The 72,089-nt window shown below is 42.4% G+C and overlaps 1 protein-coding gene and 1 pseudogene across 1 annotated transcript; one reads left to right on the top strand and one right to left on the bottom strand.

The window, feature by feature from the left end:
• Nucleotides 1-41,145: 41,145 nt before the first annotated feature.
• On the top strand, nucleotides 41,146-49,845 carry TMEM200C (transmembrane protein 200C). The gene is made up of 2 exons (XM_035126434.2): nucleotides 41,146-41,564; nucleotides 47,290-49,845. Exon 2 carries the CDS (start codon nucleotides 47,333-47,335, stop codon nucleotides 49,022-49,024), a length of 1,692 nt encoding a protein of 563 aa, XP_034982325.1. The 5' UTR covers nucleotides 41,146-41,564; nucleotides 47,290-47,332; the 3' UTR covers nucleotides 49,025-49,845.
• Nucleotides 49,846-61,122: 11,277 nt separating this feature from the next.
• Nucleotides 61,123-72,089, bottom strand: part of LOC118090173 (A-kinase anchor protein 7-like) — a 17,805-nt pseudogene continuing 6,838 nt past the window's right edge.

The raw sequence follows: 72,089 nt of genomic DNA, 5'->3' as shown, positions 1-72,089 counted from the left end.
GAGGGATAAGTTCTAGCATGATCATCAAAGTTCTTCATTTACCATTTCAAATGTCAAATACATTACCCTTATTTCTTTTCATATACACATTCTTTAGGGAAGCAAAACCTGAATGACGATACAAGATATTATTGCTGTTATTCCTTAAACATTTAAAATTGTTAAAGGGCATGTTCATATATTTTGTTATATCTGACTGAAACTATAGGCTTTTTCTGAATCTCTTGCATTTTCCCAGCCTTTTCCCAATGTGCATGTTCAATGGGATTTAGTTGAGGTGAACTCAGGATTGTCTAATCCAAGGGCAGATTTAAAATAACACTGAGATTACATTGCAGGTCTCATTGGTTAATATTAAGGGATTTGACAGTGGAAGGAATGCAGTGAAATCTGCAGAAGAGATAGCGAGTATGCTATAATCCCTCATCAGGAATGGGCCTAAAGATAGTGTTTAACCAATGATGGGAACATAAAGAGATAAAAGACAAAGAGACTCCATTTTCCCTCGAATACTAGACATTGGCTCAAAGCAAGAAAGACACAACTTTGGATTTCTCTGTAACTTTTTAACCTTTCTGAATCATCCCTCACATACATGCCAGAGGGTTTACCACTGAATTTAAAGACAAATAATAAAATACTGCAGCTATCTAGTTGTTGATGAGATTTGACAAATGAAATAAGAATATTTTTTCCTCAATTCCTTTAACATTCTTGTAGCCCAGAGTATGGATGGGCAAATTTTGGTTTCTCTAATTCTAGCTGGAGAGGCCCCAATAACAGCTGTTCCTGCTTCCCCCACTCTCTTGTTCCTCACAGGTTAATGGGGTCCATTGTCCACATTTGTGCATCAGTTTTCAACTGTACTTTGAACAATTCCTCATGAAAATTCAACGGCATTTTAGTGAAAAGTTATCTTTGTATCAAATTTTGCCCAATATAATCCCCTGTTTACAAAGCTATTTTCTCTTACAGAATGCATTTATGTATGCTGCTTTCACTAATATGTGCATTTTTATGCGGATTCTACCCTAGTGTAAGCATTTTTACACATTACTTTGCTAGAGAAATGCATTGGGAAAATGAAAGAAGTCTGAATTTCAAATGATGACTGTGTTTTGGTTCATGTATTGTTTCAAAAAGGGCCAATTGGATAGATTCAAAGGTAAATGCAAACCAAATTGAATTTCTTCCACATCCCTACCTCAAGACTCACTTTCTGCCAGGAATATTTATAAAGGCTTCAGGAAAAAAGCTTCCTTATAACTGGTTGCCCCCCCCCCAAGTTTTACACATTTGCTGTAACTCAAAGAAGAGTTGTTTCTATTCCTGAGAAAGTGGTTTTTCTAATAGGCTTATTTTGTATTCTCTCTGTAAAATATCTTTTACTACAGTTGAATTTTTTAAAAAGGTTATTACACATAATAGTTTGGTAATGTTTAGAGTAAGGTGGCTCACAAGCTATGCATCATGGAGAGTATATCAAAGTTTGCTTTTTAAAAAGTTCTTTATTTTTTAAATATATATAGATAGATATCATTGTCGCTCATTTTTCCAGTTCGACAGATAACCATAAGGACTATCTGTTTATTTAATTATAGTGTCTAGTGGCAAATGGAGGAGCACACAATGACCAGATTCGGTCATTTGAAATTTTCTTCTTACTCTTTGTGTTCATCTCCTGCTTCTTCCATGTTGAATGGCATTCACTAATTTGTTAATAGTATGTTTGAGATAGCATACAGGTATACAGGCACGAAAAAGCAAAGTATTTTAGAATCACAGACCTTTACAAAGGTCATTGTTTTCCTCTGGCACTAATGCTTCTAATGGAAGCAGGGTTACTAGCATGACAAGTGATCACCATAGTCCCTTGCATAACCATTTAATGGGCTTTTGTTTTCATGCAAAAATAAAATTCGATCATGCTGTGATGGTTTACATTGTTAAGTCTAAAGTTGGAGATACTCATTATTTTTACAGCTGCCACATTATGGGCTTTGCAAATTCCTTTATATTTGATTCCAGCTTGTTCAATTAAATTATCTGTAAGGGGTTCATGACATTGGATCAATCATACGTGAGACACACAGCTAATGCAAAGTGGTAGATGGCAAATTCCAGATTTCATATACAGTTGAAACTTACATCCCACCACCTGGTTAGATTTTTAAAAGTACAAACAAGAAATTGCAAGATAATCTATACTAGATTGTAATTAAAACTTGGAGTTTATGGAACATCTCTACTACATCTTTTACTTCTGGAAAGTAAGCTAGTTTATAATATTCCATAATGAGAGAACACAATTGATCGGTATAACTAGAACATCCAGAGAGTTTCCTTTCTTGTATGTGTGTTAGTGAAAATCTACCAGGAGGAAAGAGTGTGCAATGTCATAGTATATAATTAGATATGTCTGAGGAGGTAACAGCGTCTGCCTCTCTCACTGTAGAGTTAATAAGGACCTCAAGCTACTTCTTATGTTTCCTGAGGGCATCCTCTGAAATTGTTAGTGGCATTTCAGCTTGTGGTCCCCTGAATATCAGTCTGTATATTATTGCCAAACCTGGCAGAGGAAAATTGAATTATATACACAAAGTATCAGATGTGGTGACAATAATAATAGTACAAAAAAACAACACCACAAACTGGCTAGTCAATATAAAACCAAATTTACTGGAATAATAGCTAGAATAGAGATAGGCTAGTAACCATTCAAACAACAAACATATTAAGGTGCCATGTGCAAAACAAGGCCTGGGAATACTATGAGCATGGAATAGATAAAAGTAAAACTGTATCTAAACAAATACATGCACAGTAAATGTTATATAGACTGGATTATTGAACCATTCAACAAGTGGTGTGAGTCCAAACACAGAACGGCAACCCCATGCCGCCACAACTGTGAGGGCAGCTCAAGAATATGAAAAATGTTCAAACCCGCTTATCAAAGATGAACTTGATGGAATGTTCTTCAATGGGTTTTGAGTTGGAAACACAAAGCCGTGTGCATGGATCAATCATGGGAAGGCGTATCAAAGCCACCACCCTGATGGGAATAACACAGGTGGGCGAAAGAAGACCTGTTTCCCTGATATATTACAGGTTCCGCTGAGAGCCAGTGTGGTGTAGTGGTTAAGAGCGGTAGACTCGTAATCTAGGGAACCGGGTTCACGTCTCTGCTCTTCCACATGCAGCTGCTGGGTGACCTTGGGCTAGTCACACTTCTCTGAAGTCTCTCAGCCCCACTCACCTCACAGAGTGTTTGTTGTGGGGGAGGAAGGGAAAGGAGAATGTTAGCCGCTTTGAGACTCCTTCGGGTAGTGATAAAGTGGGATATCAAATCCAAACTCTTCTTCTACTACTTCTACTAGCCTATCTCTATTCTAGCTATTATTCCAGTAATTTGGTTTTATATTGACTAGCCAGTTTGTGGTGTTCTTGTTTTGTTGTACTTTTAGAGAAAAAAAGTGACCTCTGTTCCAAATAAAGAAGCAGATTTCCGAGCCAGGAATCGGAGAATGTGCATCTTCTGATCTCAAGTCATAAGCACCAGTACAATGCATCTTGGCAGTGTTGCCGTTGTGTAATTTAAATACCTTCATTCACTGCCAAACATGGTGCCAATTTTGATTCCTATCTTTGCTTTCCCCCGGCAATGCAAGAGCATGTCACAGAAAATGACTTTAAAATGGTTCCAAGGCAATCCAGATTTAAGATGGTTGCAAACATCAACAAGGTGATCTGAGGAGAAACTAATGTTAGTGTCTCTTATTGGTGGAGCTTCATTCTCACTGCCAAGCTTCTGCATTTCAACTTGTTGACCCTCATACCATAAAAGCAGCTTTTGCCAACCTTGTGCATTCCAAATGTTTTGGACTACAACTCCCAAGTAGCCCTAGCTAGCACAAAAGGGTATTCTCACACTAGTTTCAGTGGCTCTGAACCAGAGGAAGTAAACATAAAATCTATTCCACCTGTGATATTAACAATCCTATGTTACATTTGCTAAGCCAAACCACAGCTTACCTCAGCACAGCAGAATAATAACCAGGAAGGAGCAAAGAAAGAGCAAACAATCGCCTTTCCCAGAGCCTGAACATTCACGAGCGCATGCTAAACCATGGTGCGACTTAGCACGGCATGCAAACCAGGTCAGAGGGAGGTCAGAACAAGAGAAGACAAGGTAGTTGGAGTAATTCCCAAAAGATTAATTTTAAAAGTGCAGTGTGCTTTCTGACAATACTGAAAAACTTCCTGCAAAAGAGTGATTACTTTAGGTTCAGCCTAATTTTAACGTTTGGTTACTCTAACAGGTTGTCACTTTAGGTGGCTGTAGGCAAATGCAATTCTTTTGAGGTGAAGACTCATCAAGAGCTAGTCCAGCCCACTTCTAGTAGAAAATGTGAGTGGTAACAACTGTCCAAAGTTATATGTTATTTATTCCCAGAAAAATCTCTGATTGGGCTTTTGATTTCACTGATCATAGCTTCTTCTCTGGGGGGGGAAGTAGCAAGGTTTTTCACTTTTCTGAGCAGAAAGCCACACAGTGGTTACTTGCTGCAGTTTAGGCTGCTTCAACAACAAATATGAAATCTAGCAATAGGCAGCTTTGAACTCCTCATACTGACATAATTGTCTTGTGAAAGATGCTTCAGTTAAAGTGATTCATCACAGTCTGGCTTCACTGCTGAGAACATTTCACGAATGGCCTGACCAACTGCTTGTAGAAACCAGGAATATAACCATGTGGGTTCACATATAAACACAGCAGCATATGCCAAATAGAAAGTTATTTGGGAAGGCCAGGAGAAAAATTGGGTTTTATGAATCAGTAACTGAATTGAAATGAACCATCAATTTAATCTGGTTCAACTCTAACACCAAGATGTAACATCAACCCTTCAATGCAGTCTGTACAGCTGAGATGGTGTGAGAGAGTATGAACAGCTTGTTTCCTGAAAATCCTAGTGCATAACTTTGTGTAAATGTTTTTGAGGCAATTTTTCAAAAATTCTGGAGCAACAATCTCTATGCAACAGGATTCTACTAACCTTAAATTATTGCATCCATTTAAGTATGTGAGCTAGGAACAAGCTAGGTGTGACATTTGTTGCACGAATGCAAATAACATGAATCTTTAAAATATGTAAACAGCAGCCAGGAGAAAACAAAGCATGATCTAGACCAGGCATCCCCAAACTGCGGCCCTCCAGATGTTTTGGCCTACAACTCCCATGATCCCTAGCTAACAGGACCAGTGGTCAGGGATGATGGGAATTGTAGACCAAAACATCTGGAGGGCCGAAGTTTGGAGATGCCTGATCTAGACTATGGAGGCATGAAGAATAGTTTAACCCTTTCTCCCACCACAGTCCCAATAGAAAAGCTCCTTGAAGTTTATATTTGCATCATGAAGGAAGCCTACATTAGCTGAAAATGGTATTCAGAGCCATACTGTCTCCAACAGTGGAGGTAGACCATAGCCGTCATGGCTAGTAGCCATTGATAAACTTGTAATCCATGAATCTGCATGGATTCTTTTAAAGCCATCCATGGCTGGATCTAAACACATCAAAGAAGCATTTCAGTTAAAATGCTGTAAATTTAAACAGGGAAAGCAGGTAGAGAAAATGGGACTCCACATCGCCATCTGGTGGCACTATGTTATATCGCATATACAACGCATATAAACCGTTTTTTCTTTACCAGTCTGGGTCCCACATTGACAGACACCACTTCTTATTGTAGGAACCATTGTGTGAGGATCTTCATTTTGTCAGTCCTGAATCTTCCAACATCCAGCTCATTGCATGCCCCCAGGTTCTAATAGTATGAAAATGTTTTCATTCATATTTGACCCAAACTTGAGGGTACTAACAGGGTAGTCCTGTAGTAACAGATCAGGTAGTAACAGATCAGAAGAGTCCTGATTTTACAGCAGCAAACTGCACATCCCAGCCAAAGATTACTCCCTTTCAGAAACAAGATACCAAAGAAACAAGACTATCACCACACAGAGTGGCAGTTCATATCTCATCAATAAATATTCCATGCCACAGCTGACAGATGTGCCTGATGGAGCTGAATTAATAAACTAATATCTTCCTAAACTATTAGTAGCAGTAAAACACAGAGACAGCATACATTAGCATATAATTCTCCTCAACTCCTTGAAATGAGAGTAGTCTTTATGCAATTCCACCAACCTCCCCCCACAGGCAGTAATACTGCACTCCTATTATCTAGTCATTTTCTCTGTTCATATTATCTGTCCACCTCTTTCTTCAGATCATCCCACTAATTGCTTCTACCATTTTATCATAGGGACATTATTGATTTTTCACATTTGAGATCGCTCTGGGCAACTGGAAGTGCTCTATACTTTCACTCAGCTGGTCTGCTCTTTTTTTCATTTTGCAGCATCTAAATAGAGTCTCATCCTCACTTTCTCTCTCTTAGTACTAGGAAAGCTACAAGACCAGGTATGGTGATTACCAGCAGTTCAAAAAAGGTACTGAGAAAAGAGTTTTCAGGCCTAGATGCCAATTGTAAACTCATTCTCTGAGTGTCAATCTATATGCAACTTAAACGGCTCAGGACCTCAATACCTCAAGGACCGCCTCAACCCACCCAGACCCTGAGATCATCTTCTGAGGCCCTTCTTCGTGTGCCTCCTCCTCGAGAGGTTCGGAGGGTCACAACATGAGAATGGACCTTCTCTGCAGTGGTTCCCCGTCTCTGGAATGCTCTCCCCAGGGAAGTTCACCTGGCATCTTCATTCTAGACCTTTAGGCGCCAGGCAAAAACTTTCCTTTTAAACTAGGCCTTTGGTTGATTTGATTGGCATCCCTTTTAAAATTGGGAGGAAGTGGGGTTGTTGGGTTGTTGTTTTTATTTTGATTATGTATTTTGTGGTTTTATATTTTTATTTTATTCTGGGGACCGCTGTGAGACCTCTGTATATACGGCGGTATGTAAATTCAATAAATAATAATAATGCAATTAAAATGTCATCACTCACATGAAGGGGGAGCATCAGAGGCTTGCAAATTACAAAACAACTTGTGGACTCAGCTCAATGAGAACTGAACATGCTCAGTTACCGTGGAATACTGACTGATTCTTAAGATGGGGAGCCAGAAAACTTTGTGTGTGTGTGTGTGTGTGTGTGTGTGTGTGTGTGTGTGTAATATCCTAGAATACAGCATGGCTGGCTTGGATCCTGAACATGAGCACTCGGGACAACAGCATCTTCTTGCAAATCCCATTGTGAAATATCCATTTCTGAGTATATCAAAAGGCCTGGCCTACTGTATACGTTCAGATGAGTGAGGTGGTAGTGTCTTGAAGTGAGGGGAAGTTATCTGTTTAGCTGGGAAATCACACTTTCAATGCTTTCCTAAATTAAAAAATGCCCATAGAAACGTACTGCATTAATAAGCTATTTTTAAATTGCACTTTTGTACATGGAAAAACATTTTTGAAATGATGCTCCACAGCTGCAGCTTGAAGAGGAACAGTCCACTCTAACATATCAGAATTTTGTCACCTCCTTCTGGCTCATGAGTAGACCAAAACCATGAGTAGACCAAAACCACCGTAAGTAGATTTCAGGGGTGGCACCAAGCTCCAAAATAGGCTCAACACTTAACACCTTCTTTTAATAAAAAGTAGAATTACAAGTTATAATCAAATGAGAATTTTAAAGTGAAAAATGTGTCAAGAAGAAGCAAACAGGCATTTTAGTAAATAATCTCCTTTCCGAAAGATATACAGTAAAGCACTTTCTGTTATTATTTGATATTCTCTCATCCTCTCTCCCTCATTCAAAATGGGATTCAATTGCCCTGCCCCCCCCATAACATTAAAATTGACACTAATGGACTGACTCTGTTTGTGTACACTGGGAAAACAGAATTTGACTCACTGGACTGTGGTGAATTGACCCATGCTAAAATGAAGTGTTTGGAATGAAGGTTAGCTTTATTTATTAATCATTATGTGACAAAGCCGAATACCATTCTTTCACTCAAAATCAGGGGTGAGTTTTCTCTTGTGATAGCTCACAAACTAAAAATATATTCTGTCATACATTTCATGTAAGAAATATTTCGAGTGGGGATGGGAACTATCCATTCCTGTGGGTTTTTGCAAAAGGATCATCACCCTTCCCTCCATTTCCTATTCAAGGTAGCCTTGCAAATGCAGCCCAAACCACACCACCCATGTACAAGAGGGTGAGGTATGCACAGGTACAAACTATCTTTTGGGGGTGCTAAACATAAGGGACATATTGGCATAGATGAGGGACTCCCCTCAAAGTCACTTGCCTTTAACAAGTTTCAGGTCAGGCCTTTATATTTTGCACAGCACCTTCACCATCACCACCCACAGACGATTTCCCATCATTTTTTGTGCTACTGGGAAAATAAAAATAATGATGATGACACCCATCTTTATCTATGCTTCTTGAAACACAAAAGCAGGTAGCAAATGAAAGGCAAGGCTGTCTGCATGACTCATGTTCCCTGGGATCGGCACAGAAATAATTCATTATATTTCTGGGGCATAATTAAGACTATGCTCCAATGCATTTTATCATCTTGCTTTTCAGAGTTCCCTATTTCTGTAAGTTCTATGCAATGTTTCCATTTTTAATTTGCAAATCCGAGCCTAGGCTAGCAGCAGCTGGTACAACACTGGCTTTATTGCCAACCACACTAGACCATATATGCTCTCATTAGTGGGAGAATGTTCTTTTTTTTAAGGTATTAATGGAGGTATTGGTGTGGAGATAATAATCTGGTCCTTAATACTGCCAAGACCAAGGAACTGGTGGTGGACTACAGGAAGAAAAAGGCAGACATTCAACCCCTGTATATTGGCGGGGACCAGGTGGAGAGGGTGACTGTATTTAAGTTATTGGGTGTTACCATTGAGCAGAGTATGACCTGGAACACGAATACCACTGCTCTGGTGAAGAAGGCCCAGCAGAGAATATATTTCCTCAGACTTTTAAAAAAGAACAAGCTGAGTGAGAGACTGCTGGTGTCCTTCTACCGAGGCTCCATAGAGAGCATTCTTACATACTGTATCTGTGCTTGGTTTTCCAGCTGCACAGTCATGGATAGGAAAGTGCTCCAGAAGGTCATAACCACAGCCCAAAAGATTATCGGTCATCCTCTCCCATCTCTGGGAGAACTATACAACTCCCGTTGCCTTAAAAAAGCAAATAACATTTTACAGGATCCATCTCATCCTGGGTATAGTCTTTTTGCGCCGTTGCCTTCGGGCAAGAGATACAGAACAATTAGATCAAGAACGAATAGATTAAAAAACAGTTTCTATCCAAGAGCTATAACCATCTTAAATGCTGTAACTAAATAATATGATCTTGGGGAGTTGTGATGGGTGTGTGTGTGTGTGTGTGTGTGTGTGTGTGTGTGTCTGTAATTGTCTTTTTGTTTTGTTTTTTATGGGATGGTATTCAATTTCATTGTACTATGTACAATGACAATAAAGTATCTATCTATCTAGTGCCCATGTGTGTTTGCCTACATGTGTTCGCATGAGCACCTCCACATACATTTGCCATTCCCAGGTGCAAAAAAAGCACGAGAGTTGAGGTCAAAGTTTGCCCATTCTTTTTCATTAGATGAACCACTGAGTCAATTTGAGTCTAGATCTTGACATTGTGATGACTCGTGTGAAGACTTAACGTGATGTTTTGGCAGTAGCCAATTATGATGTAGGAAAGCTTTCCACAACCAGCATGTTGTTAGACTGCAACTCTCACAAGCCCCAGGCAGCTGGGCCGATATTCAGAGAGCATTGGAGTTGTGGCCCTAAACCTCTGGAAACCACCAAGTTGGGAAAGATACTTTCCATGCTAATCTTCCCCATAATAGCCACGCCTACAGCTATCTTTGTCCCTCCTATTTATGACACCTTTCCATTCAAGACATGTTGGCTAGTATTCTGTTATCTTTTCTTGGGGGGGGGGGTTACTTTTTTAAAATCATAGTGAACAAGGCTCATTTAAATACTGTATAGGCCCCATCACATATTTAAACCATCATCATGCCACTTTAAACAGCCCTGGCTTTCTCCAAAGAACCCTGGGAACTGTAGTCAGCTAAGGTTACTGAGAGTTGCAAAGAGGCTCCTATTGCTCTCACAGAGCTACAGCTCTCAGTATAGTTTGGCAATCAGTCCCTCTTCCCAGGGAATTCTGGGAATTGTAGCTCTGGGAGGGGAATAGGAATCTCCTGATAACTTTCAGTACCTTTAACAAGCATCGGCTCCCAGAATTCTGTGACAACATGACAACTGTTTAAAGTGGCATGATGCTGCTATAAATGTATAGTACAAATGAGGTTTAAGTCTGCATTTGCCTTCTGTTTTTGATGGGGTTTTTTTCCTGATTGAAACTTGTCTTTCTTTTCTAAAGTCTTTCTTCAAAACTATTCCATCAGAATCCTATCCAAGCAACTTTGGTTCCTAGGGAGCCTTTTAACCTACATTTTTCACTTCATTGTATATTCCATCATATGCATTATATAAGACACCCAGAATTTGCACACATTAGTATTTTAAGTATGTAGGCATCATTGCATAAAAGGAAGGAACAGGTTTATATGTGAAATATTTGTGCTCCCCACCCAGACCCAGACCGCCCCCCGACGCCCCGTTCTGCTCTCAAAAGCCCTTAGTAGGTATAGTCAAATAACTTCTCCAAAATCATCCTAGGAAATGACTGGAAAGCTCATTCACAGGCTAAAGCCTCCTTGCTTATGTCTGTGGGAGCACTAGTGAAGGAAGTTATGGCAGCAAGCCATCTGCTAAAATGTGTAATTAACTCAAGAATGTAATATTTGCATAATAGGTACTATATACTTAAAGACTTGGTTAACATGATACAAGCAATAAAAGGACTTTTCATTATGGCATGATTGCTTATTTGATTCAATGTGCATATCTATGTAATGAGACTGTTGATTAGCAATATACTTGAGTGTCTCTGTCTCCCTATGGCTGGTTCTTCAAAATGCACCACCTATTTCTGATGGCAGTCATAAGGTCTCGATCGCTTCCTCCCCAAATAGTTTCAAACTACTGTACTTTCTAAGTTACTTCTTATCTTAAATTTGGAGCACACCTGCTCCAAAGATGTAACTTATCCTGTTGTTGCAACTTGTATAAGCGACTCGTACCTCAGCCTTAATGCAACTGATTCATGGACACAAGGCTCATCTGCACTTACCTTTGCTCCACATTTCATGGCATGATGGGTTCAGGCTTTTTTCTTCTGGCATTTCCCCCATGAAAATCCACTCTTTACCACTGAATCAGAACAAACACCATCCATGAAAAACCCGAATTGCTGTTTGCTCTGATTCAATGGTAGAGATCAGCAATGGTGAGGGAGAGGGCTCAGACACAGACCAGGAAAGTGCAGATCTGTGCTCAGAAAGCACAGGACAAAATGTAAGTATGGATGAGCCTACAGCTGCTTCAGAGTAAAGAAAAATATATTAGGAGATCCAGTCACAAATTGTTTGCGCTATGTGTAGTTTAGCTTGGAATCCCTTGCTAGTGACAGATAAAGTGGGAGCTCCGATCTTCCTTCTCAATACAAACCAATTACTAGATAAGGAGGAGTTTCACATTTCTTACTGAATACAAAACTATCTATTTCTAGTAGCCAGGGGATTAATACTTGTGTTCTGTTCTGTGTTATCTGCAGAATTTGTTACTGTGCACATTCAAAATATGCTAGAAGTGTGCTTGGCAGTAACATATTTTCTGTACCCATAGATTTCTGTTTTTGTTGCATCTCAAAGATTTTTTTTCCTGGGAGGCAAAGACAATAGGCAGAACCATATGTGTAGATGCTGGGCCACGTACACAACCCATCACGGGCCAGGTTGCTCACCAAGGCAAGATGGTTTGAGCATATAACACCAATTTTGGCCAAACTGAACTGACAGCCAGTTAGTTTCCAGGCCCAATTCAAAGTGCTGCTTTTGATTTATAAAGACCTAAATGGCTCAGGACCACAGTACCTCTAGGACCACCTCTCTCCATATGAACTGACCCAAACCCTGCAATCATCATCCGAGGCCCACGAGCGGTCAGGAGGGCGGCAGCACGAGAACTGGCCTTTTCTGCAGTGGCTCCCCATTTGTGGAATGCTCTCCCTGTGGAAGCTTGTCTGGCACCTTCATTACATATCTTTAGGCACCATGCAAAATCATTCATCTTGTCCCAGGCCTTTGGCTAATTAAGCAATCTGTGGTCTTTTAAACTATGGTGGTGGGCTATTGTTTGTTTGTTTGTTACGATGTTATACATTTTTGTGTTTTTATATTGTAAACCACCTTGGATGAAGGGCAGTATAGAATTGTAAATAAAATAAAAATAACGTGGAACATGTGGCCCTCCAGGTGTTGCTGGACTATAGTTCCCATCATCCCTGACCATTGGCCATGCTGGCTGGGGCTGATGGGAGCTGGATCCATCTGGAGGGCCACAGATTCTCCCCACCTCTGACTTATTGCTTCCTATTCTAGATGCAGTAGAGCAGGCATAGGCAAACTCGGCCCTCCAGATGTTTTGGGACTACAACTCCCATCATCCCTAGCTAACAGGACCAGTGGTCAGGGATGATGGGAGTTGTAGTCCCAAAACATCTGGAGGGCCGAGTTTGCCTATGCCTGCAATAGAGGATGCATGCCCAACATATGCACAAGTGATTTTGTCTTTCCCATCCATAATTAGCCATTTCACAAATGCATAAAGAAAAGAACATGGTGGCAAGGTCAGTGCAGTGCAAACATGCCAACGGAGACCATCCAATGCTCTTGCCAGTGTGTTTGCACCACATGGACTTTGCTGACAAGGACTACAACTCCCATCAGCTCTGGCCAGTGCTGGCCGGGGCTGATGGGATTTGTAGTCCAAAGCAGCTGGAGAGCACCAAGTTGACGAACACTGACGTAAATAATCTCACATGAAAGATGTCAGCCTTGGTATTATAAATCAGTGTTTTATGTATTGCTCTTCTAAATCTCCAAGGCTGAAACTGGATATATGCATATTGCAAATCCCGGGGGTGGGAGGCAGTTTGATGAATGTGTTTCCTGCAATGCTCACTACATCATGCATACTATAGCAGAAGGAATAAAATAACTCCTAGTTGCAATTTACTTCTCAGGCAGTAAGGGACTATGGTAATTCCAGGATTAGTTCTTCATTTGAAAGGTCTGTTTGCTATATCTAGGGCATTAAGCAAGCCCTAGTTTGTAAATCTTCTGGTATTCCCCCCTTTTAATTAACAGCCTTAAATAGGACTGTGGGATTATAAATTAGACACAACATGTTTTCTTTTATCAGGTGCCAGCTTCATCACAGAGACACAATTCTGAGTACGATATGCTCTCATTTGACCATTTCTAACTAACCTGATTTGAACACTTGGATTGCATCCTGCTTTCCTCCCTATTTGATTTTGCAGTGTTTTCTTCAATCAACCAATGTCTGCTTAACGGTCTGTAAGATTGTTGCAACAAGGTTTTTTTCTGTTATTAAGCGAACACAGTGCATCTTTAAAATTAAAAAACCCTTATTACAGAAGACCTAGGTTATGTGTTATCTTTTATCTTGTAAATGGAAAGGAAAATATCAGCGATTCTAATTTCTCCTCTCATTTGATTTTTGGTTTGATCAGTGAAAACATCCAATGCATACCATTATCAACAACTCGTTACTTTTTGTCTATTATTTGTGTCGCTGTCCCCTCCTCCCCCTTAGTCATTCTAAGGCTGAAATCCTATGCAAATTAACCTGCAAGGGAGCTCCAGGAAAGTGAGACTTATTTCTGGGTAAACATATTTATGCCTGTAGGCACTTACCAGGGGAGTATGTGTAATAGAAAACTGTGGGGCTTACTTCTCAATAGATATGTACGGGATTTCACTGCACAAAGTTCTCATTTTGAATGCCCCTACCACACTCACACACTAAGTCAGCTTTGGACATTAATAAGTCACAGTTTCTCAGTTGCTGCCCTCTATTTGCTGATTCATTTAATGCTTTCCCCTATGATTCCTTTTTTAAAAAGCATTATTACTATTATTATACATCAAGGTTAAGGTACATAAAAGTAAAGCATACAGAACAATATTAATAACAAAACAAAAAGAAGTGAGACAATCACATTTTAAATCAATGGCATGTATGTTCCGAATCTACATATGTCAAATATACTTCCGAATGTTCCATGAGTACTGGGATGATGAAGAGCACCCTCAAAGTTAATTATATGCTCAATAAATTTATACCATATGACATAAACTTTATCTGTTTCTGGGCCATTTCTTTGAGCCTTTACTTTAAAGGCAAGCTTTTCCAACAGAGCAATTTGCCACATTTCCTTATACCACAGACTCAGCAAGTTGGAGTGTGACTGCTTCCAAAATCTGACTATTATGAATCTAGTTTTGAATGCCCCTACCACACTTACACATTCTAAGTCAGCTTTGGGCATTAATCAAGTCACAGTTTCTCAGTTGCTGCCACAATAAAAATAAAAAAATAAAAAATAATATTTTGAGAATTATTTTTTTTAAAGGCAACAATGCTGACTGAGGGCTCATTTGTATATTTTGGCCAGTTATTTGGTTCAATTCATTAAAAACCTCTGACCAGAATGTGAATGTTTCTTTGCATGACCACGGCATATGGAAAAATGTGCCAATTTCTCCACAATTTCTCCCACAACTGGGGGATAAGAATGCATTAATTCTATCCAACTTTATGTTTTGGGACTACAATTCCCATCATCAGTGACCACTGGTTCTGTTAGCTAGGGATGGTGGGAGTTGTAGTCCCAAAAGATCTGGAGGGTCAAGTTTGCCTGTGCCTGTTTTAAAGAGTTTTCCTTCATTCTTGCTGAGACTGATTTAAAAGGAATTCTAATCCAGACGGCTTCCCGCTGATCTGATTTACTCTGTGATTCATATGCTTTTTCCTTTCTGCTTTCTTTTTTCTAAATAGGCCTACAACAAACAAGACAGCAAACTAAAACGCAACATAAAAATAACCATAAAGGCAAGAGGGGTAAAACTACAAGATAATAAAAGAAATAAAGCTTTTAAAAATAATAACAATAAAGCTTAAAAATGAATGGAGAATAAAGGTTCATATTTATACAAAACGTATCATGTTATTCATAAATATTGCCAAATAAAATAGTAGTAATTTGTGAGTCATGAGGTGGTTTGGTCATGTGAGTCATGAACAGTCTCTAAAGGCATACAAAGATGGATGGGACAGCATTGCCCCTGGTGGCATGTATCTTATGATTCTGTTTTTCGTTTTCCTACTGAAACTGAACTGAGCACATAGTCTTCCCTTATTCATCTTCAAATTCTATCTTCTTTCCTACATCTGCTCCCTCTTCCTGTGTCAGACAGTATAAGCTTCTCAGGAAAGGGGCTCAGCTTTTCTTCATACGTAACAGACTTCCCCAACCTGGTGCATACAATTCCCATCAACCTCAGCCACCATGGCCGACGGTTAGGGATTATGGGAGCTGTAGTCCAGAATTCCCCCCCGGGAGGGCTCCTCAGTTTGGGAAGGCTGCTCTATTAGCACATTACAAGGAATAAAAGGAATAATAGAAAAATCATCATGTTGAGTTTTGGCAAATGAAATGAAGGTTGTGTTGTTATTATTAGGATAAATATTTGTGCCATCTTTTTCTGCCAACTCACTCCCAAAGACTGAAAAGCTATAATGACCTCTCATTTCTAATATACATTAAAAAACCTGGGACAGAGCCTAGAAAAAGTTTTCAGACATCACCTTTAACCATTTTCATTTAAGTTAGTATATAATTATTTTTCACTTCCCATGTAAAACAAACAAAGGAGAGACAGAGAGAAAGACTTAGCAAAAAAAAGGTTGACCTTTCTTGGCATCTTTCCCTACTCTGGCATGGCAGATATTTTGGAGTATAACCACATCTGGAATAGGCTGAACCCCATTTACTTAAACTGAGGGACCAGCTACCCTGAGCACAGCTGTCTGAACAGGACGAGGCCTCCATTTTCTGGATGTACACCCTTACAATAGGGGAAATTCCATGACTAGCAGCACATCAACTGGAATGGGTCGTGAGATCACTACTATCTTCTTACATGGTTAATCATATAGATTACTTTCAAATTACTTCAAATAACAATACTTTCAAACAATTGCATTATTATTATTATTATCATCATTATTATTATCATGGATAAAGAAGACTAAACTAAGCAGGTATCATGCAGCATGTGCAGTAGGGCTTAGGGGCACATTTTCAGTTAGGCTCTTTGCGCTATCTCCATCTGCAGGGTGTTAATTCCCACATAGGTAAGGCCATTTATTATGCTACCTGACTTGGTTTGCAGTTTGCAAATATGTATATATATATATATATATACCTTTCACAATTGTAAGAAACTGAAAAATTGATGCCCTAGTCTTCTCACTCACCATTTCATCTTTTTAATCCGACACCTAGGAATCCACATTATCTTAGGCCCCATCTACACTGCACATTTAAAGCAATTTCACACCACTTCAAACACCCATGACTTCCCTCAGAGAATCCTGTGAAGTGTAGTTTGCCAAGAGTCCTTAGGAGATCCTGTTCCCCTCAGAGAGCTACAATTCCCAGACTTCTCTGGAAGTATGGAGAATTTATTGATAAACCACTCTGAAAATTGGAGCTCAGTGAGGGGCATAGGGCTTTCCAGTTCTCTACTGTGTTAAGATAATATTTGACCCTATTTCTGCATCTAAGGTGTTAGCTACCCCATCCAGTTTGGTGTCATTTGCAAATACTCCTTCATCCAAATCACTTATAAAGAATTGTAGAGGTACAATTCTGTGATTCTGTGCTGATCAACAACTAACTGGGGACAGTACTAGGACTGTATGTACCCTCAATCCAGTCCAACATTCATTCACATTTCATTCAGTATTTTCCATTTTACTGCAATTGTTTTATTTTGCAGAAATCTTTCTTGCCATTTGCGTGCCGAGGCCCCCCAGAAAATTCCCCCCAATAACTCAGACAGACACATCATTTTAGGTTTTGTTTTTGGCATAATTTTGGCCACAACTTTATTTAAATTACAAATTTTAAATTGAATGTTGGCCTTAGGCTTTGGTTAATCTTCTGCCCCATGGTGGGACAGGACCAGCTCTGGCTTTCCTACGATAGGAAAGTCAAGTAAACACCCCCTGGTGGAGGAGACAGCTGAGTCCAGGCCATCTCCCCTCCACCAGAAATGTTCCCCAAGGCTCGTGCTCTGTATTGGCCCCAGCCCCGCACCATTGCGGGGGTGTAAGGACGAGAGCCCCGGAGCCCCAGGATTCCTTTAACGGAATACTTCTATAAGAGCATCACTGAGGGGCATGCACCTCCATGCGATACCCCTCCCAAATTTATCAACCAAATTTATCAACCAAAGCCTAACCGCCAACCTAACAAGTTGTGACTATTTGCTGAGCAGTAGGCAAAAACCAAATGGCCACAGCCAATCAGCCAAATGGCAAAATTCCTACTGGCCCCTAAATACAGGTGGCCCCACAGGGCAAAGCAAGGTCACTCTAAACCTGCCAAGGAAATGAGGTGGGCGGGAGGGAGGTTCAATCACCTAGCAAAAGTGATACTGGATGCTAAAATGCTGAGTCTTAAGCACTCGCCCTGTCAGTCAAAGAACTGATGCATTTTACCCCAGCAACACTCAGTCCTCCAATTACCTTATCTCCCTTACTTTTAGACCCACCCTTTAACACACACACAGGCTTTTTCTGCTGGGCCCTTCCACAACACTCATTATTCCCTAAGGGGTTAATGAGGTTTGCCACTTTATATCTCCCCTAAATGGAGTGGGTGAGAATGTTGCAAGATCACAGGCAAGTAATACTGTTTGAGCAAACCATATAATAATGAGCAAATATGCAAATGACAATTTCAAGCTGACATAATGTTTACTTTTTCTTGAACTATAACACCAATTTAATGTGAGTTATGCAAGGAACTGTATTATAAGTCCACATATTTGACTTAGGCGCTTGTGAACAGCAGTTAACAAGAAGCAATCCTTATTATATATTGGCTAAATTAATATCTCAAGTATATTTTCGCAGTTCTAATTTTACCTAAATATATGTTTATACAGTATATACATGTATAAATACGGATAAATAAATAAATATACAAAAGAAAGTAATAAAATAGTTTTAAAAGTCTGTTTTAGCAGTTACTTTTCCTGCTTCAGATAATGATTTTAGCATGGGTATGACATCTTATTATTTAGGGTTACAGTCCCCTTCTTGGGGAGGGAAATCTGCATATAGAAGCTTCCATGCCCAAAGCAATCTCCAGAACCTACTAATAATCCCATGGATAATGCCAGTAGACGCCCATTTATAAATTGTAATGAAAGAGTGTTTAAACAATGGGTGAAGGCAGTATGCAGGCTAGTCTGGCCACCCCTACCCACTGCCAGCCCATTCCCTATCCATGCCTCCTTCCTTTACATATGACCATTTGGACGTTGCTGGAAAATGCATATTGATGCCAATGGGTAGAGCTCCTCTGTGCGAGGTGGGTCTCTGCCTGGCCCAGTCAAGGTCCCTTCACATATAGTAGAGCTCTATCCAGACACACCAGTATGTGTGGAGCTGCTTCTCCACAGTGTCTGAATGAGTGCCATTGGAAGTGATTTGTTATATCAGTGGCAGGCAGCAGGGTCTGTGTCAACGTTGCTGAAGACATAACTTAATAGAAGGACTGTCTGCTAAGGCCTCAGCTTTGTTCAACCTGCTGAAAGGGTGGGGTGACATTGCTCACCTGCCTTCTCAAGCAGGTAGTGGCACCCGCCCTGTGGAAGGCCCTCCCATCAAATGTCAAGGAAATAAACAATTATCTGACTTTTAGAGGACATCTGAGGGCAGCCCTGTTTAGGGAAGGTTTTTAATGTTGAAATTATTATTATTATTATTATTATTATTATTATTATTATTATTATTATTTTATTGGAGCAGCCCAGAGTGGCTGGGAAAACCCAGCCAGATGGGCAGGGTATAATAAAAAATTATTATTATCATTATTACCAAAAGTGGGAAGGGCAAAAAAGACAGAGTTTGTTGTGGTGCACAGAGACATACCTAGGCTCCCTTGCACCCTTGGCAAGAAGCTATATCTGCACCCTGCCCCGTCCCTTGTGCCTTTGTCCGTCCATTGCAGCCTTGGCAAGGAGATGTATCTGCCAGCAAATGCTGCCCGGGGCTAGCGTGAGACTGCCCCAGAGCTCAAGCATTGCCCTGTGCGCATCCCTGGCTGCCGGTTAGAGCAGACCAGTGGCACAGTGATATGCGATTGTCCTCCTCCGTGAAGAACAACACACACAGGTAATAAAGTGCCATAAAGTAGATCTATAACTACTTTATTGTGGGCTACATACAAAGTCCATTCTCTGCTACCCAGCTCAGAAACTCGGAGCTCTGTGCATGTTGCTTCCAGTTCGTCTGAGACCAGAAGCGAAAGTAAAGTACAGTACAAAAACATCACATGGTACAAAGGAGATACTACAGATACTTCCTTTCCCACACAGCATGGGTACGACGTCAGACACACAATCCATACCATTCCTCACTGCTTGAGCAGTTTGGTGCACAAATATCCCAACAGTATCAACACCCCTCATATCTAGAAAGAACCATGACACAATTCCATACAGAAATCACAAATGACTCTTAAACTAGGCATTTAACAGTACAATCCAATAAAGCATAGAATTGTAGAGTTCGAAGGCACCCTGAGGATCATCTAGAGTTGATGTACATTGTACAAAAATTCACACAGAGGGTTTTTTCTCTCTTCAAAAATGTACTGAACCCTCCCTCCTTCTGTGCCACATGTTTGACACACCATAATGATAAGCCAATGAGAACTTTGCAGCATCACTTCCCAAAAGGCTGTTAAGTCTGTGAACAGCCCCAAAGGAATATCCACATCAGGACCCACCAAGCCTGGAGAGCATGGATGGGTTCTTCCTTGCACCTGTCTAGCACCTTGCCGTACTCATTATTATGAGATTACTTCGTATCAAGTTTCACTGTACAATGGCTGCTAACTCGTTATATATATTCTCCAAATAGCACAAAACAGTTGAAGTAGAAAGTCATAGATAGCTAGAAGAAATCATTAGTGTGATGGGGGTGCTTGCCTTACTTGCTAACTTTTCTCATTATCTTAAAGTTTGAGAAGATGACTAGTTGGGTTTTTTTTTAATCCTGCATTTTATCAAGTTCTGTTTTCAGCAAACAACACAGACGAGACCTAATCCTTATCAGATTAGTGGGTTTAACTTCCATCTCTATCCTAAATGTCTTCCTGCTTCCGCTCACCCTTCTCATATGTCAGTGAGCCTCGCTGAGGCATAAAATGTTGTTAGAGAGTTCTGAATGCCTCTGAGTAGAGAGAAGAGAGCTGTGGCACATGTAGTCTGTCACCCATTTTTCACTTTTCTCACCCTTCTCTGCCCATCAGTGTGTGGTTTTCTTTTTCCCCTGGAAAGGAGGGGAGGAATGAAATTTAAAAGGCCTGTAGGATTGCAGCTTCTCTCCAAGGGAAGGACGGCAAAATGGTGCAATGCCTCCACTTTGATCCCTTTAAACCAGGGGGAGGGGGACTGGCAGTCATCCAGACAACGTTGGCCTCCAACTGGTGATGGAGTAGAAACTCAATTTTGTTTGCATTTTAATGAGAAACTACCTAATTTGCTGATCCCAACTTTTTCTTGGCATGTTGTCCACAACTAGTTTACAACACTTGCGAGTAAATGCAGTTGGTGTGGGAGAGCCTGGTGCTTAGCATGAGCAATAGTTTGGAGCCAGACTCAAACCCTTGAACTCAGGGGTTCTTGTGGGACTAGATATAGCTGTGGAGCTAGCCAGAGGCTGGTTTCTTTCTTTCTTTCTTTCTTTCTTTCTTTCTTTCTTTCTTTCTTTCTTTCTTTCTTTCTTTCACCCCCCCCCCACCCCAGTGCATACTTACTAATTTGATCCTGTATGTAGGGAGAGGAAGCATAGAATTGCAGCCAGTGCTGGTCTCCTAGAACCAAAAGAGGTATGAAAAGGGTGGAGGAGAGGTTGGCTTCATGCAGTCAAAGTCTCTGCTTGCTTGGGGAAAACCCTGAAGAAGAGGGGACTTAGCTGACTGTAGGGAGATGGGCGCTTTCAGTCTTGTAACTGATTCATGAGACAAGACCTCCTGGGGATGAGCGGCTGTGCTCATTAGGCCTGACACTCTGCCAAGTCTGTGCAGATCGTTTTCTTGCTAATAACTGCCGGTGAGATTTACTGCCGGTTCGCTCCTGCCAATTGGAGTGCTTCCGCCCCCACTGTCATAGTCATTGCCCACCATCTCCTGGCAAACCTGGATGTAGGGGGGGCACTTCAATCAGGCTTGGCTTTGGGCATGCAGCAGGGCTTCTGAATTCCAGCCAATGCCACCCCATGCTGCCTAAGAAGGCTTCCTCCAAACAGCGGCGGAGCATATGCCCAGTAGTATTTTTGAGGGATACAGTCAATTTCTGACATATACAAAAGGCCAACTCTGGTAGATGGTAGACTACAATCTACTGTGTTTGCAGTGCTCTTTAGAGCTTGTGTTAAAGATGCTATTATTCCCTCTGGATATAATTACCAGTTTTGTATAAGTCCTAAGAGAGGTCATATTAATCACTGAAGCAATGGAAGGCTTGAGGAAAACTCTGAAATCACTGAGAGGAGGCAGAGCAGGATTTTGGTACAGCAATTACTGTAAGAATAAAACATTTTCAGATGACTGCCCCACCAGTAATTTTACAGAATGTTCTAATTAAGGGCCAAGAGCCATTCTTGTTGAAACCAGCATAGCTTGCAATTTTACCGATCAGCTGCTAGTACTTATTTTAGCCTGAAGTTTGGCATTAAAGCCTGTTTGGCATAAAATACTGTTTGGCACAAAAGTCTGTTTTGGGCCAAGTTTATTATTCTATAGGAAACAGAAATTGTTTTTGTGCAGTTCTAGGCTACCAGCTAGTGCTGTTTCTATGAAATTTGGGGACATGCTGAAATGCTACATTAGTTCAGCCCAGAATGCATGCCATAAGATATGTCCATATCAATAATGTGAGCATATGTTTTTAATGTTTTTATTATTATTCATTTGCAACATTTATAGCCTGCCCTGTAATAAAGTTATTGGGGACAGCCTGTGGCTCATTAGTAGAGCACTGGAACTGCATGCAAAAGAGCTCAGGTTTGATCTCCAGCAACTCTAAGGCTGGGGGAGACTCTTGTTCAAAACCCCTAGAAAGCCACTGTCAGTCAATACTGAGCTAGTTAGACCAATGGTCTGACTCAGTACAGGTCAGCTTCATCCGTAGGAATGTGTTCCTAAAGTTGTCAAAGCGGCTCAAAACAAGAAATGAAGCAATTTAAGATTTAATGACTTAAAATAATGTATTGATAGAACATAAAACAACAAATTAAACACATGACAGGGCAAGGGGGCTGGGAAAATAAAAAGTAGGTGCAGCTAGGAGATCATTGAGAGGGTTATGACAGAAAGGGCCCTCTATTCTATTGTCACCCATAGATCCTCAGGTTCTTGGGTCGGTTTGTGGTTTTAGTTATTATTTGTGGTTTGTTATTATTTCTTGTATTATAATTTTAAATTAAATTTCTGAAATTCACAATTTGACTTCAAATCTAATAAACAAATTGACTTCCCACTCACACCTCCACAGTGTTTTTATTCAAACTTTTTTCTACTCTTATCTATTACAGAAATTCCTCTGCTACAATTGCATAATCAGTTTTAGTGTAATGTTAGATTATGTTCTCTCTGTGTATTGTTTGGTTTCCACCCACAGATGACTGTTTGTATTTCATATTCATAGAATTGTAGAGTTGGAAGGGGTCCTGAGTGTCACCTAGTCCATCTCTTGCCTGCAGAAATCCTTTGCCCAACATGGAGCTTGAACCTGTGACCCTGCGACCTCATGCTCTACTGACTGAGCTATTGTCTGTATGAATGATGGTTTGTGGCCAGGGGAGTCTTTTTTCCAGCTCAGGTGACACATTCCCTTCTGGGCAAACTGTGCAGGGCCAGAGGCAAAAGGGGACAAAGCAATATATGCGACTTTTCCCTTTGTACAGGAGGCCGTTCACCCATCACTCTCTATCCTCCATCCAGGCAAGCAGGAAGCATGACTGGAGTTCAAGAATATGTTCCAGCCAGGTGAAAATGCTCAAGTAGGGTGCCAAGCAAGGATGAGAATGGCTATGTCTCAGAAGTGTGTGTGGCCTAGAAAGGCCAGATAAAATGGCACAGTTGTGGTTTAAATAGATAGTTTCTGAAAACCAAATGGCCTATTTTTCATGATATTGCTGGGCAAAGCAAAGAGATTTAGGGATCCTGCCATATCCCTGAAGATCCAATGCACAGCTATGATTGTCCACTGCCCTTCCTGTTTATGCAGCATCTCAGCAGGTTGTTGTTTTCTCCATGCACCACAACCTTGGGGGGGGGGTTAAGATTGGCAATGAGCAACACACACCACCCAATCTGCATGGCAAGCCGCCGAGACTGAGCTGCTTGATGCCTTGAAACAGTGACCATGTGGAGAGATTTAAAGCAGCCATAACGTGTGCAGCAGCAGCAGAGAGAGAGAGATGTCACGACTGAGTTCATTCATAAGCAGAAGAGAAGTTCCCTAAGCTCTAAGCTGCAGATAGAGAAAAGACCAAATACCCTGGATAAACTCCACATGGTTAGATTTTGATAACAAAATAAAGGAATGTTACAAACCAACTTTAAAGGTCAAGGCAACTTTTTTTTTATAAGGGCAGATTCTGCAATTTAACCTAAACTGAGAAGTTCATTGCTTCCCTATTTGCTCCAATGAAATAAATGAGACTATTTCTGGAGCTGAAGCACTACTTAATGGGATAGAGTTGGATTGCAAGAGAGGAAAGCAATTAACTAATAGCATTTGAAAGCTTTGGCTTTTCCTTTGGTCTCAATTAATATGAGAAAGGTCCAGCCTGTATCCAAATAGTGTGCGTGTATACACACACACACACACACACACACACACACACACACACACACACATATATAATTTCACAGCTCACAGAGAATACAATGCGTGCCATGGGCCTGCCACATCTATCACTTAAAGATTTGTGTAATTCATTGCATTAAATCCTGTTCTCCATCTGCCACAGGGGAAAGCAAACTGGATCCAGCAGTTTGGTTTTTTTAATGCACAATTCTATAGTTTAGTTTCCTCTAGTTTATGTAGAATCTTTTTTCTCAGAGTATCTTCAAAATGTTAGCAAAAAGAATTATGCAAAATAACTTCCTCTCCCTCTCCTTACCCCCCCCATGCCCTCTGCACCTCTCCTACCTACCACACCAAATCTGCTCAGGAGGGTTGGGGGAAAGCCCAGATCAGAGGTGGGGGCAGGGTAAGGGGGGGCAGAAAGTACTGCTGCATGAGCAGAAGTCACTTCTTTGGGGGAAAACTTTGTTGGATGGAACTCAAAGTCACAAAATAAAACTCCTCTTGAAGTTTTCTTTGCCCATCACACTACATCTGGAAAACAGCAAAGTATTGCAATTCTCAAAACATTCATAGCTCTTTCTTAACCATACCATTTGAATACTTGATGCTGAAACACTGTAGTAAGGGTGGGTATGCTTGAAGGACAGTGAGCTGAACTGAGAAACAGACGAGCAGGTTTCCACATCAAAGCAGGAGGTTTCTCTCTCTTGTGTAATTGGTCATGAATGATCTGCCTGATTAATTACACACTTGCACTTAAGCACAACATCTGAGACCCAATCTAATAACATTAGCACCCAAGAGGTTTTTTAAAAAAGAATGATGTCAACATCAGGAACGCAGCCAAGCATAAACCTTTACAGAAGGCTCTGTAGAAGAGGGTGCTCAGGTATCAGCTAGAAATCAATGGGTAATCTAAAGATTAGCAGAAAGCTAACAGCAGCTCACACTGTTCTTCTCATAAGTAACCCTTTCATCATCCTTCGAAAAAACAATGGCAAAATTGCTGTGGTTTGCCTTGTAAAAAACACAATTCCAAGAGTAATGTTTCAAAATTGACTACCAGTATCGGTATATGGCACCATTCCTCTCTAATATCATGTGAGTATCACATACTTTGGAGTCACCAATTTCCGCCAATTCAATACTGAGCTAGATTCAAGTTTTTACTGTGGTTCTGAGGCATCTGAGAAGCCTCCTCTCCCCTCACATCTCACTACGATCCCATAGATCTGCAGAGGAGGACCTGTTGGTGGTGCCACACACCCTTGTCAGTAAAGCCTGCTGTGACTCAAGGTTTTTGCATTGCACCAGCTGAAAGGACTTCCGCTCACACAACAAGAACATTTTTCAACATTACAGGCTCCACCCTGTAGAAGGCCACTGGAAGGGCTTTTAGATACAAATACAACTCACCCTGCCCTTGGTTGTGGATAAGGATTGCTAAGTATTCTCTTGCCTTAGCAGCCAGGACAGGGGCTTCTCCCTGACACATCCATGCCTTCAGCAATATTACATGTCTTAAAATAGGTAGTAAACAATCATTCACGTGCCATTTGGGACCCCATTTGCATCCCTTGTGGTGATGGCTAAGTACCATAGCTGCCAAGTTTTCCCTTTTCTCGCGAGGAAGCCTATTCAGCATAAGGGAAAATCCCTTTAAAAAAGGGATAACTTGGCAGCTATGCTAAGTACGTTCAGCAATCTGAGCATTTGATGGGGCTGCAACAAATTTAGTCAGCGGCAAGGAGCAAAGCTTGCAGTTCAGGCAGGCAGTCATTTGTGAGATCACTTCGCCCACATAGAATTGTGGAGTTGTTACTCCTTTCTCTTGCATGGTCTCACCTACATCTGATTGCTCTGTCTAAATAGTGTTTGGCTATTAGAAAGAAACTGACATAGGTCTGTTGCTTCCTCTTTAATATGCCATGAATCTGGATTTTCATGTGTCCAGCTAAAATGGTGGTGGCCATGCTGTTCTTGTGTAATTTACACAACGTGTCTCTCTGCTGGTCCTACCTTTTATGGGAGATGGAGAGCATGAGAGGAATTGTGATAACCTTCTTGACAGCTTATAGAGTATATATGCAATATAGTTGTACTTTGCCCATGTCGTGAGTAGACTTACTTGGCCTGGTATCAGAGTCTTCTCTGTGACACAGATGACATATTCTTGCAGAATAATGAGTCATGCTTTCTTTTAGCGTTAACCTGAAAACCTTCCATTTCTATTCTCTAAATAGTGATTGACAGTCTCACTTTCTCTCAACATTTTGTGACACTTGTTTTCAAGAATGTTTATATAATTAGTCTATCCTCCTTTTATTTCTTTCACTGAAATTAGACACCATGAAAGAGTCACCAAAGTCTGGAAACTCTGATTCATGGCTGTTTTTGATAGAAGAGGTCTTGCCGTGTTAACACACCTTCCATTTTAAGTTCTAGCAATCACAATGAGATAACCTGCTGACTTTCTTTAAGAACAATAGCCCTGCATCAGTTCATACTTATATGTAGGAGTTGGAATATAAGTAGTGCAATTTATGTATCCCATACAAGCTGAATATTGAACATATGCTACAATTCATGAATGATAGGCAATATTAGCCAAATTGACGTCTGCTTGTGGTACATGTCTTCCCCTTCCTTGAGCTCCATGCAGTCCTCATGCACCCTAAGAAGTCCCCCAACCACCCAGAGCAGATTTCAGGGTGTGGGGTGTGCAGAGGAGAGGATGTGGAAATCTTGTGTGAGCTGAAGTCCTTTCAGCTGGTGCAATGCAAAAACCTTGAGTCACAGCAGGCTTTACTGACAAGGGTGTGTGGCACCATCAACAGGTCCTCCTCTGCAGATCTATGGGATCATAGTGAGATGTGAGGGGAGAAGAGGCTTCTCAGATGCCTCAGGACCACAGTAAAAACTTGAATCTAGCTCAGCACTGAATTGGCAGAAATTGGTGGCTCCAAAGTATGTGACACTCACAATAGAATTGGTATTGTTTGCTGCTGCTGTCATGGATCATGAATTTGGGAGAAGCCCACCAGAAGAAGGTGGGGAGGCTCAAACCTGGAACCAGCCTTGGATTGAGGGCTAGTCCCCATGCCTGTACCCTAAACATCTGGATGCAAGGTATAGACCAAGAACATGTTGTTTTGACTGGGAAGATATGGAGAACTCAACCTGATAAAAAAAAAATTGGCTGATTGGCAAAAAGCAGTCTTGGGAGGGTTGCAAGGATGCTTCTGTGGCTTTTGGAGACTGAAGCTGCTTTAGGACTAATACCGCTGGGCTACAGACTGCACATGTTCAGGTGCAAATCTTTGGGTGGGCAAGTTCACATAAACTGTCTTCAGCAGGGACTTCCATGCCCACTTTTCACACTTAAGTCGTATGCCCTAAAAGGGACAATTGAACATGAACATACACACAACAGTGAGATGTGTGAGCTGGCTGCCGTCTGATGCCCACACATATAAATGTGGGTGGGGTATGCATGACTACCAGCTTCATATTTTACACAAAATCAGAATATGTGAGTCACTTCTGTATCCTGATCCACCGTTCCCACTTTAGCATAATGGCCAAGGCTTTTGATAAAGTGCTGAATAATTTGGTGATGAATCAGACTTTACATACATAAGACCCATGGAATACTTATACGAAATGCCAAGCACATCAGAATGACCATTGCCAGTTGTAATGAAGAAAATAATTTAGTAGATTAGCACATGGGTGTCTACAGGAATTTTTCAGGGATGGGTGTATGAAAAGTAAATGCTCCAAATAAACATGACTAGAACAGGTATAGCATTTCTGGTACATCAGGTGAGTGAGAGGCAGTGAGGCTTGGGTAGACCTGGCTTCTGGGCGAAGACTATGGCTGTCAGTAGCGCCCATTGAATTCTATCGAACAAAAATAAAGTGGAACAAGTTGCAAAACTGCCAGAGGAGGTAGCAATACATCTTCTCTCCCCCCCCCAAAAAAAAACAGGTTACCAAAGGCAGCAAAACATTCAGCCCATGCCACACTGATGTCTTTGAGCACACACCTGAATTTTATGCCATATAAGGATCAGAGGTTATCCTTGCCCAACACTGGAACCTGAATTCTCATTGGATAAGGAGCAGGACCCCCAGCACATCTCCACCTTGCCAGTGACCCTGAAGTGCCACTTGATTTGGACACCACATCAGCTGTCTAGGTTCCTGGTCAGCTCTCTCTTTCACAGACACACACTCACACTGCTTCCTCTGGGCCACAGAGGAGATGGCAAGCTGAACAGGAGCTTCTGCACCACCCCCCAAAGTGCTTGACTACTCAGGAGGAGGGGAAGCATATGGAAGCACCTGTCCTGTTTAGCACTTGGTTGAGAACCAGGAAGGGGTGAAGCTCCCAACTCTGACATAATTCCCAGTCTGATCTGTTTCTTTGCTGAATCAACAATAAGTGAACACTCACCTCTTTAAAATGAAACATCAGGCATAAATCTCCTTGTCACCTACACTTAGTATTCCCACTGCTACCAGGAGAGACTGCTTCTGGGAGAAAATGTGTGTCTGCAAACAGCACAAAGATTGACCATGCAATATACAGGTCCTCTCCTTACTCATTGCTAAAACACTTATTTCAGTTTCGTCACTTTCACTTCAAAGCAACTCTCCAGTTTTCCACAAATGTAAATGAGAACAGATTTTTGTTCCTTGCATTTACAGCACTAGCCAGCATCAAATCCGAAACGATTCCAGGTGTTTTGAAAACACATCTCTCCAACTGTTAAACCACATCTTTTTTTAATGTCGAACATATTTTTCCTAATGACAAAGTATTTAGTCAGAACATGGCATTGAAATATTTGTAATTTACTGTCACCAAAACTTCTAATACCACAATATGTGCTTTGTTTCCTAAAAATAAAACAAATCCCCTTTTATTGCAAGACAGGCTGTCCTAAAGGACTCTCCACCCACAATCCCAAAACTATATTAACCATGGCAACTTAAAGCAGTAAAACTGTCACCTGCTTTTAATTTTGCACCAGCATATTATTTGCAGTCTGTCCTACCCCAAAGGCTCATGGGACAGCCAGTGTGGGTAGAGTTTGAACTTGGCCTGCAGAGTCTTGGTCTCAGTTAGCCCCTTTTTGCTTCACCTTAAATGAGCCTGTGCCAGCCTACTGTCCTACAACTTTCAACTACAGCTAAAATGGCCATGGTAGCAGGAGCTAATGGGAATTGTAGTTCAAAGCATCTGAAGGGCACTGGGTTGGTAAATGCTGCCTAGTAGTTTATTGTAACTATTGTTTATTAGCGTCTTAGGAAGAAGGGGATAATGTGTGATAAAATTATGAATGGTCCTAGTAACATATTTATTTTCTCAGGTATGTTATGACGATTTGAAGTGTTAGCAGCAACTATTTGTGTAGATAAATTTTATGAATTGAGATTATAGTGTTAGGAAGAAATAAGCCTCTTACCTAAGTCATTTTTTATTAAAAGCTCCCCCTGCCTTGCATATGGAGACAAATTAATTCCTCAAATAATATAGCCCCTATCAGATCACATTCCTCCTCCAAATTGCATGCAAGCACATGTGCACACACACATCTACCTCATATTTGTTTTTTTCCATTGATTTCAATAGGTCTACTCAGAGTAAGACCTAGTCAGACAAAACCCAATATGACTCATTTGTCACACCATGTATATTGTTGGAAATTTCTCAGAATAAACCAGTGCTTTCTATATTACTGGATTCCACCAAAGTAGTCGAAGTTTGTGCAATTTTGATTTTCTTTGAAGTTTGTGGTACAACATTCTATTGAAAGCAGCTCTGGTGTTCTAATCCCTACTTCATCTTTGCCCTGCTTCATTGTGTTCATATGCCTAAGTGTTTTCCAATTTTTAATGCGGTTCATGTCCTCCCACTAAAAAAAGTTCAAACCAATTGTATTTGTCACAGATTAATAAATCCTCTTATTATTAGCAGACGAGCCAGTGGTTAGATTTTTAACTGAGCTATCTGTTAGGTTCAATTGGGGCTATGTGCCAGTGTCATTTTAGGCAGAGCAGAGCAACTGAAACTGTCCAACATATAAATACTGTAAGATAACGTGTGTGGATTGCTTAATGTCCCTTCTTCGACATTTTCTTTGCACAACTCAAGTTATGTGAAAGGGAGGTGATTTGCTGCTCCCCATTTGACCGAATTCACTTCAATATTGTTTCAAGCCACCCCAATCTCTGCTGAGTGGTAGCAAGCGATTTCAAGAGTCTTGTGTTTCTGTTGAGAAATCAAGGCATAGTGACTAGTGCCTTTAAGAAATATGGTTTATCAGCACATATTTACACCTGAGTTTATGGAGAGTTCACAGCATTTACTTCCCAAGAGGGGCTTGTCCTTCCCAGCAGCGCAGCATTGGATTCAGAGGCATCTTAAGTGCCCCCCCCCCCTTTTCGGTAACAGCCTGCTCCAGACAACCAGTATGGCTGCTGCCCTTCAGTCCCTGCATGAAGTTCTGCCCACTTCCTGCTCCTTCTTCCCAGAAGCTCCTGCTCCCAAAAATCTGTGTTGTAAAAGGGCACCCACCTTTCCCCATTACCCTGGCAACCTCCCTCTATGCCTGGCAAAGCCTGCTGCCTGCTTGATGACTTCAACTGAGGGGCTAATGACTGGCCATCAGCACCATTATTTCTTCAGTGACCCACCATCACCAGGCTAGCCTCATGGGAAAGCTGGCTGGTGCTACTCCCAGCTCTTGCTAAATTCAGGAGTTTATGAGTTTGCTCAAATTCTGACCCTTCACTGAACGTAGACAACATGGGAAGTTTGCTGTACATAACTCATAACAATATTTTCAATGACTTGTTTTTAAAAATCAGATAAGAGAGTGTAATCTTCACCTTTCCAGTCATGCCTAAGCAATAAAAGGTTATTTACCCTTAAGCAGGTCTTATAATAAAAGAAAACACTTTTTTTGGAACTAGCAAAAATGAAAAGTGTTGTTTTTTTAAAAAACATGTTCTTCTAAAATGCCATGCAGAGTGGGGCATGAACTAGGTGTAAAGGTTTTCACTTTAGGAACTGCAGGAAGCACACACGAAGCAGTGTTTATCTTCTGCAGGTGCCCACAGGCATGATGGCTTTCTTTAGACACACTTGCCTCTGTAAACAAAATTCGGTAAAAGAGACAGTTTTAAAACATTCAAGCATCAACAGCAATGATGCAAGTAACCTCTGATCCATATTCTGTAGGACACAAACATTTTCTACTAGCAGAAACCAATACTTATCTTTCTAAAGATGATTGATGTCCACAGAATGCTTTCCACCATCTTTTTAAGGTCAGAAAAGAGACTGGGGTCTTGTTTAGTGTCAAAAAGTCTCTGTCTTGTTTATTTGACCTTGCTTTTACTAATGCTAGTAAAACAATGAAGAAATGGAAGGTTAGATCTGTCTAAAGCAGCACTCTTCTTGAAGCAAATGAACTTGAAAACTCATATCTCATTTTATAACCACTCACTGACCCCATGTTAAAAATGTCTTAGGATGCATATTGTGGTTTTAGTGATATGTACAAGATGTCAAACAGAACATGGAGGATTTAACCACCCTGATGTTGCTCGCCTATTTCACCTCCTCCTAAAGGAATATTCCCTATGTATTCCTGCGGCATTTATGGACATAAACACACACAGAGACAAAAGAGTTTGTCTTCAATTTGTTGTTTCTTCCTTTGATTTTAGTTAAGTTGCTATTCTATTGAGAACTGGTCATCAGAGTTGCCAGAGTTGAATTCTGTCTTGAATTCAACAAAATGATCACAGCTACTGTATGAGCATGCTGTTGAGAAGTCTGTCCAAAGAACTTGAAGATGATAAAAGTGAAGGATGTGAAATAGATGCCAGCATTTACATTGAGAGAAAAGAAAGCTGCTCCCAAGCAGGATCCAGTGAGAAGGGAAAATCGCTTGAGCTCCACAACAGAGGAGAATGAAAAGAGCAGGAACAAGGACATATACAGATACAAAAACAGGAGCATTTGCACCTAATACCAGTCCAGTAAGAGAAGTGGAAGGGTCCCAGGTGGCGCTGTGGTTAAACCACTGAGCCTAGGGCTTGCTGATCAGAAGGTCGGTGGTTCAAATCCCTGTGACGGGGTGAGCTCCCGTTGCTTGGTCCCAGCTCCTGCCAACCTAGCAGTTCGAAAGCACGTCAAAATGCAAGTAGATAAATAGGAACCGCTACAGCGGGAAGGTAAACGGTGTTTCCATGTGCTGCTCTGGTTTGCCAGAAGCGGCTTTGTCATGGTGGCCACATGACCTGGAAGCTATACGCCAGCTCCCTCGGCCAATAATGCGAGATGAGCGCGCAACCCCAGAGTCGGTCATGACTGGACCTAATGGTCAGGGGTCCCTTTACCTTTACCTTTAAGAGAAGTGGAAGCCTGAATAGGTTCTAAAGGGGAGGGGGTTGCTGTCCTGTAGCCCTCCAGATGTTGCTGGGTTACAACACCTATCATTTGTCACCATTGGCAATGCTGGCTGGAGCTTTTGGGAGTTGGAGTCCAACATCTGGAGGGCCACAGGTTCTCCATCCCTGGTCTAAAAGATGCCACTCATCCTTCACAGGGTCATGCTTGCCTTTTAAAACTATATCAATACCGCCCCAGGCAGCTAAGGAGACATTTCTTTCAGAATGAGCCTGGTGCTAAGTATGCTCATTTCAGGTACTTTCAAATTAACTATGGCCCTGTATTGATGGTATCACTTGGGAGCTTTATAAAATGATATAAAAACAGTGTATTTCTAAGAAAAACACAGTTCTGAAACCTGGCTTGTAGACAAAAATTAACACAATGCAATCTCAGAACAACAAAATAATGAAATTCCACTCATTTTCTTGACAGGATATTATGGCTATTTTGTAATGCATAGACTGACATTAGCCCCTGAGAGATTTTGGCTGTATGACAGCCCTGCTAAAGCTTTAGAACACGGGTGTCAAACACAAGGCCCGGGGGCCAAATCCGGCCCGCCAGACCTCGTCATGTGGCCCGCCGAGCGCCCCAGCCAGCAGGACCCAGCAGTGGGACCTTGCTGCTGAAGCGGCGCGCCAACAAAGCGCCGACAAACAGCTGGGGCCGGGGAAATGCTTTTTGCCCCGGGTCCCTTCACGCTCTTTTCTGGCGCTGGATCAAGGCGTCGACCCCCCCTTCCCTTTCTTTCTTCCTCTCTCTCCTTCTTATTCTTTCTTTCCCTCTCCTTCCTTCCTTCTTTATCTCTGTCTTCTCTCCCTCTTTCTTTTTCTTTCCTTCTTTATTCCTTCTTTCCTACTCTTCTTTCTCTCACCTCTTTCCTTCCTCTCTCCCTCCTGCTCCCTCTTTTCTTTCTTTCTTTCTTTCTTTCTTTCTTTCTTTCTTTCTTTCTTTCTTTCTTTCTTTCTTTCTTTCTTTCTTCCTTCCTTCCTTCCTTCCTTCCTTCCTTCCTTCCTTCCTTCCTTCCTTCCTTCCTTTCTTCCTTCCGTCCTTCTCAACTTTCTTCCTCTCCCTCATTCTTATTCTTTCTTTCCCTCTACTTCCTTCCATCTTTCTCCCTTTCCGTCTTCTCTCCCTCTTTCTTTTTCTTTCCTCTTCTCTTCCTTATTTCCTACTCTTCTTTCTCTCCCCTCTTTCCTTCCTTCCTTCCTCTCTCCCTCCCACTCCCTCTTTTCTTCCTTCCTTCCTTCCTTCCTTCCTCCCCTCCCCTCCTCTCCCCTCCCTCTCCCTCTCCTCAGAAACATAGGATGCTGCTTTATACTTCTGGCCCTTAAACCCTGGAACCAGGAGAGCAGCTTCAGTGAGTCAACCTCAGCCAGTCCCTTTGGTGAAGGGTGGTGGCTCACTGGCAGAACATCTGTCCTGCATGCAGAAGGACCCCAGCATCTCCAGGTACTAGTAGCTCTGCAAAGGTCCTGCATGAAACCCTAGCGAGCCTCCACCACCCAGTGCAGTTACCAAAAATCATTTTTCAATAAATTGTACAATAATTGTACATTTGAATATCTACTTGCCATTATTCTGACTATGTTTCTGCTTTCAGAGCTAGTTATTACTTACATTATTAAAAAAAAACAGTAATAATTGAATGCAGTGACAGTAATTTATGATAATAAAGAGTGGACACATAGTCCTACAGATACAACCGGCCCTTTGAGGGTGACCAAACTGCTGATGCGGCCCCCGATGAATTTGAGTTTGACACCCCTGCTTTAGAAGGACTGTTCAAATCAAAGCTCCTACCGGTACATCTGCCATCACATACAACTGAAAGACTTTGAAGGTCTTGCCTTGAGTTACAGTCAGCATTCAGGGCTTTTTAAATGCCCTTGCCAAAATTTCTTAGTAGGCATACTGAAATTGCTTCTCCAGCCATATTCCACTTTTTACTTTCAATGACACTGGATCTTGACTAAAAGCTTCCTGAAATAAACCCTCTTTCATCACATTAAAACTCAGTGTGCTTGTGATCCAGAAATTGGTTACAGAAGCCAATAGGATAAACTATATTTTCTTGCACCCATTTGTCTGCAACATGGCCTTGCGCTTGAAACAGTATGACAAAGGGGACAGAGTACAAAAACATACAATGCACTTAAGGCTGTAGTTCTATGCCCAAAGGCAGAACAATCCTAACTATAGCAAGCCATTATAATTAACCCTATTCCAAATTCTGTTTGGAAGTCTCTAGGAGGGGCTGCTCTTGAGACCAAGTTTTGGGGACTAGGATACAACCAAGCTAAACAAGATCTGGAACACTTGGAAACCTCTGCTTGCCCTGTCTGCCCCTGCCACTCCCTGGAAGGTCCCTTTTGGGTGGACTTAAAGCTGCATAATTTAAAAGGTAAAGAACCCCTGACAGTTACCGGTAAGTCCAGTTGCAGATGATTCTGGTGTTGCGGCGCTCATCTCGCTTTACTGGCCGAGGGAGCCGCCGTTTGTCCGCAGACAGTTTTTCCAGGTCATGTGGCCAGCATGACTAAGCCGCTTCTGGCAAAACCCGAGCAGCGCACGGAAATGCCGTTTACCTTCCTGCCACAGCAGTACCTATTTATCTACTTGCATTGGCATGCTTTCAAACTGCTAGGTTTGCAGGAGCTGGGACCGAGCAATGGGAGCTCACCCCATCACAGGGATTCGAACTGCCAACCTTCCGAACAGCACCCCCCAAGGCTCAGTGGTTTACACCACAGCGCCACCCACACCCCTCAGCATAATTTACATCAGTTTAAATTATGCCAGTTGAGTTCAGGCTAAACTGGAGTGATAAATTTATGTTGGTTTACTTGTGGCTCATCTTGGATGAAAGCCCAAGATGCGCCAAATTCAAATGCTCTCATCCTGTTGGATCTTGGACTTGGATTGCACCCTTACTTGGTAGTAAGTCTGTTCAATTCAGAAGGGCTTACTTCCAAATAAACAAGCAGAGAGTGAGGCTGAAGATGTTCTTCAGTATTGCAATTCCAGCCCAAAGGATTGCAGCAATGCATGGAGGCACTTTCAACTTGATAAAACAGAGCTGCTGCTTGAATACTTCAGGGAAATTGTTCAGGTAGGGAAAAGTAGCAAAAGGGTATCTAAGAAAACCTTCCTTTAGGCTATCACAAAACTGACCTGGGGTTGCTGTAGTGTAGAGTAACTAATTCCTGCCTGAACATGAAATTACGTACCCATCATGGGAAATAATGGAAGGCAGTTTTACATCAATTGTCCCAGTTTCTAATAATGTACAAATATAATGAGTGACTTGGACAAACCTAGTTATTTGTCAACTCTTAACTGTTGCAATTGTGCGTCACTTTTCATTATGTAACTGCCAACAATTGTAACTTACTGCCAACAGATTTACCCTTGTATGTGTGTGAGAAAACACTTGAGGGCGGTATCAATTCATGTAAACAAGAAAACTAATGTGCAGACAGGTTCTTAAACCTATGCAAAACCTCAGCATTGATTGTTTTGATAATACGCATAGTTTTGTCTATAACCTGAATAATGCTGTAAGTGATTATCTTCAGTAAAACATGCACACTTCCACATATTTGATGGCCAATTTTTAATTCTGACACACATGAATTCTCCTTTACCACAATAAAAACATTCAATTTCACCATATACTTTGTCTTTAGATATGTTCTACTTTTGTTTACACTGAACTCTCTTTTATATATTTTGATGTAAATGTGACTTTAAAACAATGCACACAACACTGCTAACATTGTCAGTAGAGGTTAATGCAGCCATTCAGCAAATCACAGCAACCAAAAAGTAAATCAACCCCTTACATCTTTTGCCATTCCCCGCAAGCCATGACATAAGGAATTCGAGCAGCAAATGTGTAACCAAAAGATAAAGTAAAGTTATTAAGGGGGAGAATGTGTTAGTGCCATGATGTATATTACCAGCATTGGGAACTTGCTATCAAGAATCTGATCTGTGATTGCACCATTGATTTCCTTGCAGGGTACAATCAAAGCCTGCTGTGTTCAGATTCCTAATGTGTCTTATCTGTTGATGACATTTTCATCTTAACCAGCACCTGAACTGACATACCCTTGGCTTGGTGTAATCAGAACTATTTCTGTACAAGAAAAAGTCATTTAAGCAAACTCACGTATTTGGAAAGCAAAGATAGAAGTCAAATGTTCAGCTGCTTACACAGCCATTGGTTTGGTCTAAACTTCACTCTAAAGGTAAAAATATCACTGATTTACAAGAGGTTCCTCTTCCCCTTAAACCTCTGAAGGCACTTCTCTCTCAAAGTCAGGAGGTCTTAAGGGAATGCCTAGCCAGGCTGAATTATTGATGTGATGGAAGTCTCCTGTGGAAACAGATGCTTCCAGTTTCTTCCGGTACCCTGCTGCTATTGCTGGAAACAAAGCAATTTTTAAAAAAGAATGTAAGTCAGAGGATTCATGTTCAATGAAACAGTTCAAAGATGTGTTTGATTCATCATGTTTAAAAGTAAATAGTCAGCTTTAATACAACACACTGATGCATAAGACACATTTCACGCACACATTGACCGCTTGGCATTTCCCCCAAGATAACCCACAAATTAAATTTAAAAGGCCTACAGCTGGATATATCTTACAGTGGCACTCCTATCTATATTTACTCAGAAGAAGCTCCAATGGGACTTACTCTCAGGTAAGTGTGTATAGGATTTTAGCTTGAAATTTATGGCCTATATCAGGCATCCCCAAACTTCGGCCCTCCAGATGTTTTGGACTACAATTCCCATCATCCCTGACCACTGGTCCTGTTAGCTAGGGATCATGGGAGTTGTAGGCCAAAACATCTGGAGGGCCGCAGTTTGGGGATGCCTGGCCTATATCCAGTGCTATTTTTCTATAAAAAGTGGTGCTGGAACTCACCACAAACACCTCCCTCAATCTCTTAGAATGGCAATAGCGCCCACCTGAGAGGTGCAAGAGCTGAGTCCAGGTAAGTTCCAGCTGGAAAAAAGCCCTGGCTTTTTCCAGCAGCACTGCAGCTGCACAAAGGATGTTTGTCCACTGAACTGAACTTCCTATCCCCCTCCTGTCCCTAACAATATCAGCCCTTGTGGACTGGAGGGATGACCAGAGCGGATTTTGGGGAGATTTAGGGGCAGAAGAGGAAACAAAGTTCTGCTTGCAAATAACCCATTATATCTAAAATGAATATGCCAGTAACTTCCTCTTTGAACACCTTATATGTCACCTCTTGCTTAAAATCCTTTCTTAAAATTCACCTTTTTAAAAAAAAGGCTTTGATTTAACGTAATGGCACTTATCTTGAACCAATCTCATCTTCTCACATTCACAGGTCTACTCAGAAGCAAGCCCTGCTGAGTTCAGTGGGACTTTCCACCAAGCCAGTGTGTGCAAGAGTGTAGCCTAAATATATATAAAAAAGGAAAGTCACATTTAAACTCATTTTTCAGTTCTTCCGCCCATTGTTGAGTTCCATAGTTCTAATATGTCCTTATCTACAGGCACCTGGGATTGAATTGGCACAGCATACTTAGAAGCAAGCTTCACAAGGCACTAAGCAGAACAGAGAAAGGAAAAGCTGTTTGATTAGGGGCCAGAATGTCTTCAGCTTTACAAAAGGCTAGATGCTGCCAGGGCCAGGCTCCCATTTTCAGAAAGCCCATCCTTCAAAATAATAGTATGGATCACCTTGCTTTACAGGCAGATTGTCTAGTTAGCCCTCATTCTGTCAAATATATTTTCACACGAACTACCCTACGCAATCAAACCATTCAGAATATACAATCATTCAGATGCACAGATGTGGTTACACTAATAAAACTGCAGTTATTTTTGGTGGTAAGGAGGACAATTTTTAAAAGAATGTTCAGAGCAGGGTTTGTCATTAGCCAGTTTCACCGTGCTAGTTCAACCAACAATCTCGCTGTTAATATCATATCAGATAAATCCTCTAGCCATTGCAGTAGCTGAAGGGACCATCAATATGACTACAGCTACAATTTTCCAATGTACAAATGATGGGTAGCTAAAAGCATGATAAAATACTAATCTGCAAGTTTTGGGGGGTAGGAAAGAACAGAGCTCTCCACTGCTCCCCAACTGCTATAGAAATAAGGTGTTTCATTTCAATATCTTAGCTTGATGTTCTCTTAGATACCTTGTAGTATACTTTGTGGGAATTTACATATTCTGAATACAAGTGTATTATACAGAACAATCACATAGCTACCTTATTTGTTTTCCTCCTTATCTGCCTAAGTTCATTTCCCCTGCCTTCAAGGAAGCCTTGGGGCCCTTATACACAGTATTTATAGCAAGTGCCTTCACCATCCCTTCAGCTGCTGTTTTCTTATCCTTTACCTTTTCAGAGTTTCTTCCGCATTTCACCCCCTGCCATTGATACACAGCTGCTGCTGGGATTCAATCAGAATTTTTTTCCCTCAGGAAAAAGCAATGCACACACCTTGCATCCAGCAGATAACAGCAATGCCAGCCTGTCTTTTAATTTCAACATTGTCTGTAGCAGGTGCAGGGTCTTTTAGCCTCCTCTGCGAGGTTTGTTCTCATGTCTGATAATGGCTACTTACTGCCCAAGGAATTGAAAGTGCTCTTTGGAGAGCAGTGGAAATGGGAGGCAGGGCTGTTTGCACACTCGCCCTGATAAACTGGTCATAATGCTCTGCTTATCAGAAGGGAAAGTGATAACATCAGACAGGGTTTCACACAGCACAAGGCAGATAATTTAAGCTTTTAAAGGAGAGATGGCCATCCCCTAAAGGTTGAAAAGTGAAGAAAGAAACAAGATAATCAAATTTCTCTAAAAGTCTGGAGCCCTTTTCAGAACCAAGTAATACTTGCCAAAGTATTCCCTTGACTTTTTAACAATGTGCAAGATTTGAGAGAAAACACACTGATTTCAATTTTTTTAAAAAAAACTGGTCAGTCACCAGGCCCGTAAACCAGGTGAACTGCATGTTTGCCTGAATGTATGTCCCACTATATTCAATGGGGATTACTTAATAATATGTAGTGTTTAGGTTTGCACCCCAAATTAACAAAGATAGAAATGTTAGTTACTTGTAAAAAATCAAAAAGCAGTGTCTTGAGGCACCTTGAAGAGTAACACAAATGTATTGTGGCGTACAATTTCATGGACCAGGGCCCTTTTCATCAGATAATTTGATGCATTTCATGAAGCGGACTCTATCCCATGAAAGCACATGCTGTAACAAATTTGTGATAAGCTCTTAAGGTGTCACAAGGCACTTATTTTTTGCAGAAGAAAGTGTGTGAGAGAGCGCATCTCTTTAACACACACACCACACCACACCACACCCGAGCCCCGCAGTTTGTAACAATTTAGGTTGCAGAAAAACAGTCTTGGTGTACCTTAAAATACTTTCTCTCCCCAGAAGACTGTTGTCTTTACAACCCAAAATAGGCAGTACAAAATGTAGGACTATGGTGCCTGAGAGAGATCAGCTTTCAGCTTTCTTTTACAAAGTTTAACCCAAAATGGTTTGTTTGTTTTTTAAATAAAAACAACACGTTCTTGAAGAAAACGATAAGGCGGCTAATATGTATCTATTCATAAAACACATTCATAAAGAAAGCACAGTCGCGTAAGAAGACTATTTTCAACGTTTACAACCTGCCCTCTCACTAACATCTTCAGCGTGGCTCACAGAACAAAAACCAAGCACGTTAACAACAACAAAAAGAGCAATGCACAAAAAGACCATGCAGCATTAAAGTGAAACCCAACTTCTTAATAGTAATAAAAATAATAGTAATAATAATATTATTTCCAACTGTAAGTCACAACAAATCTACTTTGGAGCAGCAGAACCTCCTACTCCAATGAAACTATTCCTGAATAAACTGCTTGAACACTGCAACCCACGAAGCAGGTGTGTGTTGGGTGGGGTGGGGCGCCGAGGGGTTGGGCAAATGAAGCGGGGTGCAAAGGAATATATCGATGCAATCTTGCCGGCGAAAGGCAAGAGATCCCAAACTGTTTGGTGGTCGTAGATCCACGCGAGTGGGTGGGATGGGGGCGGGCTGAGGTGGGGAAGTGCTCCCCCCCTAGATTCCCCCCCACCCTCCTCCGTCCCCGCGACGGCTCTTGGAGGCCAGCGAGCGGGGCTCCTTCCCGCCGCTCAGCCCCTTTCCTCGCAGCAGGGCGTTATGGGCGGGGAGGCGCCCGGCGCCCCGAGGAACCGGAGGCGGCGGCAACTAGGCCACGTGGGAGGAGGCGGGGGAGGCGGCGAGCGAGGGTCTGGTCCCTCCTCGAGCAGCGACGAGGGGAGGCGATCATTGCCATCCTGCCGCAATTTTCCTGTGTCATGGCTCCGGTTTCCTAGCAACAGCAGCGAGTCCGGCCGGCGGCGGCGGCGGCGTCGAATCAGCGACGGTGGCAGCAGCAGCAGCAGCACCTCCGTCGGGCAGGAGAGGCGAGCGGCTTCCCGCGGTGGCGGCGGCAGCAGCAACCACAACAATAAGCGGCGCCCGGAGCAGCGTCGCGGAGCAAGCGCAGGGCGCCTGGAGCAGGGCGACCCCCGTCGGAAGCCGGGCAGGATGCCGGAGGGAGCGGGAGGCGCCCTTGGCAGCAGGAACTGCTCCGTGCCGCGGCCACTGGCTTCCGTGGATCCCCGGCGGCTGCCCATAGCCATACAATCGCGCCTCCTCTAACCGGGATCTGTACCCATGAGCCCGAAGTGGCGTCGGCGTCGGAGGGGGGGCTCCGGGGGGTTGTTTCGCTTTCCGTCCGAGGTGTCCACTCGCCCGGCTGCAAAGTTTCTCCATGGTTTCTCTCTGGGCTCCGAGGAACTTGCCTGCGGCTCCCGCACCCTGCGATTCTCCCCGGTAAGAGAAAGAGATGGAGCTTCCCCGCTTACAAAATGCTGCCATTTTGAACCGTAAACTCACCCGGGGATCCTCAGCAGCAGCCCCCCCTCCTCTCCCCTTCTCCCCAAAAGGCTGGGCTGTAGGAATGGGGCTCCGTCAAGATCTCTCTCAGTCCCTTCTCTGCACCATCCTGTCTTTGTTGAGATCCAGGAGCATCAGTTTGTGATTCCATCCCCTTCCTGAAAAGTGGGGTGGGGGTGGGGAGGGACACAGAGAGAGAAAGAGGGAGCCTGGCGCTTTGAAGGTTATGAAATGAGGTGCCCGGCTAAAATGGACTCACAAATGGGCGCAGCCGCGCAGGTGACCCCCTTACAGGCTGAAAGCACCTTGGATGGATTTGCTCCAGGAGTGAGTTTTAAATCTGGAAAGTTGAAAGGGGGGGGGCTGCTCTTATTCGCTGACTCTCCGGTGCAAGCTTCTTTTTCACTGCTAGCTTTTTAGCCCTCCGATCCGCAGCCAGGCTGGCTGCCCCTCATGCAGAGATTGTCAACAGCGTCGCTCGAAAACTCTCTCTTCCCCCCGTAGGGACTGGCAACTTTGCTAATGACACGATGTAGGACAACAAAGCCCCAGGTATGTCAGCCACAAATGTTTCATTAGCCTCTGTCCCTGAGGCAGCCCACCCTCCCAGGGACGCAATAATGTTTAAACTCTTGCTGCAAGCAGCTAACTCTTTCCCAAGGGCGAGCAGCTAATTTGTGCAGGTCAGGGTTATTTACCCAAATGGAGTGTGTTTTCATTTAGGCACATTCAGCCAGGGAGAATAGCAGAGCAAGTGGCGTAACTCAGTTATTTATCTCAAGATGTTCATCTGTCTTATAGACTTGAAATATAGCTGAAAGCCTGGGAAATAGAGATCTTGATTTTGGTTAACGGAACTATTAGCTGGTATAGATCACATTGGGCTGTGTTCTCTAAGTCCTGAATTCTTCCAGAATTTGGGCTATTTCCCCATAGCATAATAATTAACAGAAGCTTTCTTTTTAAGAAATCCAATTGCAGGACTCATTCTGTTATGCTCTTCTAATACTGTTTTGCAAACATCATTTAGCATGTGTTTTCCCATCTAAGTTAATGCAGATCTTTGTCATAGTACTGTATGGTGATCCCCCCCCCCAATTGCATCAAACTGAAGCATGCACACACGGAGATTTAATTAAGCCCTATTAATGAGTATTTCCCCTCTCCCCCCCCCAAATCAATCTACACTCTATAATAGTCAAATCATACCAGAGAAGAGGAGGGAAGGTTAAACTGGCTGTTTGATTACTTTAAGGTGCAGTGTAAGGACTAGGAATGTTTTTGTGAGAAAATGCATGGAGTCGAAATGAATCAGAAAATGCTGAATCTGGGGATATTTGGGAAATGGGGAGGTTTAGCTGATGAAGGAAATAAGATTACCTAGGATGCTGACAACCAGATTTCAAGGCAAAGGATTTAACTTTAGGCAGCATGTTGAACTGATTGCTTTTATCATTCTTATAATCTGTTTTGGACATTCTGGGGAAAGTAAGGAATTCTTTAGTATTTTCAGACTGTCCTGTTGAATATACAGGTGTTGCTTCATTATTTGAATGCTCAGACTATGAACCCCGATTTAATGTAAATAAAAACCTTGCAAATTTGTCTACTTTGTCAACACAAGAACATGATTTGTTTCCCCCCTGGTGATTCAAAGTAGTACTCCCTCTCATTTTAAATCAGGTTCAGCACAGAATCTTTCTGTTTCCATCACATTCTCACATTGATGGGCTGAAAATTCACTGGTGTTACATAACCAGTTACCTTGAACATCATACATGATTCCAATCAGGCAGATGTCCAGAGGATATCCTCACACCTTAAGCACAAAGGAGGATTTGTCTAGGTAGTAAAACAAAATAGATTCAGAAGGAGTTGCTTCAAAGAAACATTTCTAATCATGCTAGAATTTGGTTGTTTCCTTTGTACACTGACAGCTAAATTTCAAATTCTAGTTTTATAAAAGCACACAGCCTGTTCAGTGCAATACATACACGCATGCCCAGTGACCTAAATAAAACAATTCAAGTTGCCTTTCTACTATCATTTCCAACGTTTTCTACTGGAAATGCATTTTCCTTTTGCATGGTAGATCACCATCCCTAAGTCCCTTGTGTAATGTAACCTTTTGGCCTCATTCAAAGAAGATGCCCTGAGGCTCATAAACAGCTTAGCGACTCCTGTAACAAAACAGGAGCCTCCACATTCATAATGAAACAGTACAGATTATGAAAGCCAAACAGTCACTTGTGGTGTGATTAAGGCTACCTCAGGCTTCCTTTCCTGCCTTTAACCAAGATGGGATGCATTTTCGTATTATTTTATCTTAAGATGCAAGAAAGTGATGTATAAGGAACTTTAAAGCATAACCGAGTTGTCTCTGTAAACTACTGTTGGTTGATCAGTCTAAGGTTTCGTTTTGTATTCTCTTTATAATGTAGCTCTACCTAACCCTTTCATAATCAGCTGATGCATCCATTTTCGACAAACCTCCCACACTTTACCCACAGGGTATTCATTCAGGAAAGTACAGTCTGCAAAACAAGGACAAAAGCTCCATTCTAGAATGAGTGCTTTCTTCCACCTGGCTCTATCAGTGTGCATCTGGAGTAGATGGTTAAGCCCTTGTTAACATGGTCAGGGAATGCAGGGTGGTAGAAGGAAATCAGGATTTTGCCCCTACTCCTGATTTCCATGTGTACAAATAAATGGGTGCACCCTCAGGCTAGCCCATTATTCTTATACCTGTTCTTTCGGCTTCAGTAGTCCTGACTAGATTATAGGAGAGAGGCGAAATAGGCAAAAGCTCACAAGTGAAGTTCGGGGATTACTTTAGAGTGCAACCTTCCAATGAAATCTTTGCATATTCATAAGGACACCTTATTATTTGTAGGGTGGAGCCAGCCTGCAGCCTAATTTTTAGTCTACATCAGAGATGAGGAGGGATTGGTGTGGGGATTAACGGACATGAAGTATTAATTCATTTTTATCAAATAAAATACTTGCCATTTCATGCTCTGAAACTAAAGAGGAAATGGGGGACTGGGGCAATTGGAGAACCCAGAACAAACAAGGAGGAAATGAACAAGAAGTGTGACTCTGATGGGGTTAGAAGAATGGGACAGCTTGAGGAGGTGTTGGAGGCTACATAAAATGAGGCTGGGACTGTGTGACGGCACATATTGCCCACCTGTGTGTTAAAGAAAAAACCAAAATCCCTGCTGAACCACGGACCTCTTTGTGTTGAATCCATCCCAGTTTCTCAGTTCATACCGTAGATGCTAACACGTTTTGTATTGATTCACACAGAGCCAATGGCAGTAACTCTGTAGGAGTTTGGAGGGTTTCTACAAACCTGCAGGACCAGGATGAAAACAACCACACAACCACTGAAATAAACTTTGGCTCTAGAATGGGGACTCTTTAGCCTTTCAGATGATGTTGGATTCCTTCCATCTTCAGCTCCAGCCAGCACAGCCAACAATGAGCATTGTAGTTCAGCAACATCTGGAGTGCCACAGGTTCCCAGTTCTTGTTCCAGCTGCATATCCCCTCCTCCTGGTCACCACCCAGTTGTTCAGCACAACAGATCTTGAGAGTCTTTGTGAAGGTGTACAGCACCTTTGATTTTCTAAACTTCACCCACTGAGAAAGTAAAGGCAGGGGGTATTATTGGGTCAGATGACCAGGGATAAGTTTTAGGTCTGCTTGCCCAAGGCAATACTTCTATGACAGCAGAGGGCAAATGAAAGCTTGCTCTCTATAGTGAAGTCAATTTAAAGCTCTGACAGACAGAGTAGGGGATATTTTACCTTTATAGTAGTGGAGCAGAAGTTGAACGAAGTTGAACGAAGAGGGCAGGACCATCAGCAAACATTTTGTGCAGGACAAAATGAAGGAACATTCACACTGGCATGCTATGGAGTTGGATTCTTGGCAGGGTGGAGATTAAGTGAAAGCTAGTTAAGAGCATGCCATGTGTAACCTAGTGGGGAAACAGAGTTCTAGGGTAGACTCTTTATTAACAGTGTGGTCCTTTATGTATCTGCTGAGAGGTAAGCCCCATTGAGTTCAATGGGACTTACCTCAGGTTAGTGCAGGCATGCCCAAACTGCGGCCCTCCAGATGTTTTGGCCTACAACTCCCATGATCCCTAGCTACCAGGACCAGTGATCAGGGAAGATGGGAATTGTAGTCCAAAACATCTGGAGGGCCGAAGTTTGGGGATGCCTGGGTTAGTGTGTGTGTATAAGATGTCATATAATTTTGTAGCTAAGTATAGATATATATTTTGGTTGTTCATAGACTGCTTTTCCACATCTATGCATTCAAACCTGTGTTTAACACATGAAAAACAAATGACCTGAGCAAGTTAATTAAACAATAATACATTAATGACAAAAACTGGTGCTAAACAATAGTAGCAGCAGCCAAACAATAAAGGCAAGAAAAACTAAATAAACTCCAAAAGCAAATGCCTTGTCTTGCCACCTAATAGTGAGGAAAGAAGGGGTTTGCCAGATGTCCCCAGGGAAGGAATTCCACAGTTGCTGAGCCACCACTGAAAAGACTCAGCACCTGACACCTGTCAAGCATATGGCCAGAGGAGGCAGACCTGAGAGCAGGGTTTCTGGAGCTCATTGAAGGGCATGGGCAGTTCAATATGAGTGAAGGCAATCCTTCAGGTCCTGGGCATTGTCCTGAACTGTTAACAACCTTTAAAGGTCAATACCAGCACTTAAAAATGGGATCAAAAACAGATAGGCAGCCAGTGCAGCTTATACAAAAATTGGCACCCTCTGTTCTGATCACTGAGCAGTGGCCAGCATCGTCATGAACACATTTATCATCAGCTGCAGTTTCTGAACCATCTTTAAAGGGAGACCCACCTACAAAACATTATAATAGTCGTGTTTGGATGTAACTAAGGCATGTGTAACCAAGGGTAGATTTGCTTTCTCTAGATATGGATGTAACTGGTAAATCAGTCAAAGCTGATAAAAGATTCTCACCTGCACATCCAAAGACAATGGCAGGTTCGAAAGCACCCCCAGGTGGCACACTTGTTCTTCCAAAGCAAATACAAGCCTAGCAAGAGCCCACTGTCTCCCTATGTCCCCAAACAACAGTATGCACCCGATCCATACAGCACTGCTCTAAAACATTATGTGGAATTCCGTTAAGGCTGCTTTGTCAGCTATGCTGCCAGCAAGAAGAGTGCTCAGATTCCCTTTCACTAGCCCAACAACTCCCTCTCATCTTTTCTCCCCTTTTCTTTTGCTTGCAAATGCATGCAGGGCATTAATCAACCTTTTATTAATTTATGCTCTGCAAATTAAGTGCCCTGCTACTATTCAACAAATGCACAGAAAGTGACATTAAGGCCAAGTAGTCAGTTTGGCAAGTGGGTTGTGTCTAAGTGGCTATTTTTGTGGTTAAGCGATAACAGCAATTGGCGGGTTGTTGTAGACCTGCCTCTGTCTCGCACACACATCCTTGTGTCAGAGTGATTAGTCACTAGTGACTGAGCAGATTTAATAAATGAATGTGAAATGTAATTTGCAATCTTAAAGGGACTATGCCGTGTGGGCGGCTTTGCAATCTGGATCATCCCCAGGCTCTCATGATCTTTTTTTTTTTCCTATTCCCTGTTTTCCTGTAGGAGCCGGAGTATCTGTAGGGAACAGTGCCCAGGGTAGCCAGCCATGATCGCCACTGGAGGCCTCTTGAGGATCTCAGCCAGAAAACAGGATCCCCTGCGGCCTCAGAGCCAAGTCCCAAAGCGCAAGCGCAAAGCCAAAAAGAAACGCAAGAACGACGTGGTGGTGGTGAAGGGCAAGCTCAAGCTGTGCTCCGTCTCTGGCCTCATTGCTCTTTGTGGCATCCTGGTGCTTCTCGTGGGAATTGCCTTGGCGGTAGTAGGCTACTGGCCCAAGCCTCTTTACCGGGCACGGAGCACTGGGGGCAGCCAGTTTTTGCCAGCACATGGGACTGCCACCAAAAGCCGCTCCAGGAACCAGACGGAAGATCCGGGAGAATCGCACCCAGAAGGCTTGGGAGCCAACGCCTCCTTTGAAAGCAGCAAGAAGGGTGTTGCTCCTTCTCCACCTGCCCCCTCGTCCTCCTCCACTTCCACAAGCTTCCTCTTCCAGCTTTTCTCGCGGTATTTGCATTCGGACAAGCTCAAGGTGCTCGGGCCTCTCATCATGGGCATTGGAATCTTCCTCTTTATCTGTGCCAATGCAGTGCTCCACGAGAACCGGGACAAAAAGACAAAGATCATCAACTTGAGGGACCTGTACTCCACTGTCATTGATGCACATAGCCTTCGGACCAAGGATGGGGCGCCCTCAGCTCCTGTCGCCCCAGTTCCTATCAATGGCTTCATCAACTACGTGCAACCTCGAGGGCTGGAGCTGAAACCCGGCAGTGGCCCTGCGGAAGCCCTGGGGGCTGCTGGTGTGCTAGCCAAGAGCAGCTGGCACCCACCCGTGGGGGCCCCTCTGTCTCCTCCAGACTTGGTTTCCTCGCCACGCTCCTCCTCTTTCTCTTCTAGGCAGCCACAGCCGCCCAACTTGGCTGAGGCTGTGTACAGCATCTATCGGGAGAGAGCTGCCTTGGCCAGAACTGCTCGTAGCCCACCTTGTAGCCCCCCAGATGGCTGGGACCAGCATAGCACAGCCAGTTCCATTGTGGGTTCCTCGCTCAGCACTTTCACTTTGCTGCCTCTGGCTCAGGGGGAGGCGGCAGAGGGAGAGCGTGGCGGCTGGCGGAGGCCACTGGGGGAACGAGGGGCTAGGGAGATTCCACGGGGGGATGTGGAGCTCAGCCTGAAAGATCTCAGGAGCAGCTACATAGACACGGGGCAAGGGTATACAATGCTGCCTAGGGCAGGCAAGCGTAAATTGGTCCTTAGACGCCAGAGCACAAGCTGCCTCCCTGATGCCAGGAGATCCTTCTCCCCAGAACCCTCTCAGACTCTGGACAGTAGCACAGACCTCGAGTCCAGTCTTTTAGTAAAAGCTTCATCTTCCAGCTACTCCAAATCCCTAGATCTGGGGGACTCTCCCCCTCCGACGCCACCTGTGGACAGGAGAGATTCTCAGAGCTCTCAGTGTGATCAGCACAGAAGCAATAAGGGCTACACCCCATTGGAGGAAACAGGCACCTCATTGGAATCTGTTGCCAACACCCCAGCCCATAAAACCCAGGACTGTGAAGTGATCCCCAGTGGGGAAACTGGCCCCTCCGAGGGTCCCAGCAAAGAACAAATGGAGCAGCGGCCTTTGAAAGTGCAAAGACAGTACACAAATAAAGAGAAACTTTTCATGATCTCCAGATCAAATGCCATGGCCGGGCTGGAGGAAGGAGACCCGGAGAGCAGAGGCATGATTTAAATCGGAGCGAAATAAAATGGAGGCAAGCACCAGAACAATTTGTGATCCTTCTGCCCCCTTGTGGAACTGGTCAACACCCAAAGAGCTTGAGGAATGTTATGTTATTGTTGAATGGCATCAATAAATTCCTGTAGATGTATTCAGGAAAGAAAGGAAGAAAAACCACCACCACCATCTAACAGGAGTTTGTTCTGTTCAATTGTGCAACTATATTCCATGCAAGCCAAATTGTATTGCACATTGGCAGCTGAGTAAATTCTTTGGATCAAAGGAATAGAACATTACAATAATTGTGCACTTTACTGATTTTTTAAATTCCAGTTGCCCCCTTTCATTCTCTCTCCATCTCTCTTGGCTTTTGCCATGGCACTTAACTGCACACTCTTCTCCTAGCTTCAGATAGAGATGACTTTCAAGTCAGAATCAGTCTCTTTTCCTACCTTTTAATGTTTATTTAGAACGACGAAGTACTATGGCAAAAGTGGGAGGTGGGAAACAGCTTTAATTTTTGTAAAAGTGTCGGCTGAGGAAAGATCGGAGATGCCCTATGGCCAGCAAGCTGCAATTCTACATTCCTAAATTCAAGTAATATTACTTTATTAAGTATTATTGCACATGTATGAATCAATAGCATTAATAAGCATTTTTAATTTAAATAAAATATATTTACAATGAGAAAGTAGATTTAGCTAATGTTTCATTTCTGACTAAATTCTTATTAATGAAATAAGCCTTGTTTTTCAGTGTAGGACTTTGAATTATTATTTTTAAAGACAAAAAGGCAGGGGAATAGGTAGGGGTGTGGGTGGGTGAGTGTTGAATTCAGGAGAACAATGGTAAAAAGCTTTCTTAAACAAAGCAGAAAAATGTGGTTGAGTTAACTAATTAAAAAACTTACAAAATCTTATGAAGATGGGATAGCATCAAGGCAAAATAAAGCACTTAAATTCCATTGTTTTCAAGTGAAGAGACAGTGAACCATGTGTATAACACTTCTGAAATAAATTAAGTTACAACACAATTCCATCTATGGTGATTCAGAAGGAAGCACCAAACTAGACATGATGTTAATTGCATGCATGTAATGAATGCACTTAAAAATAAACAAATAGAAGTCACACCCACCCTCCCTGGCGCTTGGGTTGTTCAGTGGCTGGGGAGAGGTTAACCCTTCCCTTCCTGTCATGCTAAAATCCTCCCCAGTTGCATCAAGACAGTGTCTTCACCACTGTGGTCCTGATGCATATCAGTGCTATCCCCAGCTGCTGTTTACATTTTATTTATTTATTTAATTAATTTATTGAATGCATGTTAACTGCATACACACAGTTAACATCAAATCTAGTTTGGCCCTTAGTTGCATTGTGTTGGGTAGGCCTTGCTCCTAGTACAGTGTGCGTAGATTTACAAAAGTTAAAAATGCGTAACTTTAATAAATATTTGCACTTAGGACTGTAGTCTTGTATCCTGGTACTAGGTGCACAATTTGGAAATGTCCCACTGAAATAAATGAGATTGAAGTCTAAATAATTTGCGAGGGGCAGGGTAAGATTGCCAGGTTAACTTTTTAGCATGTTTTAGCAATTATGAGATGCTTTTAGTATCAGTTTCACCCCACATGCATTTACAAAGACAATATAGAACACATGAGAAGTTGTCCTCACAAGCATTCTGATGCAGCCAGTACCAGCTGGCCCGTGTCTCAAGAAATATTAGCAAAGTAACACCAAAGAAGGTAAAGTGATACTAACAAGGTAAAATGCCAGTGTTTTGGATATGGAACTTAGCCCTGATTTCCATAGGTATATCCACCCTCCTTTGACATTTATTCATTGGTGGCTGTTTCATGCATGCGAGACATTACTTAATGTTGCAGTCACAAAGTGATGAACATACATGCATGAATTCAGCCTTAGTTGGGGTTTATTAGATGGTGCTGAGGCAGACAGGAGAGGATGGCACACCAGGTGTACAACCAGAGAATGGCCCAAACCACAGTATTCATGAATTATGTATATCTGTGCTTTGAAGCTATGGATATGTGCTTGTAAGTAAGTTCTATCAAAGTTAATGCATTCAGTATGTTTAGATAATGTGGTGCCAGCCTATAACAGTCCATATCAAACTATACCTTGATTAAATTTGCCTACCTGGTGCCTATTTGATTATGGATTGGACGGTAAACTACATTTGAAGTTAGTATTCTGACATTTTAACTGGGATTTAAAACAGGGTAGGGCTTGGGTTTTTGTTTTGCCCGTTAACATAAATCATATGAGCAATAATGTGCAAATAAATAAAAAACTTTTTGAAATTCCGGGGAATGGAAACGCTAGACGTTAATTTGGGACCTCAATTATTAATGTTGGGTTCCCCCCCCCTTTCATTTTAAAAAAAATCTGAAAGATCTGAGATTTAGGGCAGGCTTATGCCTTGAAACCACAGGGAACAATTATGAATGGGTTAGCTCCATAGGCAGCAGTAATATGTAAAACAGCTTGCTCTGATTATGGATAGATTTTCTGTGCCAGCCCCAAGAACAACCAAGAATATGCAGTTCTTGTGTTAGCCAATAATATGGGGTGATCAACATGATCCATTGCTTCCACATGCTGTGTTGGTCCCGCAGAGCTATATTTTTTGCTGAAGCATTCCTAACAGCTTCCACATGGTGACTGTAACCTAAGAACTGGCCCTTGGTAATCAGATTCCATTACTATTGGTTCATTTCAAATAAATACTTAATCTCAGAAATTGTATGTTAAAGTTTCTTTTTGAGATGCTGCTCCAAGGAAAGCCCCTTTCCCAATGTAGATTAACCACTAAGTAAGCTGCTCATCTGAACATCAACACAGTTCTCAGTGAAATTTATTTCCATGTAAATAGTTTAGTTCCCCTACAAGTCAATGCCAACGGATAAATGCTCATTGTTGCAGTGTAGCACAACACAGTGGTGTACTGTCATTGTGAGTCAACCAGTATCATCACAACAGGATGAGTAATTAGTAGGTGTGGTGCAATATAGTTACAAAGTGGTATGAAATTAGAAAAATGTTAGAGAATTAGTCAACACGGAGCCAACTATTTTGGCACAAGCTGATGATCTCATACTACCAGCCCATTCATATGGGATTGCACCCGAGAAGCATCAGGAATCTGCATTCAGCCAGGTTGTGGTTCTGGTCTAGATGCAAATATCCAGGAGCACCACAGCAGTACTCCAGTCTGTGAAGGCATCCATTTCCACCACCTGTACTGTACTACTGAACATCTGGTTTGTAGGAGAAAGGAGGGCTTTTTGAAGACTACTGGTTACATCCAGGTCCGTAGCTCAGGATGAGAGTCAATTTGAATGAATTATGCATCTAACTATGAAACTGTAAGCAATAATCACAAACTGTATGTATACGGTAGTTTGAATTCTGATGGTTGCTTTTTTCCTAATGGATCCATCCTTTCCCTGCATATGTTGACAGCCTGTGTTTAGATGGGTTAACAGCTTGAATTCACCCTCTCAAACATCTGTAACATAAGAAGAGTCCAGCTGGATCAAGCCAAAGGCCCATCTATTCTCACAGTGGCCAGCCAGATGGCCATGGGGAAGCCTGCAAGCAGAGCATGAATAAAACAGCATTCTCCCCATTTGTGACTTCCAGCAACTGGGATTCAGAGGCATGCTGCCTCAAGCTGTTGGGGTAGAATGTAGTCATCCTGACTAGCACCCATTGATAGCCTTATCCCTTAGTGTTTCATAAGCACATTTCTCTGAGATGCCTCCACTGTGATTGCCCTGCTGCTGCAGTTCCCATAATCTGAGTGGGCAAGAGGGTGGCAGGAACAAAAATGGCATCAGTAAACTATGAGCTCATAGGCCCAAGGGCTCGGCCACTCAGTTATTTCAGGGGCAAATCTCTGCAAGAAGGTTTAGAACTCTAAAAATAAGCAAGACAAAAGGAATGGATGATTGGCGCATTAGATTGCAATCCTATAGGCACCTGGGTGGGATTCAATCCCAATGAACACAATGGGACTATTATGCACTGATAGTCTTCCTCTTATATAGTTTTTCAATTCAGGCATCTCTGTATAATTTCAACATATCCCCTAGGTGTTAGTTCTTGCTTTTTTAATGCTTTAGGGGAGACTAAAAAGCATGGGATAATCTAGAGAACCACCATATCATCTTCTTCTGGGTCTTACTAATTCATTTTCTCATGTAGCCAGCAATCACCACAGTGCCGACATCATTTGGGACCCTACGACAGCCATTCCTGTTGTGTGTATTCATCATACAGTTTCATTTTGCTATCAACTTCTCTGAGCAGGGCCTAGTCCCAAAGACAACCAGTGTTATTACCATAGTGAAGAGAAATGGAGACTCATGCTGCCCTTTGTAATCAGATGTTTCTTTACAGTTTCCAGGACCAACCCAATAATTTTTGCTGCCTGAGGTTAAGGACAAGATGGCAACCTCCCCCCACCCCCACCCCAGTCTACAAAAGTCAACCAGACTGGCAATTGAGTCTCTTGCATTCAACACTAGTGACAGGACAATATCCTCTACCACACCTGAGGGAAGCAAGCTAATTTATGGAGGCATAGTAGTCTCCATAGTACACACAGGGCTGTCCTCTAACACCTTGCCACATCCCTCCCCCTCCCACGCAGTGTTCACTGCCTAAGGTAACTGCTTTACTCTGCCTAGTGATAGAGCTGGTCCAGTCCATTTTGCAGATTGGGCAATGGGGCAGGTACCAAGCATGCATATAGTACTGGCCCTAGAACAGCATCAGTTGCTAAAAAGCAAGACCATCCTCTCACCCGAGACTCCTTGCCGGACTGGCAAACAGAAGGGAAAACTCAAAATATGTTTCTTTGGCCAGATTTTGGGGGGGGGGGAGAAGTAGGGGGAAAGATTATATCTATGAAAAACACAACCAAACACCCACTCCTCCAACTCCCTCACATCTGATGAAGTTCAAAGAGGCAAAAGGGAAGACAAGGAAGACAAACACTCAGTCAACAGCAGCTAATTAGTGACAGAGGAAAATTCATCCCAAGCCCTGCAAAGCAGCAGCAACTACCAATGACTCAGTAGGCCAAGTTTTAAGGGCGAGAGAAAAAGCAAAGACGGGGAGGAGAAGCAGCCGAAGTAAATAAAAATGGTATCATTCAAAACTGGCATCAAAAATAGCGGCTTCTTTTGCCCACCCCACCACTAGTCTCAGCAGGTCTTCCCTCAATGAACCCTTCCCTCTGCAGATACAGCTTCCGGTATTCTGAGTAAACTCTCCCCCCCCACACACACTCCCTTTTAGGCATAACACAGGTCACAAATGCTGGCAAATGAGAGTGACTCATATTCCTCAAAAACCTCTACCTTATGTTAATTCATTATCTGTCCCTGGACACTAAACAGGACAAAATGACTTAGTATAGTGACAGACAGACAGACAGACAGACAGACAGACAGACAGACAGACAGACAGGCAGGCAGGCAGGCAGGCAGGCAGGCAGGCAGGCAGGCAGGCAGGCATGCAGGCAACAGCAAGGAAGTTAGGCTGAGGCATTTATATCTTAAAGGCAGATTATGCTACAGCTTTATCCCTGAAACAAAAAGATGCTTTATTTTAAGAGACAACATTAGAGTTCATATTCCTTAGAATAAGAACCAGCATCTTTAGGATAGTTGAATTTTCAGGCTTTCACAGGCGATTTGCTCTGGAGGGACTTTTCTTTTTATGCACCTGCTCTCTGCATGTCGACATCACCCTGATGGGCCTATGGGGTGCTGGTGGGCAGATGGTTCTTTGGCGCAGCAGGAAGCAATAGGCCATAATGGCCATCTGGTCCCTTCCAGTTCTACTCATGATGCCATGAAATAAATTGCTCAAGGATCAAAGCTTGATGACCCAAAACTGAGAACAGCAGTGCAAACACATTGATGTAGCAAATACTGCTGCAGCAGCATGGCCAGGGCAACAAGCCGGCACCAAAGTTCAGGAAGGGAGTGTAAATATTTATGGTGGTACCAATATATTTTTCTTCACAAGTGGCTAGATGAAGAGTTATGGCTTAGTGTTGTGGAGGAAATGTGCCGTAGTTTATTCCAATAATGTGTCATTTAATAACCCCTTGCTGAACTAATTTGCTAAATGAAGAAATGGAGGCAGTGAGAGATTTTACTTTCTTGGGTTCCATGATCACTGCAGATGGTGACAGCAGTCACGAAATTAAAAGACGTCTGCTTCTTGGGAGAAAAGCAATGACAAACCTAGACAGCATCTTAAAAAGCAGAGACATCACCTTGCCGACAAAGGTCCGTATAGTTAAAGCTATGGTTTCCCCAGTAGTGATGTATGGAAGTGAGAGCTGGACCATAAAAAAGGCTGATCACCGAAGAATTGATGCTTTTGAATTATGGTGTTGGAGGAGACTCTTGAGAGTACCATGGACTGCAGGAAGATCAAACCTATCCATTCTGAAGGAAATCAGCCCCGAATGCTCACTGGAAGGACAGATCCTGAAGCTGAGGCTCCAATACTTTGGCCACCTCATGGGAAGAGAAGACTCCCTGGAAAAGACCCTGATGTTGGGAAAGATGGAGGGCACTAGGAGAAGGGGACGACAGAGGTCGGGATGGTTGAACAGTGTTTTCAAAGCTACCAACATGAGTTTGACCGAGCTGCGGGAGGCAGTGGAAGCCAGGAGTGCCTGGCGTGCTCTGGTCCATGGGGTCACGGAGAGTCAGACACAACTAAACGACTAAACAACAACAACAACAACAACAACAAAACTAACTTACCAACATGATCCTCAGATAGCTGGGCTGCTCTCCCCTGCTCTTAATCCCATCCTCAGCATATCAACCATATCCAGTACAATATCCAGTTATTTTTCATTACAGCATGGAACCTTGCAACAGGAGCATGCGAATATTGAGAGAGAAAGTCACCTTGCATTGACTCTTTCACTACACAATTTGTTATGTAAATTGGCCTACAGTGACTGCAATTCAAAAGGCTAATTCAATGACCCAACTCAAATTTTATGTTGATGAAAGAGCACATGTTTCAGGCCACGTCTCCTTGCAGCTGTAATGTACAAGCCCTCTGTCAGGGCTCCTTGCACATTTGATTCACAATAGGAATTGGGGGTGGGGGGCATTGTGTAATTAAATTCAACTTATATGCCTGAGAACATTTCCTGATTTATTAGCACTGCTGTTAGTTTTGGCTGAGAAATATGTGTTAGGAGACTGGAGAGCTATTTAAAGCAAAAGAAGAATCTTTTCTGAGCATTTCACTAACAACATGATAGATATATTCCATATTGCTGACTTTTATTTTAATCGCCTGCCAGAATGCAACAGGGTGTTGAAGGATGATGCGTCAGAAAGAGACTGTGATTCCAAAGCACTATTAGAAATCCCCGAAGCCCGCAAAGAACACAAGCAACGGAGTGAAGAAATATTTAAGCTGGCAGCAAAAGTCCATCTTTACAACTCATTTAATCATAGAAACATCTCCCTCTGGTTTGCTATGTTTATTACGCAATATAAACACAAACCGAGAAAGGTAGAAGTAGATTTGGCAAGTCTGAGCTGAAGAACTGCGGGGTCTGATCATCTGTTTGTTCAACTCTGCTTCAAAATGCCACACATTTTCTACATGAAGCGCTCAGTCTTGTAGAAAATACCATATAAAGTATATGTGATGATGGCACATATATCACTTCTGTTATTCCATTTTGTGCATCACACAGTGACAGCCTTTTCTATAAAGCAATATGGTAAAGTGCAGTGATCAGCCATCCATAGTTTTCATGCTATTTCTCATGTGCTTGACCATGCTTCATATTTAGTTGGGATGATCTGGAGTTGTCTCATCCCGATCCAGCAGAAGCCAAAATCAGCCCAAATTGGGTCAACTAAGGTCTTATCCACACTTAACTTTTCGCCCCACTCTTTCCATGCTGAGGTCTGGACATTAACGCTCTGTGTGCAATGTGGATTTTTAAATTTTGTTTTGCCCTCATCTTTCCGGGCAAAAACTCACTCTTTGAAGCTGAATTGGAGCAAACATCAATTTGGGTTTTCTGCAGATTGTTTCTCTCTCCAATTGAGCTTTAAAGAGTGGGTTTTCACTGTGAAAGCATAGGAGCAGGGGGGAAAGGGTGCTCAGACACAGAGCTTTAAATAACAGACTGTGCCTAAACTGGTGGAGGAAGAGGAGTGCGGGGAGGGGGAGCAGCACCCCCGGGAGTACAATCCTGGTGGGGTGCTATCACAGCTGCCCCCCTGCCCGTGCTGGGCACCACACCCCTGCAGGAGGAGTGCGCCGCCCCCAGGACGCACACCACACCCCTGCGGTTGGCACGCCCTGCCCCCAGGATGCGCACCAGCCCCGCCCCCGCCTGCTCTTTGCCCCCCGGTGCCGGAGCATGAAGCAGAAATGGTGAAATGTAAGTTTTCTGTTTCACACGGCAAAAAAGGCATAGCAAATATATAGGGACCTTAAACTTAACACTGTGCAAATTTCACATGAGAAAAGCCTCTTAAAGGTTGTAAATGGGTGCATGTTTAGTATGCATTTGCTATGCTCCACTGCCATCTGTCTATAGAAAGTTAATTAATGAGCTTTAATAAAATAATGGCTGCTTGGGAAAATGCTTGTTAATAGGTCACATCATCCAGTCACATTCATAATAAGAGGTGTAATTAAACAGCTGAAGAGTCATTAAAGATTTTGCTTCTCAATGGTTGTTCTGTTTTTCTGGGGAAACACTTTCTCTGGGAAAATTACTTTGTATTGCATTTTAACGCTAGTTAAAATGCAATACAAAGTGGCATGCAAAAGTAACATGCAAAAGTAACAATACAAAAGCAAATGTGTTTTCCTCCTCCTTCCAGTTCCTGAAAAGAGTTACTCGCACACAGCACATTCTGGACCGAATCCAGAACGGGGATTCCCAACACACGAACCAAACAGATTTACAACAGCCAGCTGCAGCGGAATTGCGTTGGTAATACACCTGAGCTCTTTTGCTAAAGGTGACCCACTTAACAAAGTACCAGTATGTTTGATATGAAGCTTCAAATTTTTTAAAAAAAATGCCCCCCCCCCGATCCTAGCACTGCATTTTGGGGGCTTTCATAAGTCTACCTTCTCCACATTAAGCAGATTGTGACATCACAGTTATTTGGCTTGATCCAGCATGGGTAGCGAATGCTTAAAAAAGGGTTCCCATATCTCAGTCATGTGTGTGTGTGTGTGTGTGTGTGTGTGTGTGTGTTTGTGTGTGTGTGTACTTTCCATAGGCGACTTGATACATCTAGCACAGTGGTGGTGCTGGGGTAGCCTACATGGCCTTCCAGCTGTTGCTGGATGGGAACTCCCAATATCCCTGACCACTGGTCATGTTGGCTGGAGCTGATGGGAGCAGAGGTCCACCAGCAATGGGTGTGGGTGGGTGTGCACAGACTAGGCGCCCATGATGTAGCACCTGGAGTTCCATGGGGTTCCCAGAGCTGCAGTGAAATAGCAACAACAGGTAAACAACAGGTAAACCTGTGATGCCACTTGTGATGATCAGTTGGGATAATGCGAATGGGGGGGGGGGTTCAAGGTCTGGGCAAGCAGCTGATCACTGTCAAGATTGAGTGACTCATCTACTTTAATTTATTATTCTTATTTTTATTACTATTAGGCTGTAAAGTGCAGTACTCCTTGCTCCAGACTATAACAGAGTCGTGAAAGCAGCCCTATTTTTTCTAGTTCTGGATGCTCCCCCCCCCCCCGTATTTTATTTTATTGTCTGTTCAGGATTCTTGCCCTAAGCGATTGTGAGAACACCATTTAATCGTCTAGCTCAGGAACACTTCCTTTCGTCTCTCCCACCTTGTGATTTTTCTGTCTTATATTATTCTATCTGCTGATTGATTGATTGATTGATTGATTGATGGCCTTCTATTGTACTCTTCTATTATATTTTGTTTTAATATGCTATTTGCCACATTAAGGGGGTTTTGGACTGAAAAGCCGTATATAAAAGCAACAACATCTATTTGGTGGAGAGGTGCACACAGACACACTTGCACAGCAGAACTCATTACTGTGTGCCCCTATCTTTGGGCAGAAGCAACTCAATTCTTGGGAGAAGTCGACACCATATTATAAACCTAGTTTTTGAAAAGCTTAGTGAAAATGAAGTTTGGCATTGTTTCTAACACATCTTTTTAATTTTTAACTCCACAAGTTTGATATCTAGAAAAGTAGCCCATGTCAATAATTTGGGAGTAAAATTCCATGAAAACCACAGGCTGTTATTCTGGAGCAGGGGTGAGAGGACTTGCCACCCTCCAGAATCCATCTCTCATCAGTCTCAGCCAACATGCCCAACAGCTAAGAATGATGGGAGTTGGAGGGCAATGAGTTTCATCAACTGTACTCCAGAGCGATAGATGGTTCCTTAAAAGTTTATGTAGGATTCTTCAAGTAACAAAGGAAACACTTTTCTACCCATCTTCCCCTACAATGCATACCCCAAGGAGCAAACCTGTTAGTTTTATATAATGGATTTTCAGTTCAGATGAGGCAATGAGGATGACCAGGAAGTGAGGCTTGTGCATCCTGGCAATGCTCCAGAATCTTCTGCTGCATACAAGGGTTCAACAGCAGACATGAATGTTATGTGACAGACAACAGATAAAGTGCTCCTTGAAATAGAAAGTCTGGAAGCCGCTGGCCTATAATGTAGGCCTATTCCTAACCGTTGACATGGCCCTAAAAAAGCCATCCTAAAAATCTAGAAATAAACATCCGAACTACCAGCATTTGCCATTAATAATGATAGAAGTAAAAGTACTATTGAAAGGTTTTCCTTGCAATAGGTACTGTGTATTTCTGCATTGGTGTGACTTAAAGTAAAAGGCCCTTCGGCCTGTCAAACAAATTGTAGATATTTTTCATTTCTTTTTACTGTGTTTTACTAGACATTTTCAATTTGTGCCATCTGCTGGTCAAACTGTATCACTACAGTTGGCAAAGGCGTTTCAGTTAGAATGCTCCCCAGCCCCACGACCCTGTGACTTAATTTTGCCAAATCACATCAGTGGAATTGCTTGCATATCATCATGACTTGACACAGAGCTATTGCAAATTATAGCAATACCACATATCTCACTAACAATGAAATGAATACACTTTTAGACCACAGAGGTTACAGGAATGAAGAAAGCAACCACAGTTTTCCTTCCTAGATTAAAGGCTGCTTCAGTAAAGCTCATACCTAATGTCCAATATTATCAACTTGCTGCTCCTGTTTTAGCCTTAGCCTTTATAACCCTGCTTTAATACCACGCAGACACTTTTACATAAAGAATATCCTTCTTCAGTCTAAGAAGCAGATCGTCCCAATAGTGAATGTTTTCTTTTTTAAAAAAGCAAATGCCCATTAATTCAACCTCAAAATAAAGTCAAGGAACAACGATACTTTAGCAAAATGCTTTAAACAAAAGGTGATGGTTTTTCAAATGTTTATTCCCCCAAGTGGATAAGCACTAAATACCATGTGCATATTAGTCATGTGTTTAGACCAGCAGTGGGGAACTCCCATCAGCCCCATCTGGAATGGCCAAACCACCAGATCATGTGATCTAGACTTGAGCACCAATATCAGGAGAATCACATGCTTCCCACCCTGGTTTACTCTCTGAACATCCTTTCCTATTTTCTCCTTAAGCTAAGCTTGTCCTAAAGGGAGCTGATGGTCCCCTAACCTTTGCGGTTTTCCCCAGCTGAAATTCTGCACAGCCCACAATGTTTTTCCATTGATTGACATCAGCAGTGGCAGTCTGCATCTGCTTCTGGCTGAGGAACACTTTGTACCTTGATGCATTAATGGCTTATGGCTGAGGAGCCTTTTCACTTGCCACAACTTTTCATAAGTCATCATCCGTCATCTTTGTGTGGGGTTACCCCCCCCCCCGTTCCTAATCCTTAGCCTTTAACGCTGGCAATAATTCAGGTACTGACTTGGAACAGAGCTCTCTGTCTGCAGAGAAAGTTTGATGCTTGGCTCTCATTTCGGTGCCTATTTTATTCATACCATTTTTTTTCACTTGTGGATGCATCTCCATCAAGATTTCCTGGTACTTTGTAATCCCTCTGAGCAGCAAAGCCTCTGGACTTTGCTGCTGTATTGTCACACATGCTGCCTTTTAAATGGACACCAAGAACATTCTGTTTTGGAGCATCAGCCGGCTGCTCTTTGTTCTTATGGTCTTCTGGAATTGTGGGCCATGCATTGATGGAAGATACACAGTGGTAATAACCAGAAACCTGCTTCTTTTCATGCATAGCGCAGAGATCAGTATGCCTTAAGATCTCTGTGCCAAAAGGACTATCTTCATACTTTCTATAGAGATCTTCCTGAATTTTTGTAAAGCCCTAAAACATTGGAAAATACATTGTGTTTTTGAAACTTTTTTTTTAAAGAAACAGATTTTGGTTTTTTTTTAAATCAGCTGCTCAAAGACTACAACATTTTAAATGTGGTGTTTGATCATTCCTATAGTGAGAATAAGCAGCTAACAGAATCTTAATATATTTGCTATCAATATTTTTGACTTTGTGTCATTTCACTTTCCAGGAACCACTTGCTTTTTCTGTGCACACATTTGATACTGTGGGCATGAAAAGGATGATTTGATAACATTTATATATATCCATCCCCATTGTTTGGACCCTAGTTTTACTAGCTACAACTTGGTAGAACCCAAACACCTTATGGCTTTCCTAAAATCAACAAATTAGATTTGAGGTTGAAAAATCAACAGATACATCACTGTCCTCCAAGGAAAATCCACAACTACCGGTAATTTTATCTTCCTCAGGTGTAAAAACCTCAATGCATTATTCTACCTCTATAAACCTTTTAGCAATTTTGTTTAACTACTATATGTTGCAAAACTTTTCAACAATATTCTTGGATCTTTTTTTTCAGCAGGATCTTTTTTCCTCAGAGCTCCCCCCACCCCCACCTCCCATTATTCAGATTCATTTGTTTCACAACTGCATTCTTCCACATTAAATAACACTATCCTAACTTGCTGTTTGAACTATGCAATGGTCCTCTTTATGCAGGAAGCAAATATATTGAAGTGAACCAACGACTCAGGAGTGTACTGTAGAAGGTGCCTCATTCTGTGGAGTGGGGGGGGGGAGGAGAAACAAGTTCTGAGAGTTACGTCTTTTGGATGACTGATTAACACCAAGAGTAAATTCGGAAGACAGATATTACAGCAGCCGCAATGTGCAAAATGAAATGTCAAAGTAAAACACCTCTTAATAAATATCCTCTTCTGCCACATATTAATGCAAAAAAAGCACTCTCATTGAGTCACTGTAGTCTAGACTTCCTGTTCAGTGATCTTTGTCATTTTCTAATTGCAAAAGCATAATAACTTCTCACCTCTCACGCTTCTGTTCTCTAGTCAAGTTCTTTAATTAGGGGCTCAAATACAACAAGGCCTAGAGAACTTCATGTGATATGAGTATTGTAATTGTACTTTGAATTCGTAGAAGCTTCCAACCCTTCCTGCAACAAGGATGAGACACACAGTGAATGCCAACCAATTCCAATAGGGCTTGAGGGTTATAGATTCCTTCACTTGTGGCATAAATACATGTCCCTGCAACAAACTTTCCATGAAAATATTTCAACTGCTACTACAGCTGGGCAGGCACATCTGCAAAAAGTTTTACAAGTAATAAAATGTAATACAAACAAGAATCCACCCCATAATAACTTCATGGCAATGAGAGACAGAAAAGGGGGGGGGGCTGAAAACTAGATGGGTGGGAGCAGTGTTTTTTTCCTAAGCATTTTGTGAATCTTTGTACTTTTCTCCATTTACTGTATTTATTTTTCCTGATTTGAACTATAAAATAGTGATTTTCTTGAGTCAAAATAGGAGTACAGTACTCCTAATCATTTTTTTAATAGAAAAAAGCACTGGGAGGGAAAATAATGGAGTGGCTGAAACAAAGAGAAACACAGGTATATATAAAGGGTAGAAAGAACCATCTCGCTGTCTGGAAAGGTCACTTCCTGGTTCATGCTGACACAGCTATTTTTTAAATTTTCACCAGGGATATGAGAAAAAGAGGAAATCAATGGCAAAATCCAAGATTTTAGGATGGAAGATGACGTGGATATTTTGTTACATAGTGAGAGCTGCTTCAGTTTCTCCTTGTATGATCTACTTCCTAAATACAGATATTGGGATCCCTACACGGGTCAGAAATGCCCCATGGGAACAGGTTATCAGACAACATGGACTATCGTTCTAACGATAACATTGTCATATAGCAAAAACCCCGAATTTGGAACAAACAACAACCCTATCACTTTGTTAGACAAGGCTACCTGATGCAGCTTATTCTATTTATTTAGTGTGAACATTGCTAAAAGGGGAAAATGGCAAAATTATTAAGCATAATTGGCACATATGCTAAAAGGATTCAGCCAAACCACAAGTGCACAATTGCTCATTGGGTCTAAATAAGGCATTGATATCACACTTGGCCTGCCATAATCTTTAATTACATGACCACATTTTTACAGAGCTCAGAATTAATGCTTGCAGAAGTGCATAATTTGGAGGGGATCAAATGTTAATCTTTTTTAAGATGCCAAATGAGTCCTTAATCATTTTTAGATGACAATTTAGTCCTTTAACTGTTATACTTCTTGATTACTCTTACCACGAAATACCAGCCGGGTATTATTATTATTATTATTATTATTATTATTATTATTATTGCTATGTCCAGCAGATGTGATGGGACGACTTCCTCTTCCTCCCCCCCCCCGGCTCTCATGTGCCCCTCAAGTCTGCTCCTAGGGGTCTTCCTCTGATCACACCAGGAGCAGATTTTTTGGGCCGGGGGGTTATACAGGGTTGTGGAGAGGAAGGGAAAATATTATGCAACTAAACTGACAATAGGTTCAGATATCATTATATCATTAGATCCTGATACCATTAGATTGTAAGGAAAACATTGGGGCCTAATTTGAATAGTAGAGTGCTTGGTATCTGGTGGGTGGGGCTAGTGTGTTTTGCTCCAGAATCAGCCCCTCCCTTCAGTGTTTGTTCAGTTAAGACTGTCAGTTAAGAGCAGGCACCCCCCAAACTCGACCCTCCAGACATCTTGGGACTACAGTTCCCATCATCCCTGACCACTGATCCTGTTAGCTATGGATGATGGGAGTTGCAGTCCCAAAACATCTGGAGGGCTGAGTTTGGGGGTGCCTGGTTAAGAGGGACCAACTGCCTCTTCTTGTTTCTTGCCTCAGACTTGCCTCGGGATGTTGTTTTAGTTTCTCTCAGACATCATGTTATTTTGCTACTGTTTTCTCTCAGTTTATTATTAAAGCTTGCTTACATTTACGCAAGCCACTTGTTTTTCTCAAAGAAAAATAAACTCTGCTGAAGAATGGTGGAATATCCTAAACTTGGCTGAGTGAGGGGATATTCCCAGTTTGCCAGGAGGACTGATTTTGTTAATCATCCCACAACACAGATATAACCCCTAGACCCCCAACATTTCTGTATAATTGCTGAATTTAAACAAGTACTGTACTTAAGTGAGGCTCAGAAATAACCAGGGAAAATGTCATGTACAACCTGGTGGGAAAGTACAGCCAGCAGATGGCGTCAGAATAGCTACTACAATGCTGTGTCTATTGAGTCATCTGCATATCCCTTTTATTATCTCATATTCAGCTTCTTTGCAAAGGAACCAAAATAATTCATTCTAGTACCCCTTTCCTGTGCATTTTTCATCCATCAAAACAGGGAATTTACTTCATAATGATGCTTCATGCACCACCACAGCATATCTGGCAAAATTGATCCAGGCTCCAGCTTAACACATCCTCTAGCACATCTACCACCTAACTTCAAACATTTTGGCCAAGCTTGACCTAGAATGAACTAGGTTAATATTGTGCTGCACAAAGTCTGCAGGAAGAAAGTCTCTCTCAACCCTCGTGAGCATAGGTCTCCTAAGAACAGTGCTTTTTTAAATTTCTGGGGGAACACAGGCGTACACGTACCCCTAAACATTATGTGAATCTCTGTACTTTTGTCCATTTACTGTAATTAATTTTCCCAAATTGCACTATAAAATGGTGGTTTTCTTGAGTCAAAATGAGAGTACCTCTAAACATGTTTTCAAAAGCAGGTGTCTTGTAGGGAAAAAAATGAAAACCACAAAACTATATAACCAGAACTAATCCTTTTAAAATTGTGCCCCTCAAAGGTCAGTACTGCACCCCTTTGAGGTCTGCACCCTAGGCGGCTGCCCCATTGGCCTAATTATAGCACCAACCCTGAATGTAGCTCCAAAACGTGCAACTATTTTTTAAAAAAGAGAGAGCGAGCATTTCGATGTAAGAAAATGTACTGTATAGGAAAACACAGATCATTAGGATTTTCTTTTTCTTTCCCAAGTTAAACATGCAGTACACCTGTGCAAGGACTGTGAACAAATACACTTCCCAGCATTTTTGTATGTAGCAGAAAGAAGTACAAAAATACATGGTTCTAACTCATTTTTGTACCTCACAAATGACAACATCGAAGGTGGCCATTATCACATCTTCTTAATGTTGTGTCTATTAAGCTCAGCAGGACTCCGTGTGAATAAAGGAAGGATAGGGGAATCAAGGGCAGACAAACAAAGACATGTGTTTCATTATGTTAGATAAGAGCCCTGAATCAGAATCTGAACAATTCCAATTCCATAGAGGGCTGAGATTTATGTGATGGGGTTGCTCAGCACTTAGAATGACATATTTATGTCCCTTTTTTTCAAAGCACAAAACACTCTGAGATTCTCATTTGATTGAGGAAGTGGTATAGCAAAGAGGGTCCAGCTATTTCTTCCCACATGGTTTATTTAAATAGCTCAAGCTCCAAAGCTGTTGTTTGCAACTGTGTTCCCCCCCCCCCGGGCAAATAGCAGCTTTGGGGGAGAGGGTTTAGACTGGGAAACAGGAGGAATGACTTGCTTGCACAGCCCCAATAACCACTTCTGTAGCAAGGTTCATGCTAACTGCATCCCCCCCCCCAAATATGGCCGAGGTGGAGACAGGCCCATTTGTACAGGGTGTGTGTGTGCAACCCTAAGACATAAGACTGTGTGACATGTTTGTTCTATCCCAGAGAAACAGAGCAAAGATCTCAAACACACACACACACACACAGGCAAAGTATAGGAATGAGGGATGGATCCCAGCATAGTTCAAGCAAATTACTTATGCAACTGACTTGATGTGAGGGTGCTGGGCCTGGGACAGCCCCCAGCACGCCTGTATCAACACTAGGAGGGGAATCAGAGGAAATTACCTTCATGAAAGGGGGAAGAAGGAAGCCAGGCATGGCCCACTCTGAGATATAGAGTGGATGAGATTTGAGAGGTTGCCAGGGCAGTGGATTGACATTTGGCCCAGCCAGCCTCTGCTTGATCACAACACTGAGAGAACAGGTTTGGAAAAGAATGCAGTCATCCCCAAACTTCGGCCCTCCAGACGTTTTGGACTATAATTCCCATCTTCCCTGACCACTGGTCCTGTTAGCTAGGGATCATGGGAGTTGTAGGCCAAAACATCTGGAGGGCCGCAGTTTGGGGGTGCCTGGAATAAGGCATCATTAAAGGTCCTAAAAATAAGTACCTTTTACAGAAGAGTGTTTTGTTCAGAAACACATTTTTGCAGAGTCATTCTTCCAATAAAGGAACACTTTGTGTCGTTTGCATTTATTATCTTCCCATCAGCCTGTGTGCATTTCAGCTGTGTGCCCAACATTATCTACTTAATGGAGATTTACAAGACAAGACAAAACAAAATACATCATTAGCTCAACATCACTCATTCCTATCCTCCTGCATTTCTCCCTAGACAACAGAAATGTTGTCACCCTCAGCCTTAGAATAAATATCTTTATAAATAAGCCCTGCTATTTCCAAGCTGAATGAGAGACATCAAATATCTGAAGAAATACTTCATACCTGACTGGCAGAAGCTCATGGTCAGAGAACGCTTTCTTCCACTATTAAAGCATTCACTTCACGTCCTGAGAGTGTATCATTATTGTTTCCTTCTGCTTATTATATTGACCTCATAAAAACACACAGCTATTCCAGGAAACAAGGAAGACAGCATTCGAGCAGGGAAAACTTAATCTAATCAGAGCCACGTTTTTACTTTAATTGTAAAGCAATAAAACCCAACCAAATCCTATATCCTGCTGCAGTTAAAGGTTAGATCAGCATATCATGTATTTATACTGCAAAGTCTCAGAAGCCTTGAATGCTACCTGACATAAATCTTGCAGCCAGCTGAACGTTCCCCTGAACCCCTTTTGCTCCTATGGTGAAAACAGCTCAGGACTGCATTTCTGTACCACTGATAGAAGCAAAGGCAGTAAAAGCAAAACTGCACTTTTGAATCTCAAATCACTTTATTCTCAAGTAATCCTACTGATTTACTGTGGAGTAAATCAGGCTTCCTCAAACTCGGCCCTCCAGATGTTTTGAGACTACAATTCCCATCATCCCTGACCACTGGTCCTGCTAGCTAGGGATCATGGGATTTGTGGGCCAAAATCATCTGGAGGGCTGAGTTTGAAGAAGCCTGGAGTAAATGGTTTGCAGGCTGCAGTTTATACATACATGAAATGCTTACCCTGCAGCTTATATAAAGTTCTTTCCTTGACTAGGGATAATACAGTGGTACCTCTGGTTAAGAACTTAATTCGTTCCTGAGGTCCGTTCTAAACCTGAAACTGTTCTCATCCTGAAGCAAAGTTCTTAACCTGAGGTACTATTTATGGGTTCAGGGCCGACTCTAGGGGTACGCTGGGTGGCGCAGGGCGCCAGGGCGCCGGGCTGGCAGGGGGGCCCATATGTCTGGGTTTCCCCAGTCACTCTGGGTGGTTTCCAACAAAAGATTCTGGTTCAGGTGATAGGGATGGGGGAACGCTCTCACCATCCCTATGTGAAGGAGTATTCTGTTAAAGGAATCCAGGGACTCAATGGTTTGTTTAACCCTGTGAGGGGGTTGTGCCCTTGCCAGAGTCCAGGGGGACATCTGGGTGGTGGACATAGCCTGTTCCCGGCTTTCCACCATTCTAGGTGTTCACTCTAGGCTGACCTATGCTGGTGCCCTGGGTCAGCACTCCCTGCAAGGGTGCATGGAGCTAGTCGAACCAGAGCCTATGCAACCACTCACCTGTTGTAATCAATAAAGTTGTGGCCTAAATTCTGCCAAAAGCCAAACCAACATTTGAGTCTTGTCTGAATTTATTTAGGGGGGAGGTTTAAAGGTCTAAACAAGCAAGTATAATTGCCAGGCAGGAATATATTGGGCAAGACAGTCCCTTAGATATCCTGGTTCCAAGTTGTTTGGCGCTTTAAATGCTAAAAGCAAGACCTTGAACTGCACTTGATGCATTGCAGTAGACTTAATGGATCAGCATTACAATCCTTTTCCTAATGATCATGGAATTCACCTTTTTCATAGCTGCCACGTGCTGACTTGACATCTTCACTGAGTTGTCCACTAGAACCCCAACGTCTATTCCTGGTCAGTCACACACCCCTTTAGCAGATATGAGAAGTTTTGTGTATCATTTTACACTTGCTTACAGTGTTCTGAGGGAGTTTGAAACACAATGGCAACAATGGAAGTCTTGGATGCCCAAGAAAAGCAGGATCTATTTTAATATACCAGTATATTAACAGAAATTTAATGAAGCAGAAGAAATCTACTATTTACACTCAAGAAATCAGCATCCATAATTGTATTCAATGTTGATATGCTATTTCAGTGTTTCACTGAAATAGTAATCTCATGCAAATTGTGAACGTTTAAATACTAACCCACAATTCTGCTTAGCATTTGCTGTTCATCCTCTGACATTTTAATGTACATCACTTGGTTGTTAAACTGGCCAATCCCATGAAATGTCATGCTGAAGAGTTTTCCCTGCAACAAAGCTTGCACTTTGGCCTTGCTGTGCTCCAGAGCAGAAACAGCCCTTTAAACGAAAGAAACACACTCCTAAGTAGGAAATCACCAGCCAAGCAGCTTTGGAAATAAATACTAAGGTCAAGATGGCTTTTTGGAACGTCTACTTGCATAGATGCAAAATATTCATTGTTCAGTGCAAAAGCACAAGGTCAGCATAAAAGAGCAAAATGGGATGCATCTAGAGAAGCTTTTCCCTGTCCACAGAAGGATCCAGAAGAGGTTCCTACTGAAGGAAGGTGGGAAGCAATTCTCACCCATTTCCTCTGCACACACACCCAGCATCACATTCACTGCTATAGAGGACCCTGTGTCAGGGGACCCTGGGAGGGGAGCGAGTTTGCCCAGGGACAGGAACTAAGGGGACCAACCGAGCAAGAGGAGGGCTGGCTGGAGCGCGAGCTGGAAGGCAGTGCAAGGGCTCTGAACGAGGCGGAGGGGTCTAGGGATGCTACCGATGCGCACGCGGGAGAGGAGGTGTCCGAAGGTACTGCAGCAGGGGAGGTATCGGAAGTGGGGGAATCAAGGAGGCTGTTTAGCAGTTTGGGGGAGGGGGCTGGCCCCACTCCCTCCCCTGAGGTCCATAGAGGGGGGAAACGTCAGGAGCAAAGAAGGTGGACTGAGGTTGTTTTGCTGGCGTAGATCGAGACATATGCCAGTTCCAGATTATGACTCTGAATAGGCGGTCGTGTCTTTCTGAACTCTGAACTGAACATATGTGCATAGTATTAAAATCTGAAAAGCCATCACTGAGCCTTGGTGGTCTTTGGTCGTGGGAAGCCGCACACCAGCCCTGATACCCTGTAACGTTGTGGAGCTGTTTTTCAGAGGGCATGGTGCCGGAAGGGGATATTGACATAATTCACCTCTTTCTTCCAGTGCAGCAACATATGGGGGAAATTTTCAGCAGCCTGGATCAGACCTTTTTGGTCCCGACAGTCCATAGCTGCCAAGTTATCCCTTTTTTAAAGGGATTTTCCCTTATGCTTAATAGGCTTCCTCGCGAGAAAAGGGAAAACTTGGCAGCTATGCGACAGTCACATAGTCACATGCAGCAGTGGGTGAGCAGGCGCCACAAGCCAGTATGTGGCTTGTGCCACATTAAAATTGAGGGAGCCTGCCTCACCAACAGCTGTTTGGCATGCTGGTGACACATTTTTAATGAGATAAATATGCTGGGATAACTCTTCCCTCACACACACCTCTCTCTCCCCCCCCTCGCCATTAAAATTGTGCCCCTTCCTTTGAATGGAGAAGACCATCCCTGTGCGTCCATCTGCTCATTAAAATGCAGGAGATTGTTCTCCTAGGGGTTGTCTAAGCAGTGCAAGGACAGCAATCTTTACAGGATTGAGAGCACTGCAGGGGTTAAAAACCCCTCCCACTGCTGCACACAAAATCACTGGCCTCCTTTCCAACTTATGGCTGAGCAGCAAAAGGAAGGTGGGGAAGCTCCTCACGGTTTGGTGGCCTATGAGTTGCCTGCCTCAGATATTGGAGGTTCATCCATAGATTGCACTGTCCTCTGTTGTCTTCCATGCTGACGTTGAAGTAAGAGTCCTTGAGTTTCCTTACTTTCAAGTAAGTATGCTTAGGTCTGATAAGTTACCAAGTATCAAGCACTGAAGAGGCAAGTAAAATGTTTGCTGTATCGAAAGTTCTGCTTGTGTTGTAGGTAGCAGCCCTTTAAAAGCCTTAGAAAAATAAATTGGGTTTCTTCCTGTATAATATTAAACTGTAATTGTACCGCAGCATACACACTGTTTATTTACTATTACCTCAGAACAAATCCATTATTCAATTAAATTTAATTGATCGTTATCTATTACATTGCAAGCTCCACAATAGGTTTCGGTTTTTAGTCATTCATTTCCTGTCAGGCAAAAAAACATACATATGTTTTAAACCTGAAGCTCAACCAGGTACTTTAATCTTACTCCTAAAAATAAATCCTGAGATATAAAAGATAAACATAAATATTAAATAAGACATTTTTTTAAAATAGCTTCTGCAACATAAAACCCTAAGAGATTTCTGAAGGTACCTTGTAGAGCTCCATTTAATTTTATGAAGTGCTATTCATATAGCAGTGCAAGTTTATTTATTTTTATTATATATACGTTTACAAAAACAGACATATTGATTATTTCCGATGGGTAGGACTGCCCTCAGGCATAAACTATCAGAAACACTTGTGTTACAAGAGTCTGCTATACCAGGACCTCTCTGAACCAAGGACATTGGGTTGTCTTCCTCCACCTCACAGCACTTCAGCCCAGAAGCCCTAGTGGAGCCACAGTCTCCTATTTAACACTCATCTTGAGGATGAACTGAGCTGCGGAAGCAGCAACTGAGCTCAGCTCACGTGGAGCTTCCACTGCTTGCGCCTTGCACAGAGCTGTCCAGGGTACCCATTGGAGCTTTGCCTCACGTTGCCTCTGTACTGCCAGGTCTATTATTCAAAACAGGATAAGAGCACTAGTTATCATGTCCTGAATACTTTGAATGTTATGATACAGTTATGAAACTTTCAATTTTATAATAGTCTTCTAGTAACTCACAATAAAGGTTACTCCTGATCTCAGCGTCGTGGGTTTGAGCCCCACGTTGGGCGAAAGATTCCTGCATTGCAGGGGGTTGGACTAGAAGACCCTCGTGGTCCCTTCCAACTCTACAATTCTATGATTCCATGACCAGTTTGCGTTCAGTCAGTGGAAGGATTTCCACTCATACAGCAGCAAATTATCTTCCTTTCCTTCTCCCCAGGCACCCCCTAAATCTATTCTGTAGTAGATTTGGGGAAGGAGAGGGGGGTGCACAGGAAAAGGAGAGGGAGGGTTCCACTGTGCAAGCAGAAAATCTTACACAGATGAACCTAGTTAGCTGCATACTGCTCACAGAGAATAAACTTACTACCTTGGAGCGTGACCCATGCTGGGAAATGGACAGGGAAGCACAACCCTCACAG

This window comes from Zootoca vivipara, chromosome 8, assembly GCF_963506605.1.
Source record: "Zootoca vivipara chromosome 8, rZooViv1.1, whole genome shotgun sequence".
Taxonomy (NCBI): Eukaryota; Metazoa; Chordata; class Lepidosauria; order Squamata; family Lacertidae; genus Zootoca; species Zootoca vivipara.
The sequence above is the reverse complement of the archived record's forward strand: the minus strand, read 5'-3'. Positions and strand labels throughout refer to the sequence as shown.

Excerpts from the sequence above, each read along its gene's own strand:
- TMEM200C (XM_035126434.2), top strand. The coding sequence starts at position 47,333 with ATGATCGCCACTGGAGGCCTCTTGAGGATCTCAGCCAGAAAACAGGAT.